Below are 72,089 nucleotides of genomic sequence, written 5' to 3'. Positions count from 1 at the left end.
TGTGCGTACAATCATTTACTAAATCTGTCGAGGTGTTAAACTGAGGCCTCATCTGCCCTCTCTAGCGGATTTGAAGAAGCAAAGGGAGCTCTCCCTGGTGTCCTGGCCAATATTTATCCTTCAACCAACTTCACAAAAAACACAGATTACCTGGTCATTATCACACTGCTGTTTGTGGGAGCTTGCTGTGCATAAATTGGTTACCAAGCACTTTGGAACGCCCATTTTAAATGCAAGTTCTTTCTTTCTTTCTAAAAGGGTAGATTGGATTATCCCAGTTATTTACTTAGATTCTCAAAAGATATTTAAGCATTTGAATGAAATGTATATTTTCAACAGGAATTGAACACTCATGGTATGAAGTGTATTTAACCTCACTGGATTGAAAGATTTGCTTTGGAAATAGAGAGTGGGTGGTGAGTATAAGTGTGAAATCTGTGTGAAAACCAAAACCAGTAACTAGTGATTAGTAGAAGTTCATAGTGGCTGGTTCCCGATTCCACTACCATTATTCCAATTATAAGTGATTGTGAGGGCGAGTACCAATTGTATTATTGAGTTGTTTGATTTACTGAATCTAGAAAGGAGAAAGGAAGAAGGATGATGTGGGGTGAGATTTCACAGGCTCTCACAGCCTCAGAGACCTCACCCAGTGTGCCCAGTATCACTGCATCATCCCAGAAGATGAGTGCCAGTCATCCCTTCCAGCTCAATGAAACAATCTCAGTCGAAACCACTCCCAGAATCACAGAATTATTACAGTGCAGAAGGAGGCCATTCGGCCTATCGTGTCTGCACCAGCTCTCCGAAAGAGCAATTCACTCAGTTCCACTCCCCTGCCTTCTCCCCGTAATCCTGCACATTCTTCCTTTTCACATAACAGTCTAATTCCCTTCTGAATGCTTCATTTGAACCTGCCTCCACCACACTGTCAGGCAGTGCATTCCAGATTCCAAAGCAAATTTTTCACTGTCTGCATGAAAAGGTTTTTCCTCATGTCACTTTTGCTTCTCCTAGCAAATACTTAAAATCTGTGCCCTCTCGTTCTCGATCCTTTCACGAGTGGGAACAGTTTCTCTCTATCTGCTCTGTTCAGACCCCTCATGATTTTGAATACCTCTATCGAATCACCTCTCAGCTTTCTCTTCTCCAAGGAAAACAGTCCTAACTTCTCCAATCTATCTTCATACCAGAAGTTCCTCATCCCTGGAACTATTCCAGTGAATCTTTTCTGTACTCTCTCCAATGCTCTCATGTTTTTCCTAAAGTACAGCTCCCAGAACTAGATGCAATACTCCAGCTGAGGCCGAACCAGTGTCTTATACAAGTTCAACATAACATCCTTGCTCTTATACTCTCTACCCATATTAACAAAGCCCAGGATACTGTATGCTTTACTAACTGCTCTCTCAACCTGTCCTGCCACCTTCAATGACTTATGCACATATACATCCAGATCCCTCTGCTCCTGCACCCCCTTTAGAATTGTACCCTTTATTCTATATTGCCTCTCCATGTTCCTCCTACCAAAATGAATCACTTCACATTTCTATGCATTGAACTTCATCTGCCACCTGTCTGCCCATTCCACCAACTTGTCTATGTCCTTTTGGAGTTCTATACTATCCTACTCACAGTTCATAATGCTTTCCAAGTATTGTATCATCTTGCAAACCTTGAAATTATGCCCCGCACACCAGGGTCTAGGTCATTAATATATATCAGGAAAAGCATGGGTCCCAACACTGACTCCCGGGGAACTCCACTACAAACATTCCTCCAGCCCGAAAAACATCCGTTAACCACTACTCTTTGTTTCCTGTCGCTCAGCCAATTCCGTATCCATTTTGCTACTGTCCCTTTTATTCCATGAGCTACAAGTTTTCTCACAAGTTTGTTGTGTGGCACTGTATTAAATGCCTTTTGAAAGTCCATGTACAACACATCAACAACATTGCCCTCATCAACCCTCTCTGTTACCTCCTCAAAAAACTCCAGTAAGTTAGTTAACATGGTTTCCCCTTAAGAAATCCATGCTGGCTTTCCTGAATTAACTCGTATTTGTCCCTGCGACTATTAATTTTGTCCTGAATTATTTTTTTCTGGAAGTTTCCCCACCACCAAAATTAAATTGACTGGCCTGTAGTTGCTGGGCTTATCTTGACACCCTTGTTTGAACAAGGGTGTAACGTTTGCAATTCTCCAGTCCTCTGGCACTAGCCCCGAGTCTAAAGAAGACTGAAAAATTATGGCCAGTGCCTTTGCGATTTCCACCCTCACTTCCCTCAGTATCCTTGGATGCATCTCAACCGCCTTCAAACAACCTCCACACGTCAACATTTTCCACATTGGGGTTGCCAGATAACGATGGAAGTAGGAAGCTTGTGTGACTTCTCTTTCCACCCAGGGTACTGAGGACAAATAAAACACGCCATGATGCCTGCCTTAGTTGAAATCTAACCGATCACAATGCAGATGAGTGCAGGAATTCTCTTTGAAAGTTTGTACTCTTCAAGTACTGGTTTAAAGTTCCTGAAAATTATATTTTTCCACAGGTCTAATACACTCAACCTTCCTTCACAACATACACACTTTATAAAACCCGACGCCACAATCATTAACCATCAGCACATTCATTTTGATGCAGTTATTGAGCAACAGCTGTTGATTCGGTTTCAAACCTTTTCCTATAAATTTACAGCCCATCCGCAACTCTGTAGAATCAATCACTATTCTGGCCTAATTTTCTGCCTCTTGGAACACCAAGTGACCACGTTGACCTGTTCAAATTCTGTGCAGGAGTCACAGAGGAAGTGTGCACCCTTGTTAGTCAATGAATGTATCACAAGTACCAGAGAAACCGAGACAGCAGCAGTTAGCTGAGAGAAAGCAAATAGGGAAGCAAGTGTCATCTACAGATGGTCACTGCTGCCCAACACCCAGTTGCCAGCTCTTTTCTACATTGAGATTCCAGCTCACCACATTCCATCAATAACTGCAACCTTCACTTAGAAAATTATATCTTCAGCTCTACTCCCATTGGCCAGTGAATGCGTTTCGGGCGGTCATTCCCTTGCCTTTGTTCCCATGTAGGAATTCCCCAGCTCATAAAAAGGAAAAGATAGAAAATGTTACCTGGGCTCTGACTCAAACTGAAAGGAGGAGGTGTGCGACTGACTGTGGTACTGACTGTGGTGGTGGTTGTGAACTGTAACCAAGGTATCTTCAGTGAGAGATCCTTCACACATGGGAGATCCATCTCATAGATCTTATTGTAGTGATTGTAATCGAAAAGAGGGTAGACACAATGTTTTTCTCGCGGCGATAACCGTCTGTTACGAAGCAATTCCCGAAGTCCTGGAAGTCAACAGTACATATTACTGAGACGAGGCCTCTGGTCCCCTTTGCTGATTCACAAATGGAGGGATGTGACCCGCTCATGGATATTATTGACTGCAATTCTTAACAGATAATTTCTGCACGTGAAGTATAAAGATGATATGTGTGCAACGAAGGGCCCTATATCTGTTTGGCTTCTGAAAACAAAAGAGTTGGTGAGGATTAATTCCAATAGTTTCTGATCAGGAGGCAGTGACTAGGCATCATATCAGAGACACTTATTGTCACCTAAATAATCAGTGATATGAAGGAGGGCGACAAATGTTTCATCAGAAAGGCCATATGATCAAAGCATGAGGGTGAGACTGATTGGAGGAGGTCTGGACTAGTTAAGTGAACGAGCACTGAAAATGACCGAGGGATGTTAATGTGAATCAGTGTTAGGCTGGCTTTGTAATAGAAAGGATGTGATGGGTATAAATGGCAACAGTTCTATTTGAAGACCATTGACAATTAAAAGTTCCACAGGGATCTGCTCTGGAATGCCTCATGTTATATTGATAATAAATTATATACAGGATGGTACTTCAGATACTCTGCATTCAATGTATTATATGGTCAGGTGATCGCAGTGGGACTGACTGAGAGAGATTTGGAATACTTAAGCAGTACAGTTACTGAAAGGCCCGAGGGGTGTCAATGTGGATCTGTGTTGGATAATACACTGTGGGATCTGCGACATTAAACGTATAAACATTGGCCAGTCACTGGAGACATCCAATCAGTGTGAAGCTGCTCTCAATGAGGCGAGTCGGGAACTGGGATGGATCTCAAGGGATCTGAATATTAATGAACACAAGTTGCTCTCACCTGGTGTAGATCACTGGAGAGGCCACATTTGGAACAGTGTGTGTGTAAATTTAACCATTCTACCTGCAAAAGGACAGTGATGGAATGGAGAGAGTTGAGAGAGAAGACACAGGTAAGGATGCTGAGGTTTAGGGCTCCAAGGTATGGAGAGAAGACTCAATAGCTAATCCTGTTTTCACAGGAAGAATGAGGCTGGAGAGAAAATGTGATCCAAATCTGAAAATTGTGTCAGACCGGATATAGTCGCTTTCTCCATTCTCGCATCTCTGCTGGAGTTTGGTTCCACAGGTGCCACAGCCCTCTGATACATCCTCTTGAAAATCCTTGGTAATGTGACAAACTTTTAATCTTTTTGAAGGCTATTCAACCATGATGAGCAGCACACAGCCAAGTCTGACGCTGTCTTCACTCAATGCCAGCACATACATGTTTTGAAACAATGATCATTAAATACCATTAAATATTAATACTAAATATTAGTCTTTGGGACCCTGAGAGATCTCTATGCTAAGTTTCGTATCATCCACAGAATCACAGAATTATTACAGCACAGAAGGAGGCCATTCGGCCCATCGTGTCTGCATTGGCTCTCCAAATGAGCAATTCACTTAGTGCCACTCCCCTGCCTTCTCCCCATAACCCTGCGCTGTCTTCCTTTTTAGACAACAGTCTATCTCCCTTTTGAATGCCTCGATTGAACCTGCCTCCACCACACTCTCAGACAGTGCATTTCAGATCCAAACCACTCACTACGTAAAAAAGTTTTTCTTCCTGTCACTTTTGCTTCTTTTGCCAAACACTTTAAATCTGTGCCCTCCTGTTCTCAAACATTTCACGAGCATGAACAGTTTCTCTCTATCTAGTCTGTCCAGACCCCTCATGGTTTTGCATACCTCTTTCAAATTGCCTCTCAACCTTCTCTTTTCCAAGGTAAACAGTCCCGACCTTTCCAATCTATCTTCACAACCAAAATTCCTTATCCCTGGAACCATTCTTGTGAATCTTTTCTGCAATGTCTCCAATGCTTTCACATCTTTCCTAAAGTGCGGCACCCAGAACTGGGCACAATACTCCAGCTTAGGCCGAACTAGTGAAAATTCTGTAAATCACTGACAGGAAGAGATTAATCACACCTGGAGCTCGGCTCTTCTTCAGTGAGATTGGCTATTGGAACCAATGGCTGACTATCTAATCCCTGCTGGTTATCTGGTGCTGAGATTTATCGGTAGCAGTCAGCTCACACTGTCTAAGAGGCGTAATCGATTGCTGGAATTATGGGCCACCTGTATCGCCAAGAGAAGCCTTGACTGAGAGTGTAGGTAAACAAGTTTTTGTTTAATTCATTCTTGGGATGCGAGCATCACTGGCTAGGCCAGCATTTGTTGCCCATCCCTAACACCACCTTGAGAAGGTCATGGTGAGCCATGACCATGCAGTCATGGTCTATGTGGGGTAGGTACTCCCACTGTGCTCTTGGGAAGGACGTTCCAGGTTTTTTGACCCAGCAACAGTGAAGGAATGGCGATACAGTTCCAAGCCATGATAGTGTGTGGCTTGGAGGGGAACTTACAGGTGGTGGTGTTCCCTTGTGCCAACTGCCCCTGTCCTACTAGGTGACAGATATCATGGGTTTGAAAGCTGCTGTCAAAGGAGGCTTGGCATGTTGCAAAGTGAGAAAGTTACAAAGTATTTACGACACAGAAACAGACCATTTAGCCCATGCCAAACTTTATGCTCCACACAAGCCTCTGCTTCAACTAGCCCATCAGCAGAACCTCTCAGTTCTTCGATCATTCTAGTTAATCTTCTTTAGCTCCTTCTCCAGTGCCCCATATCCTTTTTATAATATGGAGAACAAAACTGTTGACAGTACTCCAAGTATGGTCAAACCAAGGGTCGATACAAATTTATCATAACTTCTCTGCTTTTCAATTATACCCCTGTAGAAATAAACCTCATTACCTTGTTTGCTCTTTTAAAATGGAGTTATTAATCTGAGTTGCTACTTTTAGTGATTTGTGTATTTGTGCCCATAGATCTCTCTGTTCCTCTACCCCATTTAGACACTTACTTTCCAAGGAGTATTGTTACCTCCTTGTTCTTCCTATGACCTCATACTTATCTATATGGAAGTTAATTTACCAATTACACTCACACTGTGCAAGTTTATTAATAACTTCCTGCAAGTTATCGCAGTCTTCCCGAAACTGTCCACCTGAGGTCTCATTTACTTGTAGTGTTATATCAGTTACTCATGTAATACCAGTCCCATGGTTAGTTCCAACAGCGTCCATCTGACCAGCCGGTGACGTAATACGATGGAACAGCATAAAAAGTAAACAAGTGCCAGCTGGAAAATGAATGAAAGTGTTGCATTGATATAGCCCCTTTCATGAACTCATGATGTCCCAAAGCTTTACAGCCAATGAAGTACTTTTGAAGTGTAGTCACTGTTGGAATGTAAGAGACACAGGAGCCATTATGTGCACTGCAAGCTCCAGAAACTGTACTATAAGGATGTAAATACCGAAGACACTGAGAGACCCCTCCAACTGTACAAGTGATGATGTAACAGTCATATGAGATAGCCTTGAGGAGAAAAAAGTAAAGCAGTACCAAGGATGCTAGCTTAGGTGACTTGCGGAGAGTGTATATAGTAACTGTAAATAATAGTTGTTAGTTATCCTTTACCCATGTCTGGACTTTGTCTAGAACACCCTACAATGCTACTAATACACAAACAGCTAAACCCATTATAAACAATGTGAATAGTGATGAAATTGTCTGTTTGAAGATGTTGGATAAAAGCAGACTGGGCATGTGGGTGAACTCTCCGACGCAATAGTGCCATGGGACACTTTACTTCCAACTTCGAGGGCAAATGAAACCTCAGTTCAGAGTCTCAACCGATGTATGGCACCTCCAATAGTGCAGAGATCTCTTAGTACAGTACCAGAGCTGCCAGCTTGGATTATGGACTCAAGTCTCCTGAGTAGGCCTTAAACCTACAACCTTTGACCACAGAGGTGTGTGAGAGAGAGAGAAAGAGAGAGAGCACGAAAAAGTGACACCCAGTGAACCACAGCTGATGGCCCTACAGATCAGATCAGAATTCCCACTGAAAATTGTTAGCACAAATTTGCAGAGGGAAAAATGAACCTGCTTCACATCAGAGTCACTAATCTGTGCACTGTGCTGGTTTATAGGCATAAAGCACATTATCTAGTCTAACATTCCAGTGAGATACTGAGGGAGTGCTGCCTTTCTGCTCAAGCATTGTGTACAACCCGGGCACTCAAGAGAAAATATTACCTGGGTTGTGACTCAAACTGAAAGGAGGAGGTTTGTGACTGACTGTGGTACTGACTGTGGTGCTGGTTGTGAACTGTAACTGAAGCATCTTCTTCACACATGGGACATCCATATTATACATCACATTATACCGTGTAGAGGCGTAATGGTAGTTTGAAAGAGTAAGGACACAAACTCTTTCTCACCGTGACAACTGTTTGTTGCCTAGCAACTGCTGAAGTCCTAGAAGTCAATAGTATAGGATCACGAAGACAATATCCATGCCTGAACACCAGTTACTAAATACATCTTTTAGTCAAGGCATTACACAAGGCCCCCTCTCCCTCTCGAGCAGATGTGAAAGATTCAATGGCACTATCAAAAGAAGCACAGGGAGTTCACCCGGTGTCCTGGCCAATATTTATCCCTCAACCAACATCACCAAAAACACAGCTTATCTGGTCATTATCATATTGCTGTTTGTGGGAGCTTGCTGTGTGCAAATTGGTTGCAAAGAACTTTGGAACATCCTGGGGTCATAAAAAGCACCATTCAAATGCAAGTTATTTGTTTCTTTCTAAATGGGCAAGGGTGGATCATCCCACTGGCATTATTTACTTAGATTCTCAAAAGATATTTGAGCATTTCAAAGAAATGTATGTTATCAAGAAGATTTGACGATTCACGGTATGAAGTGCAATTAACCTCACTGGGTTGAAAACTTGCTTTGGCAGTAGAGAGCGGGCGGGCGGCAAGCATAAATGTAAAATTTGCTTGAAAATCAATAACCAGTAACTAGTGACTCGTAGAAATTCACAGTGGCTAGTCTCTGATTCCCTAACATTATTCCAATTATAAGTGATTGTGAGGGCAAGTGCCAATTGTATTACTGAGTTGTTTGATTTACTGGATCTCGAAAGGAGAAAGGAAGAAGGATGGTGTGGGGTGAGATTTCACAGGCTCCCACCGCCCTCAGACGCCTCACTCAGTGTGCCCAGTCTCACTGCATTATCCCAGATGATTAGTGCCAGTCATCTCTTCCAGTTCAATGAAATAATCTCAGTCCAAACCATTCCCACCTTCAAACAATCTCCACAGGGCAATATTTTCCACATTGGGGTTCCAGATAACAATGGGAAGTAGGAAGCTTGTGTGACCATTCATCCCATCCAGGGTACTGAAGACAGATAAAACACCCCATGATGCCTACTTTAGTTGAGATCCAACCAATCACATTGCAGATGAGTGCTAGAACTCCATTTGAAAGGTGAACTCTTCATGTACTTGTTTAAAGTTTCTGTAAGTGATGTTTTTCCCACAAGTCTAATAAACTTAACACACGACCCCTCGCACATTATAAATCCTGATGCAACAATCATTAACCATTAGTAAATTCATTTTGATGCAGTTACTAAGCAACAGCTGTTTACTCTGTTCCAAGCATTTTCGTAAATATATCCATTCCTCACTCAAGCATTTATCGTCGTCTAATTTTCTGCTTCTTGTAACACCACACGGCCACCTTGTGCTGTCCAGGTTCTGTGTCGGACTCACACAGGAGCTGTCAGTGAATGAATCACAAAAAATACCAGAGAAACCTAAATAGCATCAGTCAGCCAAGAAAAAGCAGAGGGAATGTTAACCATGTGCCATCTACAGAACTTCACTCGGTTCCCAGCTCTTTCCCACAGTGAGGTTTCACATTCCCTCAATAAACACGACCTCCATTTAGTAATTTATATCTTCAGCTCTGCTCCCATTGGCCAGTGAATGGGTTTCGGGCAGTCAATCACTTGCCTTTGTTCCCATGTAGGAATTCCCCGGCTCATAACAAGGAAAAGAGAGAAAATGTTACCTGGGCTCTGACTCAAACTGAAAGGAGGAGGTGTGCGACTGACTGTGGTACTGACTGTGGTGGTGGTTGTGTGTAACCAAATCATCTTCTGCACGAGATCCTTCACACACGGGAGATCCATCTCAAAGATCTTATTGTAGTGATTGTAATGGAAAAGAGGGACGACACAGCGTTTTTCTCGCCAAGATAACCGTCTGTTACGAAATAATTCCTGAAGTCCTGGAAGTCAACAGTACATATTACTAAGATGAGACCTCTGGTCCCCTGTACAGATTCGTAAATGGGGGGATGTGGCCTGTTCACGGATATTATTAAATTCAATTTTTAAGAGATAATTTCTAGATGTGAAGTATAAAGATGATATTTGTGCAACTAAGGGCCCTGTATCTGTCTGGCTTCTGAAAACAAAGGAGTTGGTGAGGGTTCATGTCAATAGTTTCTGATCGGGAGACAGTGACTAGTTGGGTTCCACAGGCATCACATCAGAGACACTTAATGTCACCTAAATAATCAGCGAGGAGGGTGCCAAACGTTTAATCAGAAAGGCCATATGATCAAAGGATGAGGGTGAGACTGATTGGAGGAGGTCTGGAGTAGTTAAGTGGACAGGTACTGAAAATGACCGAGGGATGTTAAGGTGAATCAGTGTTCGGCTGGCTTTGCATTGGAAAGGATGTGATGAGTATAAATGGCAATAGTTCTGTTTGAAGACCATTGACAATTAAAAGTTCCACAGGGATCTGCTCTGAGATGTGTCATGTTATATTGATAATAAATTATATACAGGATGGTACTTAAGATACTCTGCATTCAATGTATTATATGGTCAGGTGATGACAGTGGAACTGACTGAGAAATTTGGAATAGTTAAGCAGTACAGTTACTGAAAGGCCCGAGTGACGTCAATGTGGATCTGTGTTGGATAATACACAATGGGAGCTGCGACATTAAACGTATATACACATTGGCCAATCACTGGAGGCATCCAATCAATGTGAAGTTGCTCTTAATGAGGCAAATCAGGAACTGGGATGGATCTCAAGGGATTTGAATATTAATGAACACAAATTATTCTCACCTGATGTAGATCACAGGAGAGGCCACATTTGGAACAGTGTGTGTGTAAATTTAAAAACTCTACCTGCAAAAGGACAGTGACGGAATGGAGAGAGTTGAGAGAGAAGACACAGGTAAGGCTACTGGGCCTTAGTGCTACAAGTTATGCAGATAAAACTCAACAGCTGATCTTGTTTTCACAGGACGAGTGAAGATGGAGAGGAAATGTGATCTGGGTCTGAAAATTGGGTAGGGTGGGATATTGTGGCCATTTAGATGTTGTTTCACTTTCTCCATTCTCCCCATCTCTACTGGAGTTTCATTCAACAGGTGCCACCAGCCATTTGATACATCCCCTTGAGAATGTTGACAACTTGACAAACTTTCAAACCTCTAGGAAGGCTATTCAACTATGGCGGACAGCACACAGCCAAGTCTGACGCTGTCTTCACTCACTGCCAGCACATACATGTTTTCCAACAATGGTCACTGAATACCATTAAATATTAATACTAAATATTAGTCTTACTATCAAGGATAAAGAGGTTACTTATTGCACTGGAGCTCTGCTTTTCTTCAGTGAGATTTTGTACCAGGAACCAATGGTTTACGATCTCGTCTGCATTGGATATCTGGTGCTGAGATATATCTGCATTGTATCAGCTCACACTGTGTCAATGGTCTATGGGACCACAGGAATTATGCGTCATCCATATAAACAAGAAAATCCTGGACTGAGAGTACAGTCACAAAGTTCCAAAGCATCACAGCACTGAAAAACACAATAGAACCATAGAAAAATTACAGCACAAAGGGAGGCCATTCAGCCTGCTGTGTCCGTGTCGGCTGAAAAAACTAGCTGCCCAATCTAATAGCATCTTCCAGCACCTGGTCCATAGCCTTGCCGGTTACAGCACTTCAGGCGCATATCCAGGTAATTTTTTTAAGAATTGAGGGTTTCTGCCTCCACCACTGATCCTGGCAGTGAATTCCAGACTCCCACCACCCTCTGGGTGAAAAAGTTTTTCCTCATGTCCCCTCTAATCCTTCTACCAATCACCTTAAATCTGTGCTCCCTGGTAATTGACCTCTCCGCTAGGGGAAACAGGTCCTTCCTGTCTACTCTATCTAGGCCCCTCATAATTTTGTACACCTCAATTAAGTCATCCTTCAGCTTCCTCTGTTCTAAGGAAAACAACCCTAGCCTATCCAATCTTTTCTCACAGCTACAACGTTCGAGCCCTTGCAACATTCTTGTAAATCTCCTCTGTACTCTCTCCAGAACAATTATGTCCTTTCTGTAATGTGGTGACCAAAACTGTATGCAATACTCCAACTGTGTCCTAACCACTGTTACATCCCTGCTTTTGAATTCCATACCTCGGCCAATAAGGGAAAGCATTCTTCACCACTTTATCTGCCTGTACTGCCACCTTCAGGGACCTGTGGACATGCACTCCAAGGTCTCTCACTTCTTTGACCCCTCTCAATATCCTCCTGTTTATTGTGTATTCCCTCACTTTACTTGCCCTTCCCAAATGGATTACCTCACAATTCTCTGGATTGAATTCCATTTGCCACTTTTCCACCCGCTCAACCAAACCATTGATATCATTCTGGAGTCTACAGCTCTCCTCTTCATGATCAACTACAAGGCCAATTTTTGTGTCGTCAGCAAATTTCCCAATCATGCCTCCCACATTTCAGTCCAAATCATTAATATATACCACAAATAGCAAGGGACCCAACACTGAGCCCTGTGGAACGCCACTGGAAACAGTTTTCCATTCACAAAAACATCCGTCAACTACTACCCTTTGTTTCTTGGCCCTGAGCCAGTTCTGGATCCAACCTGCCACATTCCCCTGTATCCCATGGGCTTTCATTTTACTGACCAGTCTGCCATGTGGGACCTTGCCAAATGCCTTATTAAAATCCATGCAGACCACATCCACTGCACGACCCTCATCAATCCTTCTTGTTACTTCCTCAAAAAGCTCAGTTAAGTTAGTAATACATGACCTTCCCTTAACAAACCCAGGCTGACTATCCCTGATCAGTCCATGCCTTTCTAAGTGCCAGTTTATCCTTTCCCTCAGAATATATTCTAACAATTTACCCACCACTGAGGTCAGACTGACCGGCCTATAATTATTTGGCCTATCCCTCACACCTTTTTTAAACAATGGTACAACATTTGCAGACTTCCAATCGTCTGGTATCTCTCCTGTATCCAGTGAGGATTTGAAGATGATCCTCAGCGCATCTGCTGTTTCCTCCCTGGTTTCCTTTAATAACCTGGGATACAATCCATCCGGCCCTGGTGTTTTATCCACTTTCAAGGATGTCAGACCCTCTAGTACTTCCTCTCTTATTATGCTAATTATCTAATATTTCACACTCCTCCTCTTGAACTACAACGCCTGCATCATCCCTCTCCTTTGTGAAGACAGAGACAAAAACTCATTAAGAACCCTGCCCGCATCTTCTGCATCCATGCATAAATTCCCTTGTACATCTCTGATAGGCCCTAAGCTTTCCTTAGTTATCCTCTTGCTCTTAATGTGCTGATAAAACATCTTCAGGTTTTCCTTGATTTTACTTACCAATAACTTTTCATGCCCTCTCTTTGTTTTTCTATTTTCCTTTTTTACTTCGCCCCTGCACTCCCTATACTCCTCTAGGCTTTCTAAAGTATTAAGATATTTGTGATCGTCATAAGCTTTCTTTTTCTGCTTTAACTTACCCTGTATGCTTCTAGATAACCAGGGGGCTCTAGATTTGGCAGTACCACCATATATGGTCCATCAGATATATGCCAAACTTTATGCTACACACAAGCCTCCTCCCGTCTTTGTTCATCTGAGGCCTCATCAGCAGAAACTTTCAGTTCTGGCATCATTCTAGTACATATTCTTTGGACCTTCTCCAGTGCTTCTGTATTGTTTTTATGATAAGGAGAACAAAACTGTTCATAGTACTTCAAGTGTGGTCAACCGAGGGGTCTACACAACTTCAGAACAACTTCTCCCAGTTTCTCCGTCTCCGACGCATCTGCTCTGATGATGCTACCTTCCATGACGGTGCTTCTGATATGACCTTTTTCCTCAACCGAGGATTTCCCCCCACTGTGGTTGACAGGGCCCTCAACCGTGTCCGACCCATTCCCCGCACCTCTACCCTCACCCCTTCCCCTTCCTCCCAGAACCGTGACAGGGTTCCCCTTGTCCTCACTTTTCATCCCACCAGCCTCCATATCCAAAGGATCATCCTCCGCCATTTTCGCCACCTCCAGCGTGATGCCACTACCAGTCGCATCTTCCCCTCCCTTCCCCTGTCAGCATTCCGAAGGGATCGTTCCCTCCGCGACACCCTGGTCCACTCCTCCATTAACCCCACCACCTCGTCCCCGTCCCAGGGCACCTTCCCCTGCAATCGCAGGAGGTGTAATACCTGCCCATTTACCTCCTCTCTCCTCACTATCCCAGGCCCCAAATACTCCTTTCAGGTGAAGCAGCGATTTACTTGTACTTCTTTCAATGTAGTGTTCTGTATTCGCTGCTCACAGTGTGGTCTCCTCTACATTGGGGAGACCAAGCGCAGACTGGGTGACGGCTTTGCGGAACATCTCCGCTCAGTCCGCAAGCAGGACCCTGAGCTTCCGGTTGCTTGCCATTTCAACACTCCCCCCTGCTCTCATGCTCACATCTCTGTCCTGGGATTGCTGCAGTGTTACAGTGAACATCAACGCAAGCTCGAGGAACAGCATCTCATCTACCGATTAGGCACACTACAGCCTGCCGGACTGAACATTGAGTTCAATAATTTCAGAGCATGACAGCCCCCCATTTTACTTTCATTTTTAGTTATTTTTTCTTCCTTTTTGTTACATTCCTTTTTACATTTTTTACAATCTTTTTTTGCATTTATTTCATTTCATCTTAGTTTGTTCAGTTTGCTTACCCACTGTTTTTTTCAGGTTGTTTTTCTTCAGGTTTGCACTTGCTGCTGTTCAATATTCAGTGTATTCACACCTAATCTGTACTAATGCTTTGTCTTTCAACACACCATTAACATATTGTTTGCCTTTTCTCCGTGACCTTTTGGTCAGCTATGTGGCCCGGTCCAATCTGCACCTTCTCCTTTGTTATCTCTTGCCCCACCCCCACCTCACTTGTTTATAATCTGTGACTTTTCTAATATTTGTCAGTTCCGAAGAAGGGTCACTGACCCGAAACGTTAACTCTGCTTCTCTTTCCACAGATGCTGCCAGACCTGCTGAGTGATTCCAGCATTTCTTGTTTTTGTTTCAGAATAACTTTTCTGCTTTTCAGTTCTATCTCTTTGGTCTTATTAATCTGTGCCAATACTTCCAGTGATTTGTGCATTGATGTCACTTTGCTCCTCTACCCCTTTTAGATCCTTAGGGCTGAATTTTATGATGCCACTGCCATGGTGGCAGCCCCTCTTGTGACATCAGTAGCTGCGCCACTGCGATTACACATTGGGTGGCCATTTTAATAATAGCGGAGGCTATTACCACCTGATGTTGGAGCAGTTGCTGGCACCATCTTTAAAAGCCTACTAGCCCTGCATTTCGTCTCTCCGAGCACACAAGCCCCTTGCAGAGATTCCCCCCCCCTCCCATTCACACACAAGCCCCTTGCAGAGTTCCCCTCACTCACACAAAAGCACCTTGCAGAGATTCCACCCCCCCGCCCGGTTACACAGAGCCTAGCGGCAATGCCTGCTGTAAACCACACTTCCTCTTTGCTACTCTGATTAGGTTACCTTCCCTTTCATGGCACCGAGGAATTCTTGCCTCAGTGGCGCCAGCTTTTCAAAGTCACGAAACTGAAGGCACATGAGTGCCACACGTCAACCAGAAAATTGAGAAACCTTTGTTGGATCGCAGTGAATTTCTTTGGCCTCCTTATCTTGAGAGACAATGGGTGAGCGCCCGGAGGTGGTCAGTGGTTTGTGGAGCAGCGCCTGGAGTGGCTATAAAGGCCAATTCTAGAGTGACAGGCTCTTCCACAGGTGCTGCAGAGAAATTTGTTTGTCGGGGCTGTTGCACAGTTGGCTCTCCCCTTGCGCCTCTGTCTTTTTTCCTGCCAACTACTAAGTCTCTTTGACTCGCCACATTTTAGCCCTGTCTTTATGGCTGCCCGCCAGCTCTGACGAACGCTGGTAACTGACTCCCACGACTTGTGATCAATGTCACAGGATTTCATGTCGCATTTGCAGACGTCTTTAAAGCGGAGACATGGACGGCCGGTTGGTCTGATACCAGTGGCGAGCTCGCTGTACAATGTGTCTTTGGGGATCCTGCCATCTTCCATGCAGCTCACATGGCCAAGCCATCTCAAGCGCCGCTGACTCAGTAGTGTGTATAAGCTGGGGATGTTGGCCGCCTCAAGGACTTCTGTGTTGGAGATACGGTCCTGCCACCTGATGCCAAGTATTCTCCGGAGGCAGTGAAGATGGAATGAATTGAGACGTCGCTCTTGGCTGACATACATTGTCCAGGCCTCGCTGCCATAGAGCAAGGTACTGAGGACACAGGCTTGATACACTCGGACTTTTGTGTTCCGTGTCAGTGCGCCATTTTCCCACACTGTCTTGGCCAGTCTGGACATAGCAGTGGAAGCCTTTCCCATGCGCTTGTTGATTTCTGCATCTAGAGACAGGTTACTGGTGATAGTTGAGCCTAGGTAGGTGAACTCTTGAACCACTTCCAGAGCGTGGTCGCCAATATTGATGGATGGAGCATTTCTGACGTCCTGCCCCATGATGTTCGTTTTCTTGAGGCTGATGGTTAGGCCCCGTTGATATGCTGTTCTCCCTTCGTCAGATACAGGAGAAATGCCGCGAACAACAGATGCCCCTCTACATTGCTTTCATTGATCTCACCAAAGCCTTTGACCTCGTCCGCAAATGTGGTCTCTTCAGACTACTAGAAAAGATTGGATGCCCACCAAAGCTACTAAGTATCATCACCTCATTCCATGACAATATGAAAGGCACAATTCAACATGGTGGCTCCTCATCAGACCCCTTTCCTATCCTGAGTGGCGTGAAACAGGGCTGTGTTCTCGCACCCACACTTTTTGGGATTTTCTTCTCCCTACTGCTTTCACATGCGTTCAAATCCTCGGAAGAAGGAATTTTCCTCCACACAAGATCAGGTGGCAGGTTGTTCAACCTTGCCCGTCTAAGAGCGAAGTCCAAAGTACGGAAAGTCCTCATCAGGGAACTCCTCTTTGCTGACGATGCTGCTTTAACATCTCACACTGAAGAGTGCCTGCAGAGTCTCATCGACAGGTTTGCAGTGAATTCGGCTAACATTTATTTTAAGTAGTATTTACAACATTTAAATAATAATGCAGTCCTAGGGGGGCGTCAGTATCGTTACGGTACTTCATCGCCACTGACAAAATCGGCACACCGTGGTACAACACCAGGTTCCGTGGCGGATGCCTCTGCAGCGATTGTCTGCTTCCCCCCACTCAACACACACCACAGAACCCACCTCCAACAGGAGAACAAAATTCAGCCTTGATTTTCGAAAATGAATGACGTCTCCTTATTCTTCTGAACAAGATGCATTACCTCACATTTATTTATATTGAAGTTTATTTGCCAATTTCATGCTCACTCTGCAAGTTTATTAATGTCTTCCTGTATTTTATTGCACTCCTCTCCAACTGTGAGGCCAACTGAGGTCTCCTTTAATTGTCGTGTTAATCAGTTATTCATGCAATATCGGTCCCCTGGATAGCTCCTGAAGCGTCTGTCTGACTATGGTGGAAAGTAACATTCGCGCCACACAAGTGCCAGGCAATGACCATCTCCAACAAGAGAGAATCTAACCATCTCCCCTTAACATTAAACAACATTACTATCGCTGAATCCCCCATCATCAGCATCCGGGCGAGGTTACCATTGATCAGAAACTCAACTGGACCAGCCATATCAATACTGTGACTTCAAGAGCAGGTCAGGGACTGGGATTTCAGCGGCAGGTAACTCACCTTTTGACCAACAGAGTTTGTCCACCATCTGCAAGGCACAAATCAGGAGTGAGATGGAATACTCTCTACTTACCAGGATGAGTGCAGCTCCAACAACATTCAAGAAGCTAAACACCATAAAAGACAAAGCAGCCCACTTGATTGGCACCAATCCACAAACATTCACTCCCTCCACCACCAACACACAGTGGCAGCAGTGTGTACCATCTACAAGATGCACTGCAACAACGCACCAAGGCTTCTTTGATAGCACCTTCCAAACCTGTGACCTCGACCACCTAGAAGGACAAGGGCAGCAGATGCATGGGAACACCACCACCTGCAAGTTCCCCTCCAAGTCACACACCATCCTGACTTGGAACTATATCGCCGTTTCTTCACTGTCGCTGGGTCAAAATCCTGGAACTTCCTTCCTAATAGCACTGTGTGTGTATCTACACCACTTGAACTGCAGCAGTTCAAAATGGCAGATCGCTACCACCTTCTCAAGGGCAATTAGGGATGGGCAATAAATGCTGGCCTGGCCAGCGACGCCCACATCCCAAGAACAAATATTTTAAAAAAAGGAACAGCAGCACAAACAGTAACAAAGTGCCAACTGGTAAAAGAATGAAAGAATTGCATCTATAGAGTCATAAATAGTGCCTACAATGACCTCGGGACATCCAAAAGCACTTTACAACCAACTAAGTACTTTTGAAGTGTCATCACTGTTGTAATGTAAAAACACAGGAGCTATTTTGTGCACAGCAAGCTCCCACAACCAGAAATGTGACAATGACCAGATAATCTGTTTTATAATTGTCAGGTAAAAATTGGCTGGGCACCTGGGTGAACTCCTCTGTTCTCCTTTGAAATAGTACCATGGGATATTTTACATCCACCTGAGAGGGCAGATGGGGCCTTAGTTCAGCAACGCATCTGAAAAACAGTACCTTCAACAGTGCAGCACTCACTCAGTAATACACCAGAAGTGCGAGTTTTGATAATGGGCCCAAGTCTGCAGTAGGACCTAAACCTACAACCTTTGAACACAGAGGCGAGGGAGAGAGATACCCACTGAACGACAGCTGACGGCACTACAGATCAGATCAGAACTTCCACCAAAAATGACTGGCGCATACTTTGCAGAGTGGAAAATGAAACTTCTGTACATCAGTGTCAATAAACTTATTGACAGGCATAAAGTGCGATAACCAAGCTCACATTCCAGTGTGGTATTGAGGGAGTGCTGCACTGTCAGAGATGCCATCTTTTGGATCAGACTTTGAACTGAGACTGAGGCTCCACTTATTTGCTCCCAATGGATGTAACAGATCCGATGGCAGCATTTAAAGAAAGGACATAAACTTTTTTCCTGGTCAATCAACATTGATACAACAGAGTATCTAGACATAATCTTTGTGGGAGCTTGCTGTGCACAAACTGGCTGCCGCATTTCCCTAGATTAGAGCAGTGACTACAACTCAAAGTACATAATTCTCTGAAAAGCATACACAAATGCCCTGAGTCTATGAAAGGCGCTATATAAATGCAAGTTCTTTATAAAGAAATGCGGGCAAATAATTCTTCTGCAAACCATCACAGCGAACAACAGAAAGGAATAAAGTTAGGAGTGGACAGAGTTCGGCACAAGTGATTCATGGCTGTCTGCCATTGTTGGTCAATGGTATCACAACTACCAGAGGAACAGACGGCAGCAGTCAGCTAACAGAAAGCAAAAGGGGAAGAGGGAATATCGACCACGTGCTAGCTACAGAAATTCACTGTTCCCCAACAAAACCTGGTTCCCAGCTCTTTCCCACGATGAGATTCTAGCTGAAGACATTCCCTCAATAAACACAATTTCCATTTATAAATTATACTTCAGCTCTGCTCTCATTGGCCAGAGAATGAGGTTCAGGAGTCAATCACTTGTATTAGTATCAATACAAGAATTCAGCAGCTCACCCGTTCGGTACAATATGGACACAAAAGATGGAAAAGAGAGAAAATGTTACCTGGGCTCTGACTGAAACTGAAAGGAAGAGGTTTGCGACTGACTGTGGTACTGACTGTGGTGCTGGTTGTGGGTAGTAATTGAAGCAGTTTCACCGTGAGATCCTGCACGCACGGAAGATCCATCTCAAAGTCTCTAGTGTAAGAATGGTACTGTAAAACTCTGCGGACACAAAATCTTTCTTGACGAGAAAGACGTCTATAGCGAAACAATTCCCCAAGTCCTAGAAATCAACAGTACAGATTACTAAGACAAGGCTGATGTATCCAGTTAAGTTACTTATGAAATGACTGTATTTGGTTAGCAGATGTTATTTACTTGGGATTTTCAGAAGTTGCCTGATATTTTCTAATGCAAACTTTTACACAGAAGATTAAGACTCGTGGAATTAAGTGTGATGGAATTTGAAGGCTTCCAATCTGGCTTGGCCATAGAAGACGTGAAGTGAGGGATAGATGTGAATTTGGGGCTAGGCCCAGTGACGTTCCACAGGGGTCTATCCCAGACTCAATCCTTGCACACTCATAGTAAGTGATCTAAAGGCAGACACTAAATACATTATTAGAAACTTTATTTGGTCAGTTGATCAGTGGGGGACTGACAACGTTTTGGAACGGGTGACTGGATCGGTAATGAAATTGCTGAGGAAGGTTCATGTGGAGCAGTGTTTGAGAACACACACTTGAACATGAAACTTGAACAGTGCGGGTACTCAACCAGGAAGTAAAAGGAGAGTTAGCATGTGAGTACTGATCAATCACTGGAAGCAGCTCACAACAATAAGAATCAGGAACTGGGTCATGAATAGTTGAATATTAATAAGAACAATTTGACTTCAATGGAATCGATAATCTTGGGGGGTTTGGGGGCAGCGATTCACCAGGGCCCATTTTGCGTTACCACCCAAGGTTAATTTTGCACCCACAGGGTCCACGCTGAACAAGTGAAGTGAACTCCAGGTGTCCAGAGTAGGGTACGTGGCTCAGCCTCGTGCATCCAGCTCTCTGTCATTTCCTGTTGGGGGTTGGGTGGAGAGGTTTCTATCCATCCTGCAGAAGTTACTCCAAAAAACTGCTAAAGCCCATGAGGAATTTTGGCCTCAATCTTTTAACTTTCTGCAACTTTCTCTACTTTCCTCCCCTCTTTCGCTGAGGTTTGATTCCAGTTTGCCTAGCTATTTGATTCATTGCCTGAATGCCCATTCCCCAGCCTTTGGTTAGACAACAACCGACACACAAGTTACCGAATGTAATTCAGCTTTATAACCAGAGGCACAGAGTACAAAAGCAAGGAAATGGTATTGTGTCCAATTTCTTGGACAGCACCTTTCAAATCCACTAGTGCCTGCAAGGCCAGGGGCAGCAGGAACATGGGAATATCATCACCTACAAGTTCCCCTCTATGTCACACACCATCCCAACTTAGAAATATATCACTGTTCCTTTATCATCACCAAGTCAAAATCCTGAAACTTACTATCTAATAGCGCTGTGGGTGTGCCGACACCACACGGACTGCAGTGGTTCAAGAAGGCAGCTCACCATCACCTTCCCAAGGGCAAATAGGGATGGGCAATAAATGTTGGCCTTGTCAGCGATGCCCGTATCCCATGAACGAATTAAACAAAAGATTCTGTGCATCACAATTTAGGAAGGTTGTCAAGGCCTTAGAGAGATGGTCCAGAGAAGATTTACCGGAATGGTACCAGGGTTAAGGAACGACAGTTATGTGGAGCGACTGGAGAAGTTAGGATGATTCTGCTTAGAGCAGAGAAGGTTAAGGGGAGATTTTATAGAGGTGTTCAAAATTAAAAACTGAATCCAGGCTGATGCTCCGGTGCAGTAGCAAGTGAGTGCTGCATTGTTAAAGGTGCCATCATTAAGATGAAAAGTTAAGCCAAGGCTCCATCTGTCCTCTTAGGTGGATGTAAAGGATCCCATCGCCACTACTTTGAAGGAGAGCAGGAAACTTCTCCCCAGTGTCCTGGTCAATTTTTTTCCCTCAACCAACATCACGAAAAACAGGTCATTTATCTCAATGCCTTTGTGGGAGCTTGCTGTGCACAAATTAGCCACTGCTTTTCCTATGTGAGACATCCTGTCCCTTGCATTTGGTTTTGAAACTAGACAACAGCACTGGGAGACTTGTCACACACAGTAAAAAAAAAGAGTGAAAATGTCCAGTGATAGAGTCTGCTGCAAAAGCACCATTGTGAACAAACAAAGTTTCTGAAAAGGCAAATTGTCCCTGTACACAGATTTGTACTGGATTCCATCTTTTATGTTTTGCTTTTCAGGACAGCAACAACCAAACGTGGAAGAATTCTCTCCTCCATCATACACAGTTTACTGTTGGCGTAGACCTCCAGAGTCTTCATTTGGTTAAGTAGCCTTGTCTATTCAGCAATGTTTTTTGTAGAGGCTCAATCACAAGAGTGGAGGGAAAAAAGGAAACTCAATTTTTCTTGAACCATGCAAACAGAAGCAATTCACTGAACAGTATCATTAAGAACATCATATTGGACTGGCATTGCCTGTCTAAAGGGAACGGTATTACAGTGGTAATGTCCGTGAGTTAGTAAGCCAGAAGCCTGGACTAATACTGCAGGGACATGAGTTCATTGCAGCTGGTAGAATTTAAGTTTAATTAAATAAATCTGGAATAAAAGCTGGTATCAGTAATGGTGACAATGACTGCCACAATAACTCATCTGGTTCACTAATGTCCTTTAGGGAAGGAAATCTGCTGTCTTTACCTGGTCTGGCCTACATGTGGCTCACAGCAATGTGATTGACTCCTAACCGCTCTCTGAAATGACCTACCAAGCCACTGATTTTTCACCGCCTCCTTCTCAAGGCCATAAATGCCAGCCTTGCCAGCGAAACATCTCATGAACAAATAAAGTGTGAATCCATCAAGTTAATCAAGGAAAGCAGATATTGTCCATAATTGGACAATTCTGGTTGAAGGCTGTAACTGATAGGGATCGAAGTAGATAACCTACTTATACTAGAGACTCTCAACCTTCTTCCTTGTCAAACTGCCACATTATAGTATTAAACATAATGCAATAAGCATTGACTATCATTAAGTTATTTTGGATGCAGCTGCTGAGCAGCAGCAGTTGACTATGTTCCAGGACCTTTCCCAAATATTTACAACTTGTCCCCCACTCAACAGTTTCACTCATTTATCCATTGCCTAATTTACCGGTTTCTGTAAAACCACTCGGCCTCCTGGCCATGTCCAAGCTCCATTACAGGACTCACAAATACTAGAGAAACTGAGGCAGCAGCCAGCCTAGAGAAAACCAAGAGAAAATATCAACCAACAAAGACCAGCTCCGAGCACTTTGCCCCAGCGAGACTCCATCTCACCACACTCCATTAATAACTGGATTCTCCATTCAGTGAATTATTATCTTCAGTTCTTCTCCCATTGGCCAGAGAGTGAGGTTCGGGCAGTCAATCACATATCTTTGTTCCCATGTTGGAAGTCCCCAGCTCACCGGTTGGGTACAACAAGGATACACAACAAAGAAAAGAGAGAAAATGTTACCTGGGCTCTGACTCAAACTGAAAGGAGGAGGTGTGCGACTGACTGTGGTACTGACTGTGGTGCTGGTTGTGGACTGTAACTGAAGCATCTTCATCGCAAGATCCTTCACGCATGGCAGATCCATCTCAAAGGTTCTAGTGTACGAATGGTATCTTAAAAGATGGTGGATACAAAAACGCTCTCTCCGAGGTAACCGTCCATAATGAAACAATTCCACCAGTCCTAGAAGTCAACATTACAAATTACTAAGATATGGTCCATGTCCTCACTGTTCTAAATGAGTGAATGTGGCTATCCTCCGCTACTATTTACTCAGAGTCTCGGAAAGAATGTGAAAATCTCTACATGTGCAAAGTGAAGCCGTTAGGTCCCACAGAGTGGAGGGGAACCCCCTCACTGCTTTGAAAATTGGCTTTGCAATAGAAAGGATGTGATGAGTACAAATGGCAATAGTTCTGTTTGACGACCATTGACAATTAAGAGTTCCACGGGGATCTGTGCTGGGATGCCTCATGTTATATTGATAAATTATATACAGGCTGGTACTTAAGATACTGTGCACTTGATGTATTATATGGTCAAATGGTCACAGTGGGACTGACTGCAAAAGATCTGGAATACTTAAGCAGTACAGTTACTAAAAGGTACAAAGGATGTTAATGTGGGTCTGTGTTGGATAATGCACAGTGGAATGAGATATTATACATATATATATATATATATACACTATGTATCAGCATTAGAGGAAAAGGCATTTGAGCACTGATCAGTTACTGGAAACGTCAATTAATGTGAAGCTGTTGCCAATGAAGTGAATCAGGATTTGTGATGGAGCTCGAAGGATCTGAGTATTAATGAACACAGGTTGTCCTCACTTGATGGAGATCTTGGTAATTTAACACTATCTCCAGAATGACAGTGATGGAACAGAGAGGGTTGAGAGAAAGGAGACAGCGAGGAAGAGTTATTGAAGATTAGAAATAGAGACTACCAGAGTTATCTCAATTTCACAGGAAGAATGAAGACTGAGAGCGAATGTGACCCAGGTGTTTAAAGTCTGATAAATATGGATGATGAGGCTCCAGCTTTCTTCAGCCACTTCCTTCCTCTGTCGACGTTCCATAAGTAATGACAACATCTTGGATAGGACACCATTGTGTCAGCCCAAGATGTGAATTACAGTAGCCTGTTCAATCTGAAGTAGTGTCACATCTGAGATTGATCTTGCCTTCACCCAACATCTACACATAGCGTTTACCAACAATGATCACTGGATGTTAGTCTGAGGTAGGAATCCTGGCTGACTTTTGTTTTAGTTTCTTCCTAGCTGAGGGTATTTATGCCAACTCAATCTCCAACCCAGATTCAGATCAGCCATCTCTGTTTGCAGATCATTGTGGTCCACATAACATTCTGTGGCTCCAGTCATACTTGTCATATCAGGGGAGCATTACAATGGTATGTGGTTTCTCAGGGTAAAACTATAAGATCTCAGGCCCAAAGGGACAAGACTCAAAATAAGACTACAAAACCTGCCCAAAATCATTGACACAGATATAGAGCATATCAAGGCCATCAATCTATATATCATACAATCATAGAATCTTAAAGTACTGAAGGAGGCCATTTGGCCCTTCATGCCTCTGCTGGCTCTATGAAAGAGCTATCCAACTTGTCCCACACCCTAGCTCTTCCTCCATAGCCCTGCAAATGTTTTCCCTTGAAGTATTTATCCAAATCTATTTTGAAAGTTACAACTGAATGTTTCCTCCACCCTTTCAGTTCATGTATTGCAGATCACAATGACTCACTGCATAAAAAATATTCCCTCAAGTTGCCTATACTTTTGCAAATCAACTTAAATCTGTTTCCTTTGGTTACCGACCCTTCTGCCACTGGAAAGAATTGTACTTTATTCTATCAAAACCCTTCATGATTTTGAATACTTCTATCTAAACTCCTCTTAACCTTCTCTGCTCTAAGGAGAACAATCCCAGCCTCTCCAGTTTCTCCGCATAACTGAAGTCCCTCATCCCTGGTACCATTCTAGTAAACCTCTTCTGCACCTTTACTGAGGCCTTGACTTCTTTCCAAAGTTATCCAGAATTGAACATAGCACTCTAGCTGAGGCCGAATTTGTAGAGATTTAGCATAACTTATTCCTCTATCAATAAAGCCAAGAATATCTTGGTCTTGTGTTTGTGATAGGAAGAGTACTAGTGGATAAGAGTGCAGCTTAGTAGTAATTTGGAACTCTCTTCCCCAAATGGTTGTGAATGGTCAAACAAGTGGAGCTTTCAAGACTGAGATAAGATAGTTGAAGGTATCAAGAGATATGGAGCGAAGGTAAGTAGATAGATCAGTCATAACCTAATTGAACAGCCTGGCTTGTCCGAAGGGCTGACTGGTCCCCTCCTTTGTTACTCTGCAATGAAGACATGCTTACTATTTTTAAGTCAGCAATGTACATCCAAAAGAAAATATCTGGTGGGGGGGAAGAGAGGGATCCCCAGCTCTTGTCACCATGTATTAAGCACTTGTTTGATGAGTTGGGAAGACTATCTGGTCTTGAAGACATGGAGAGTTCATCCTATCCAAACAGTACACATTCAAATGACATCAGCTCTTACACTTGAAGCTTAAACCTTGCAGATTACTATTACCGGAGACTAGTGAAGGATTTATCGCTTCCCCTCAGGAAAATGTAGTAGATCCACACTTCCACCAGTTAATTTGCAAACACGAATGGGTGATACCTGGAGGTTAATTTTGGGAGGGTTTTGGGAGCGGGGGGAGGGGGCGGTGTTACCAATGCCTCGTAACATAGGTGACTCATGGCTTAAATATGTCAACAGGGATGACATTAAAGGAACCACTTCTCCAAGAGGAGGCAGGAAAAAGGTTATGTGTAGAAAGAATGAATCCTGCAAGATAGAATGAACTCTCCATGACTCTAAGACCAGATAATTCTTGCCCACTCACCAACCAAAATAATATGCCAATCACAACAGGCTCATCTCGAGTCTAACTAACCAATACATCATTAATAGCACTGCCAGTGGCAGGTATTGAGTTTGGGAATAATGCATGACCTGGGGGTGGAGGGGTGGGGGGGGGCGGTAGGGAAAGGTGTAAAAAGAATAGGTGAAAGTGAAATAGCAGTAAAAAAAAACAATCTTGACGTTGAGAAGTTCAGAATAACGAAACTACTGTTTCAGGAAAAGCTACCTAGTACAAACTGACGAGACTGAGAGGGACACTACAGCATCTCAGAACTGATTATTGGATCAGTCATCATGTTCCCCACTTCACAAACTTCACATTACCATGGAAACACTTCTGGGAAACAGAATAGCCTATTCCACAGACTTAAGTGAAACATTTCACACAACTGTCCAACTCTGTCATAGTCCCAAAGCTCAATATTGTTTTACATTGATGTACAGCACAGAAATAGGCCATTCTGCCAAACTGATTTATGCCAGTGTTTACACTCCACGCAAGCGTTCTCCCATTCTATTTACTTTATCTCACCCTATCAATATAACCTTCTATTCCTATCACCCTCGTACTTATCTAGCATTCCCTTAAAAACTTCTTTTGGGCCTCCTTATCTCGAGAGACAATGGATACGCGCCTGGAGGTGGTCAGTGGTTTGTGAAGCAGCGCCTGGAGTGGCTATAAAGGCCAATTCTGGAGTGACAGGCTCTTCCACAGGTGCTGCAGAGAAATTTGTTTGTTGGGGCTGTTGCACAGTTGGCTCTCCCCTTGCGCCTCTGTCTTTTTTCCTGCCAACTACTAAGTCTCTTCGACTCGCCACAATTTAGCCCTGTCTTTATGGCTGCCCGCCAGCTCTGGCGAATGCTGGCAACTGACTCCCACGACTTAAATACTATTCACTTCTATATGATAGCAAGTTCCACATTATCAACACTCTCTGGGTAAAGAATTTTCTCCTGAATTCCCGATTGAATTTATTAATGACTATTTTATAATTATAGACCCTCGTTTTAGACTCCTCCACACGTGGAAATATCTTCTCCATGTCTACCCTATCAAAACCCTTCAAAGTCTTAAAGACCTCTATCACGTTACCTCGCAGACTTTTTCTTTTATGTGAAAAGAGTCCAAGAGGGGTTGAGATTATCCAGAGTTTGATTTCCCAGTGCAGGTTTGTCTCACAAATTACAATATGTTTTGCACAATTCCTCATGGTCTTTCCACATATACATAAATAGGATTTAAAGATGGAGCCAGTGATGTCAATACACAACATCAGACCGTTCAACAAGGAGACGCTATCAGAGTTGCACTAAGGCAGATCAGTCTTACAGGACACAGAATGTGACTGACCACCACTGTACACGGAGCCCAATAGTTTCCTAAAAGAAACTTATTTTTCAAAACATTCACTGAACAATAACTGAAAATTCCTCTTCAGTTGTAGCCCCAATGTCTTTACTGAAGTTAGTTCACTTGAAACATTGTGCTGGATTTTACCGAGGGCTTTGGGACCCTGACTTTGGGACCAAATTAGAGTTGGGGGGGGGGGGGGGTCACAAGACAGATACAAGGGGCACATTCTTCCCAGAGGCACCCTCCTAATTGGCTACCTCCACGCTCACCATCCTATTAAGGACCCTTGGTGGGCTCCCGATGCCGTTGGCTCAAGCAGAGGGCCAGCAGCTCTGGAACCTGAGGCAGATTGAAGTTTGCGAGGGTGTCTTAACATGGAGGCACCCTCAGAGACGTAGATTTGAATTAAAAATTCGGAGGGTGAAGCCGTTAGGGCCCTCTGAGCGGAGGGGGAATCCCCTCCATGTGAATCGCTGGGGACGCGGGTGTGGTCTTTCCTCCCCACAGCCCCTTCTTTGGGGCATGGAGCCTCTGGCTCCAATGGCATGCCCGGCCTACTGTAGGGATGCTGCCTCCATCGAACTGGTGGCCTCCGCACAGAGACGGGGCGGGGGGTGGTGCGGAGGGGGGGTGGTGCGGAGGGGGGGTGGTCCGGTGCCAGCAAAATGCTGGTGAGCTCACAAAATCACCCCAATTGGAGCCTTAAATATGTAATTGGCTGCTCACCTCCATTCAGCGGGTGGCCAATCAGTTTCCGAGTCTGCCTCTGGGAAAATTCCCTGGCGGCGGGAATGCGTCAGGGAGCCGTCCTGATGTTGTTCCCTCTTATTTTTCCAACACCACCCCCACCCTGAAGCTTGCAATCACAGGCTCAGCAAAATTCAGCCCAATAGTTCAACTCTTTGAGCATTTGACAGAAGTTTGCATTGATGTCCCGTACGCTGCAAGAAATTTATTTATTTATTGATACAGCACTGAAACAGGCCCTTCGGCCCACCGAGTCTGTGCCAACCATCAACCACCCATTTATACTAATCCCACACCAATCCCATATTCCTACCACATCCCCACCTTCCCTATATTCCCCTACCACCTACCTATACTAGGGGCAATTTGCAATGGCCAATTTACCGATCTTTGGCTGTGGGAGGAAACCGGAGCACCCGGCGAAAACCCATGTGGTCACAGGGAGAACTTGCAAACTCCACACAGGCAGTACCCAGAATTGAACCCGCATCGCTGGAGCTGTGAGGCTGCGGTGCTAACCACTGCGCCACTGTGCCGCAGATTCCAAAGTTGCCATCGACCCAGCAACAGCAGCAGCCTTGAGAGTATCCATGTACATTATCAGACACAATCTTTCTGTGCATGCAAATAGAGAGCAAGTGTGACTTTATCACATGAAGTATGAAGCGGGTGAGATTATCTTGTGAATGGCAATTCTGGACAAATACTATACCACTTACAGAAATACAAATGGTATCAGACAGTTGATCTTCCTCTGTAACAAGCTCCCCTACCAGTGTATAAAATGAGATGTAAAAACAATTAACCATTAGTAAATTAATTTGGATGCAGCGACTAATGTCTCTGTTCCAGGAATATTGGCTTTTCCCAAAATATCACCCCGTTGTCCCCCTCTCTGTATTCAGACTTGGTCATTTATCTTTTACCTAATTCCCAGCTTCCTACAAAACCACATGGCCATCTGGTCATGTCAAGTGCTGTGCAGGGTTCCCAAAGTTGCTGGGCTTCTACAATCTCTTTTTCATCCGTCGTTGTGGTTGTGCCTTCAGTTGCCTCGTTTCAATTCTCCTGAAATTGCTTTCCTAAATTCCACCACCTCCCTCTTCAAGAGCCTCGAGAATCTACATCTTTGATCAAGGTGTTGCTCAGCCCTTCCAACTTCACCTGTGGCTCAGTATATCTATTGCTCATAGATTTGAGGTGCGTTTTGTCGACATTAAATATTCCATAGCACTACATTGTTGGTCAATGAATGTATCACAAACAGCAGTCAGCTGAGAGAAAGCAAAGAGGGAATATCAACTATGTGCCAACCACAGAACTTCACTGCTACCCCACAGAACCTGGCTCCCAGCTCTTTCCCACGGTGAGGTTCCAGCTCATAACATTCCCTTAATAAACTGAATCTCCACTAATTATAACATGGTCTTCAGCTCTGCTCCCACTGGCAGATTTTAGCTTGGTCAGAGAATGGATTCAGGCAGCCAGTTGTGTGCTACAGTCACATAACAGGAAAAGAGAGAGAAAATGTTACCTGGGCTCTGACTTAAACTGAAAGGAGGAGGTGTGCGACTGACTGTGGTACTGACTGTGGTGCTGGTTGTGGGTAGTAATTGAAGTATCTTCACCGTGAGATCTTGCACGCATGGAAGGTCCATCTCAAGTTCGCTATTGTAGGAATGGTACTGTAAAAGACTGCGGGCACAATGTTTTTCTCGCCAGGATAACCGTCGGTTACGAAGTAATTCCCAAAATCCTGGAAGTCAACAGTACAGATTACTAAGACATGGCCCATGTAGATACTACATCGCGTGTGAATGGGTATCCTTTCTGAAGGTGCTTCTGCACAAGATTGGTCAAGTGACCAATGGGAGAATGACAGAAAAATCTGAAACAGTTAAGTGGACGGGGACTGAAAGGTTTGTGGCGTGTTAGTGTTATAGATACTCCACACTGGTCCTTGAAACATTAAATTTACATACACAATGAACGGCATGTGCATTGGTACAGGTGGGAAAAGAAAAAAAAGGGCAAGTGAGCATTGAATAGAAGCATCTAATCAATGTGAAGCTGCTCTCACAAAGGCAAATCAGGAACTGGGATGGATCTCAATTGTTAATGTACAGAATTTATTCTTACCCAGTGAATATCACAGTGGAGGTCACATTTGGAACGGTGGGGGCAATCGTGACGTTGGGTAATAGTGTGAAAGGGTCAATCGTGACTTAGCCGCCTGTTACGCATCTCTCCCTTACCTCATCATTTCTATGACCTCAACTGGAGTTAAAAGTCGGGAGAGATATCAAACAGGAGGCTGATCTGATATTGCTTCATTTAGACTGTGGGCCCAAAGTCACAATTACGCCCACTGTGTGCAAAGGTAGCCACTCGACCTCCGAAAGGACAGTGATGGACTGGAGAGGGATCCAACAGATGAGACAGGGTGGATTCTGGAGCTTTGGGCTCAAGGTTATGAAGATGGATTCAACAGCTGAACTTATTTACACGGCAAAAATGAAATCAGGCAGGCAGAAACCGTGTAGATATTGAGATTTTCTCCGACTCTCTCCATTTCTCCACTGGAGCTTGGCTTGTTAACAGCCTGTTATCGTCCGATACATCAGCGTCCAGACCCAATGGGCTTCATTTTCAGCACTGTGCTATTTTTCCGTGCGCACCAGCAGCAGCAGGGATTGTTACTGCCGATGGATCAGCCAAGAACTTGGGTGTTGTCAGGCTATTGAACCACGAAGTGGGCATCAGCTGAATCGTGTCTTTATCCAATTTCCACACATAGCACTTTTCAGTTGTGTTTGCTAGATCGTATGAGGGAATCTGGGGTGATTTTTAAAAAAAAATTCCTGCTTTAGTTAAGGCCGTTTGAACCATTTATATCACCCTGTTTTTACCCATGTTCCTTCCTCTTTACATATAACAAACCGTGAACCTGTCTTGTCTCCAACAACTGTTACAGCATCGAGATAACTATACAAGCCAAATTTTAGGAGAACCTCTGATATTCACCCTTTAACACATCATAGATCATCAATGTGGAACTGCAGTACAGAAGTAAGAAACTTTGAGTGAAGATTACAGATCCACATCCAACTCAAATTACTGGTGTATATGTAGAAAAGTAACAATTCACCACCAGTGCCAACACTTTGGGTGAATGTTGGATGCCAAGAATGGAGACAGATGCAGGCTATTCAGTTCATCATGTTTTTGCGACAGAAACCCAAAACTGGTTCCACTGTCCTGCTCTCCTCCTACTTTCTCTCTCTGTCTACAGTCCTGTATCTTCCTTGGCTTCAAATGTTCATTCACTTTTCCTTTAAAAGATGCAATGACCTCAGCCTCAATTATTCCTTATGGTGCAGCATTCAGCGCTTCAGAAACTGCCTGTGTAAAGTAGTTTATCCTAACATCTCTCCTCAGGTGGATGTAAAACATCCCATGGCACTATTTCAAAGAAGAGCAGGGGAGTTATTCCCTGGTGTCCTGGGCCAATATTTATCCCTCAATCAACATCACACCTCTTGAGGGCTGGCATTCACGGCCAGTGGCTACAGCAGCTTGACAACAGGTGCCAACACCGAGAACAACCCAAAGCGTCACTTGGCAGCTTCACGTGCGGCACCTGTGGCCGAACCTGCCACTCAAGGATTGGCCTTCACAGCCATCAGTAAAGGTGCACCATATGAAGACACCCCAGTTAAATAGATTGTTTGCTGCCTGTCCGTCATCTCTCATAGATGGAAGGATGCCAACCAACATCACAAAAACAGATCACATCATTGTTTGTGGAATTTTCTGTGCACAAGTTGGCTGGTGGATTTCCTACATTATACCAGTGACTACAGTTCAAAAATACTTAGTTGTCTGTAAAGCGCTTTGGGAAGGCCTGAGTTGGGAAAGGCGCTATATATAAATTCAAATTGCTTCAATCTAGCTTGAAATAGATATAATCACCAAATCTTATTGTGACATATCTCTCTCTGACCTGCCTGCAGATCCCACCACCTATCAGATTACAGAGCATTACCTAGAATTTGCAGCACAGAAACAGGCCATTCAGCCCAACTGGTCCATGCTGATTTTTATGCTCCACATGATTCCCCTCCCACCCTTCTTCATCTCATTATGTCTGCCTGTCTTTCTATTCCTTTCTCCCTCACGTGTTTATCCAGCTTCTCCTTAATGGTATCTATGCTATTCACCTCACCACTCCATGTTGTATTGCATTCCACATACTAACCACTCTTCATTATTTCAATCCTGCCACCTTCACTAAATTCAAAGGGCACAATTGACTTGTGGCTATGTTACTGGTCTAGTAATCTAGAGGTTCCGAATTCAAATCCCACGATAATAAACTATGAAACAGAATTTAATTAAACCTAGTAAATTGTGCACTGGCACCAGAATCAAAAATGACTACAAAAGCTACTGGATTGTATCAAAAACCCAACTGGTTCACCAACATCTATTAGGGAAGGAAACCTGCCACAAACTGGTCTGTGACTCCAATACGGCTGACTCTTAATCTCGGCAAGGTAACCCAGGAGGTGCACTAACTTGTGCTTTGCGAGTGCTGTACAAATCCTGAAAGCACATTTATAAAAAAAAATCAGTTCAATTAACTCAGTTTTGTTTCAAGTTCCCTGGCACAGCCATCAGCTGTACCAGGGAAACATCAGAAGGCAGCTCAGAAGGTTCTCTGAGCTGTCACTCACATCTTGTACCAAGCATGAATTTTAAAACCAGACAGCGATGTTGTGACACTTTTCACACGCCAAGGAACTGAGTGTTAAACCTTCCAGCCACAGAGTACGATTGTAAATGTGCCAGCAGAAATTAGCAAATCATTTCTACAATTGAGATGGACAGATATAAAATAACTCTAGTGTCATAATCATTCCATAATGCTGCATCTTCCAGTCCACTGAAGTCAACAGAAGGGGAAAAAAATCAGGCGGGGTGTGCAATGGGTGGCCCATTTGATATTGCCCATGTTATACCATCTCCCAATTACAATTACCCTCTGGTGGGGTCATATTCACCTTCACTACTTGAGTAATAAAGTAGGATATCGCACCCATTTTAGAACCCGACCAACTGCCAGTTCCATTTACTCATGTTCTACAACAGCCAAACTACCTTTAATATGTTTCACAAATACTAGAGAAACTGAGACAGCAGCAGTCAGTCTAAAAAAAGCAAAGAGGGAATATCAACCATGTGCCATCTACAGAACTTTACTGCTCCCTGACAGAACCTGGTACCCAGCTCTTACCCACAGTGAGGTTCCAGCTCATCAAATTCCCTCAATAACTGTAATCTTCATTTAGAAAATGATATCTTCAGCTCTGCTCCCAGTGGCCAGTGAATGAGCTTCAGGCGGTGAATCACATGCCTTTGTTCCCATATAGGAGTCCCCCGAGCTCACCTTTTGGGTACAACATGGACACACAACAAGGAAAAGAGAGAAAATATTACCTGGACTCTGACTCAAACTGATAGCAGGTTTGCGACTGACTGTGGTACTGACTGTCGTGCTGGTTGTGGGTAGTAATTGAAGTACCTTCACTGTGAGATCCTGCACGCACGGAAGATCCAGCGCAAACCTTGTATTGTAGTAATTGTAGTCTACAAGAGCACGAGCACATTGGCTTGCTTGCCAAGACAAACGCTTGCTATAGGACAATTCCCGAAGTCCTAGAAGTCAACAGTACAGATTACTCAGACAGGGTCCATAAAAATCCTATGTATATTGAATGAATGGATATGGCTGTTATTAACATTCAGATCCATGGAGATCCATCACTGAACCTGAATATTATTTTCCTTGGTTTTTGAGGAGACAATTTCCACAGATACAACTTGTAAGGATGATTAAAACTCATGGGATTAAGATTCATGTGGCTTGTTGGGTTGAAACCTGAACTGAAAGCAGAAGATAAAGGTGAATGGCAATAGCTCTATTTGGGGACAGTGATTAGCTGAATTGTACAGGGGTCTCTTCTGAGTTCATGACTGTTACCCCAATAATATCTGATAGAGAGGAGGGCACAAAATGTTTCATTAGAATGGATATATGGCTATGGTCAGGCAATGAGTATGAGACTGAGTAGAACAAATGAATTTGATAGCGTGGATACAGAGAAACGATTTCCTCTGCTGGGGAAATGCAAAACAAGGGAAACAATCTTAAAATTAGTGATCGCCCATTTAGGAGTGAAATCTTAATGCAATTTTTCGCACAAAGGGTAGTGGAAATCTGGAACCTTTCCCTCCAATCTAGGTCAATTGATGTTTTCAAGCCCAAGATCAATAGGTTTTTGTTGGGTGAGAGATATCATGAGATATGGAGCCAAGTAAATGGAATTGAGGTGATCTAACAGAATGGTGAAACAGGCTCGAGGGGACTGAATGGCCTTCTCCTGTTCCCACATTCCCATGAAAGAGATCTGGAATAGTTAAGTAGGACTGTTGTTGGATGTTCAGAGGGATATTGATCATAGTAGATATTATACTCTGGTACACAAAACATTACAGATACAGACCACAATGAATAGTGTACATATTAGTGTAGGTGGGAAAGGGTTAGGGTAGGGGTTAGGGCAGGGTTTAGGGTTGGGGTTAGGGTTGCATAATGATCAATCACTGGACGTGTCCAATAACATGTAACTGCTCTCAACAAATCTGATGAGATGGATCTCTAAGGATTTGAATATTAATGAACTCAAGTTATTCTCACTGGTGTTGATTACTAGGGTGCTCACAATTGAATGTGTGTATGTGTGTGTGTAAATGTAGTCACTACATCCAAAAGGTTTCTAAAACATGGCAGCTGGGGAATTGCAGATATTTGGGTTTCTCTTCAAATTGAGATTGTTCCACAGGTTACCAGTAGCCCTCTGATATGTCATTTGATTTTCATTCTCAGTAAGTGCCAGACAGCTATTCAACCATTGCAGGCGGAAACAAAACCAAATCCCATCCTCATCCGATCTCCACATATCTCAAGAGTGACTACTAACGACTAGGCTTGGAAAAGTTAGCTAATACTCATCCTCCCTGGCCCAACAGCTTTGCAGCCAATTTCAACAGCCTTAGCTCAATACTGTTGACATCAGCTAACTCAATATAGAGACAGAATCAAACCTTGCGGACCATCCTGGTCTCTACCATGTGCAGTGGGGTTAGAATACACAGCATCTAGTCTACAGTGGGATATTCAGCCACCTGTGAATAACTATTTGAGGCCTATCTGGGCCATCCATTGCATTGAAACAAACCTCAACAGGTCAGTGGGAAGTGTAATCCGACATGGGTGAGAGATGCAAAACAGGCAGTATCACTTTTGTTGCCCATTATAGGGCACGACACAGTCAATGTAACTGAATATTAGGCAGGGTATGTAATAGCTGACAGATGAAATACCTCACGTTTTGCATTCTTTCCATGTTTAATTTCACCCCCTTCAGATACTCAAGGCAAAACTTTCAGATGGGAGGTGGGGCAAATATTCATGTCCTTCACCTCAGTGTCACCATTCTGCACCTCGTGGTCTGCAAAGCTCTCCATGCATGTCCCAAACATGCAGGTAAGTTGCTCATAGCATCTTGACCTGTGTCGCTGCTACGATGTTAATATCACCAGACTTCTTTCACCTTCTACTACCACTGGCCTGCGGAAAGTTTCCCTTTGGCAAAATAGATCGGTCTGGTAAGTTGTCAGTAACCTCTGGACTATCAGTATCCAATCGGAGGAGAACAAAAGGAAAATTGGGAAATTGCCCATTCTCATATTCCTGAACCATGCAAAGCAAGGGAATTCTACACGCAGCATCAGTGGAAACAGTCACATGCATGTCATTAGGTAGGTCTAGAAAGCAAATGTGAACTCATCAAACTAGTCAAGGACAAGGGAGAAAGTGTCCACTAATGGGCAATTCTAGTCAACGGTTTAACATAAGAAACATAAGCAGGAGTAGACCAGACAACCCCTCAAACCTGCTCCTCCATTCAATACGATAATGGGTGGTCTTTGACCTCAACTCCACTTTCCTGCCCGCTCCCCATATGCTTTGATTCCCTGAGAGATCGAAAATCTGTCTCTTAGATTTAAATATACTCAACGACTGAGCATCCACAGCTCTCTGGGGTAGAAAAATCCAAAGCTTCACAACCCTCTGAGTGAGGAAATCTCTCATCTCTGTCCTAAATGATTGACCTCTTAGCCTGAAACTGTGCCCTCGTGTTCTAGATTCCTTAGCCAGGGAAAACAACCTCTCAGTGTCTACCCCGTAAAATCTCTTCAGAATCTTATATGTTTCAATGAGATCACCTCTCATTCTTCTAAACACCAGGAGGATAGGCCTAATTGACTCAGGGCTGGATTTTACGCCGGGTGGATGGGAGCTGCCCACTGACGTAAAAGTCGGTGGCAAACCTGCTTCCGCCTAGTCCGGGGATCCATCCTGCATTTTACGGGTCCCCGGGCTTTAATTGTTCTGAGGCGGGACTGCCACCTGCTTGAGGGAGGAAGTCCCGCCTCATTGAGCTGCCGACCAATCACTGGGCTGGCAGCTCTTAGTCCCAATAGTGCCACCAGGAGCGGAGGTCACTGCTGGGACTCAGTCCAGCCGAGGGCATGGAACCAGGAGTCCAGGTAAGTTAGGTCGCTCAAGTTAGGCACCCTGTGCTCGTTTGTCTGGGCCCCCTCCCCGTGCGCTGAGAAGCCGCCAGGTTTCACTGGGTGGCCTTTCATGTTTCCTTGATGCCCGCTTGCCATGGGTAAAATCCTTGTGGAGGTGTGCAAAGGCCCTTACGTAACCGTTAAGTAGCCACTTAAGGGCCCTGATTTGCCTGGGGCAGGCGTCCCGTTTCTTGCGCCCCCCCCACCCCTCCACCTCCCCAGCCCATGTAAAATGGGGTGGGGGCGGGAGCCTCCTGCTCAATTTTACACCACCTCCCCACTACCGCCCGGCTCGCTGGGGTGTGGCGTAAAATTCCGGCCTCAGTCTCTAATCATGGGTCAAGCTTCTCATCCCAGAGACCAATCTAGTGGACCTTCGCTGTACCGCATCCAAGGCAAGTATATCCTTCCTTAGATATGGAGACCAAAACTGCACACACTACCACCAGCCAGAAAAAAATAGACAATTTCTACTTTGACTAGATGCTCCTAATCCTCCTCTATAACAAACTCCCGATATTACAGTATAAAACAAGGAGTCCTAATTAAGAATTACAATTAGAAAAGCAAGGGTAGAATATCAACCACATGCCCTCTACAGATCGTCACTGTTTCCCAGTTCATTCCCAGGTTAAGGTGCCAGCTCACCGCATTCCATTAGCAAATACAATCTCCATTTAGTAAATTATATCTTCAGCTCTGCTCCCATTGGCCAGTGAAGGAGGTTCAGGCAGTCGATCAGGTGTCTTTTTTCCTATGTAGCAATTCCCCAGCTCACCCATTGGGCGCAATATGGACACACAACAAGGAAAAGAGAGAAAATGTTACCTGGGCTCTGACTCAAACTGAAAGGAGGAGGTGTACGACTGACTGTGGTACTGACTGTGGTGCTGGTTGTGGGTAGTAACTGATGCATCTTCTCTGCGAGATCCTGCACACACGGGAGATCCATATTATACCTTGTATTATACTGTGTATAAGCGTGATGGTATTGTAAAAGAATCTTGATACAACGCCTTTCTCGCCAAGGCAATCGTCTGTTAAGGCCCAATTTCAGAAGTCCTAGAAGTCAATGGTACAGATTACTAAGGGAAGACCTTTGAGAACATCTGGGTTTTTCTTTTTTCTAAATCAGGTGATGTAGTTAATTGCTGATATTATTAACTTGGATCTTCAGAAGTCATTTGATAATTTCTACATGTGAGTGGCCATCCTCAAGGTGTCAGCATTAATAGTGAGTGCCAGCAGTTTATTCAACCACGGGGTACCAAGAGTGAGCCCCCACCTTGCCCATCTTAGATTTCCACATGTTTCGAGTAGACATCCTTCAGCTGCCTGGGTCCTACACTCTGGACGTCCCTCCCTAAACCACCTCTCTACCTCTCCTCCTTTAAGATGTTCCTTAAAATCTCGCACCCGTCCTAATAGCTCTTTATGTGGCTCGGTGTCAAACGTTTGTCTCTTAACACTCCTGTGAAGCGCCTCAGGATGTTTTACTACGTTGAAGTTTTTGCTGCTGATGATGATCCCCAGATAAGGAGATCTTCATCTCACGATCTCTGCCTGGGAATATTGCGGGGCAACATGTAGCAGAGAAATTAAAATAAAAATAAATAATTCAAAGGTAGCGAGTTTCAAGATCAAAAGAAGATACATTTTAAAGAAAAGCAATCAAATATACACTGATGAGATGGAGAGATACAGTATACCTGATCAACAGTGATCGGAACAATTGTCCTAAACTCCATTGTGCAATTAAACCTCTTTCTTTGCACTGACTGACCAACACACCAATGTAATAGTCTCTTAAACAGTCATCATAATACCATTTATTTATGATTCTATGACTCTAAACCCAATTCTGATTCAATATTCATTTGCAAAGACGAAACGAATATCAGGCTTCTGAAGTGGCAAACACCCTGGCTGCAATCCATTGTCTTCCGAGATGGATGGATGCCTACTACTTACTATTTTCATGCTCCATAATCGTGCATCAACCCAACAATTAAGTAGGAGGCATTTATCAGCAGAAAAGTTTCATTTCCTAGTGCAGGTATTTTTTGCTTATAACAATTAGTTGATGTTTTATATAACCAAACATCATTCTCCCAACTTGGTACAGGAATAATTTTTGCTCCCAAAATGATGGTGAGGCCAATGGTGCTCACCACTATTTAAGCATAAATGATGCAGCAATGTTATGCGATGGCAGGTTTGCGCCTAAATGCCAAATATCCGAACGTTACTGTCAGAGTTGATTTGCAAAAACAGCATCTCGCTGTCTGTCATTGAATTACATTGAACAGCATGAAGTTTCTGTGTTTGCATGGAAGATATGAAATAAACTTGCCACAGAAAGTCAAATCATGTCATTGCAAGTGTAAGTACTCATTTAACGACCTGATAAATATTAATAACTGTCAATTAACCTCTCTAGCACAGAAAATTAACCATTGCAAGCGTGAAATCTCATTCTTTCAGGTATTAATTGCTGTTGAAGACTTTAAAATTGTCAAACTAAAGATTTTTTAAAACTTTTCCTTTGTCTTCTTTCTCTCTCTATCTTCTAATCCAATATTTCTTTCCCTCACTTTATTTCTCTTCCTGTATCTGACTTGATATTGAATTCATCTACTCTAATTTACACTTCCTTCTTGGTCCTTGAGCTGTTAATTTCACAATCCTTTAATCTGATTGGCTAAGGACATACTTGTCCTGTTGACTCAGGCCCCCTGCGCTGCACCGGTATCAGGTCATGCTTCCAGCAACTTGCCACGTAAAAACATTTCAAAACCAAAATGTGCAAGGGTAAGTCTAACTAATGGTAGACACTATTAGATTCTCTGCCAGAGCAAATTCTTCCCCGATGAATTGTCAAAGGATTGTATCGTGTAGGCAGAAGTCAGAGATCACATCAGTGGTGTCAATGTTCAACAAATAACAGATCGCACAACAGAGAGAAGCTATCATAGCAGCAGTGAGGGATGCGACATATACTGAAGAAGTCGACCACACAGTGAAACAGAACATGACTGATAGAAGACTGCATCGTGTAGGCTCAAAAGTTTTCTCTCAAAACATCCATTCAATAGCTAAACTTTCCTCTCTGGTTGTCTGAGAGCCCTGATAACTTTATCGAATTTTGTTCTAGCTTGCCCCATTCATGAAGTCATCTGCATATTCCACATGAGTTTAGTTGCAAAGTCCACCAGTGAAGAGACACATTACAACAGAATTCAGAGTTACTTGAGCTATTACTTACACTGGAGGGGGCTGGCGAGGGCAGGGGGGAAGTGGGGGAGGGGGAGGAAAGTGTAGTGCTCGATGTGACTCGAAATGAGTTTGACACACAAAAGACACACAGCAAGGCAGAAAAGGGGTCAGAAAGGACTCTGCAATCCTTCTGGTTGTCCCAAAAAGCCAATACCTCTCAATTTCCCATTCCTACAAACACTTATCTAATTCCCCCTGAAAATGTTCCCACATTCTCTGCATCCACTGTCCCATGTGCAGTCTCACCCATTGTGTATGATAATTAATTCTGAACCGTCTCTGCAGTTTCCCTCTTCGTAGCTTGAACTGTGACCCTGGTTCTGCAATTGGTTGAAACATGAATGTCTCATCAGATTTCTATTTAACTATTCTTAAATAGTTCAATAATATCCCTTTCTCTGGAGCCTTGTCCTAAACCATCTGAACTTTTCAACCTCTCTGCAAAGCATAGATGTTTTAAGCTCATTATCGGTTCGGTTCCCCTTTTCTTCTCTGCCTCCGATCACTGGAATTTCTTGTTGTACTTTGTTGACCAGAAGTGTACACAGTACCCCCAGGGGGTAGAATTGGGATGTGTTGGTTCCATATTTTAGATGTGAAACAGGCACAAAGCATGCCAATTTAGCAGTGGGAGGTGCTGTACCCAACCTCTGCAGGCATTGGTTCCACTGCTGAATCTGTGGGGACCACTTTTTTTTTAGGCATTCCAAATGATCACCAAAGCAAGTGTTAAGGTTCTTAAAAATGGAAATGAGGCACCAGCATCTGTTGATGGACCTCATTGAGAAATTTTTTGCTATCATTCCCTATGCTGGAGTATTCTTCAGTGTCCATCAATTAGAGGTAGGTGGCATTTTTAAAAAATGTAATAAGCCGTTCCTATGGAGCTGGAGAAACAGATCCTCAGGCCTCTTGTTTTGGATGCGGCTGGTTGCGTAATTCCAAGTACAGGCTCCAGAATGATCTTCAGCTCTGCTCTCGTTGGCCAGCGAATGCGGTTCAGGCAGTCAAATCGCATGTCTCTGTTCCACGTAGAACGCCCCCCCACCCCGCCCCAGCTCAATTGTTGGGTACAATAGACACTCAACAAGGAAAAGAGAGAAAATATTACCTGGGCTCTGAGTCAAACTGAAAGGAGGAGGTGTGCGACTGACTGTGGTGCTAGTTGTGGGCTGTTATCGAAGCATTTTGTCCATGAGATCCTGTACGCATGGAAGATCCATATTAAAAATCACACTATATGAAGTAATGGCATAATTGTAATCTAAAAGAATCTGGATACAACGTCTTTCTCGCCAAGACAACCGTCTGCTTTGAAGCAATTCCTGGAGTCCTAGAAGTCAATGATATAGATTACTAAGACGAGGCCCTTCTACATACCTCAGTTTCTCACAAAATAAGTAGATGTGGATATTATTGTCAATTTTCAGAAGCCATTTGATCATTGTTACATCTGATGTCTTGCTTCAGCATTCTCAATGCGTCAATCTAGAAAGTGAGTGTCAGGAAGGTATTAAACCATAGGGGAATAAGCCCCATTTACTCCATGCTTGATGTCCACATATTTCTAAAACTGCTGCCTAGATAATGATCTGACGGAGATTTTCAGCCTATATTGCTTGCTCCTTGGGGTTCTACAGGGCAGTAGGGAAATGGTTTGGAGATTGAGAACTTCAATAGCAAAGAAACTAGTCTTTCAAATGAAATTGCCGCAAAGGATTGAACAACCAACCAATGAACCTTTGCGGTTCCAAACTTCAAAATCTTCACACTGCAGCTGAGCCAGATAACAGGAGCTGATCTCACTGCCTGTCACAGAACACTACAATGGACATCATATTGCTAAGCTCTGCTATCGTTTTCACAAGAAACAAAACAGAATCCAATCTCTCGATATATATTGGTTTTCAAAGAAGAAAACTGGGTCCTTCACACTCTGTTGCCACAGAGATCCCGACAATTGGGTAGGAAGCACTTACTGCCAGCTGGAACACCTTGCAACATCTTTCAACCTTAAAGGCGCTACATAAATGCAGTTGGTGGCAATCCTCCCACATAGGTCTTTTTTTTAAACCACTGAAAGTTATTTTATACAATCAAGCGTGATCATTGTTGCTTTTTTCTCCTAACTTTGTATTAATATAAAGTAACCCATCGATAGAAAGATTTATACCATGCAGTCGGTATTTAAAGAATCCATCAGTTATGTCAATGTACAAGAAACATCACATCACTTGACAAAGAGAAGCTAATAATGAAAATGGAAAATATCCACCTTTAGCAGATAGTCAATCTTCCTTCATCACACAAATTCTCCTATTACAGTGGAAAACAGAATGGAAGAAGCATTAGTACCGTTAAGAGATTAACTTTGATGGAAGCAGTGAAGAGTCCCAGTTGACTATTTCCTGGGAAATTGAACTCACTACAAATATTAATGGCCTGTCCTTTATTCAAAAGCTTCACTCAAATTCAATCAGTTATATGCAGCCATGTTTTTTTCATTCATGCAAAATACAAACGAGCATCTTGTGGTGTATAAGCATTCAGCACAACAGAACTAATTCAATTGCATTATATTAATTAATTATATTATAATAAACCTTCCAGGTTTCATGTCACATGCTTAAAACTAAGGACATTTGGAATGTACCAACAAAGTTTCCAAACAACATCCAGCACAATCAGCTGTCCGCCTTCAAACCCCGCTCTCAGAATGTTAAATCTAAATTCCAAAATCTCAGCCTCACAAACAAAACTTTCTTTTCCTTTTCTTAAAACTGTGCTAGTCTTGCTAGAATAATTGCTTAGAATGAACAACACAGAAACAGGCCTTTCGGCCCAACTGATCTCTGCCAGTTTCTCTTCTCTACACGAACCTCCTCCCATTCGACTTCATCTAACCCTATCAGATTAATCTTCGATTCCTTTCTCCCTTATATGTTTGTGTAGCTTTCCCTCAAATGCATCTACGCTATTTGTCTCAATTACTCCATGTAGTAGTGAGTTCCACATTCTCACCACTCTCTGGGTAAAGATGTTTCACCTGAATTTCTTCTTGGATTTATTAGCGACTATCTTATATTTTAGCCCCTAGTTTTAGTCTCATTGACAAGTGGAAAGATCTTCTTGACGTCTACCCTATCAAACTCTTTCACAATCTTAAAGACCTCTAACACAAACAATCTACCAGAACGCAACCAGGCGGACGTTGGCTACAAAATTCAGACATGAGAGGAGAATGCAAAGATTTACCTGGAAGATCAGTCAAGATGAAAGGAAGTGTGGTGCTGTCTGTGGTACTGGTTGTGGTGATGGTTGTGGTATGCAATTGGAATATCTTTGCTGCAAGGTCCTTCACACATGGAAGATCCATATCAAAGCTTCTAGTGTAGGAATGGTAGCTTAAAAGTTCACGGATACAAAACCGCTCATTCCAAGACAAACGTCTTTTACGTAATATTTCAAAAAGTCCTGGAAGCCAACAATACAAGTTTACTAAGGCAGTGCCTGTGTACAAACTAGCTTCTTTACCAATTTAGCAGGCAAGGGTTATTTAAGTAGATGAAGTTCATTTGGATTGCACAAGACAGTTAAGTTCCCCACAGAAGATGAAGATTCAAGTAGATGAGGTTAATGAAACAGTACTGGGTGACAGTAAGTGGCTTAAGCAATTGAGCACACATGGGAGTTTAATGGAAGGGGCGACAAGATATCGAGGGCAAGAATTTTGACAGAGAAAGAAAGGGAAAAGGATTACCAAAGTTACTCGTGGTAGTTTCAGCTGAACTGGCAAGAAAAAGGCAGGAAGAAACTTCGGGGCGGCTTTTAATTGTGTGAGTGCCGGGGAAAGGGTTGGCCAAACAGAAAACCCCTCTGATGGCATCAAGTTGTGGCCCGGGGGGCTATTTCAACTCTTGCGCCTCTTATATTCAGCCAGCCAACTACCCACCCAAAATGGACAGCTGACTGGGGCAACCGACATCCATCAGCATTCAGTGAAGTCATGGGGGTGGGGTGGGGTAGAATTGTGGGGAAAGTGGGGAAGAGCTTCAGCAAGGTCCTGCAGGAGGGAAAGGGTGGGTGGGGAATGGGTGGGGGAGAGTGCGAAGCTTCAGAGGTCCAGACTTCCCTTGCGGGGCTTGGAGCAGCACACCTAGTCATATAAGTTTAAAACTTACCTTTTGGGACTTAGCTTTTTGGCCCCAACAGGTTTTAATGAGTAGGGTGGATACCCTACTGAGTTAATGTTAAAATGTCCTTAGGGTTCTACTGACATCATAGGATTCCAATTTTCATGTGTTAGAGAGGCTCCTGTGGTCTTAAAATAAGAATCCAGTTAAAGTGACAGTGGGCAGTAATTGTCCGAGGTGATTTTAACTGCTTGCCCATCCCCCACTCCCCTACCATGCAGGATGAGTTAAGTTCACCCTCTATAGTCAGGAATTTCCTCGGAGTACGACATCTCCACTGACAAATCATCACACAGGGTCCGAAGGAAGATCATGATCGTAGAATAGGAAACATCAGCAGAAGATGTGGAGAAGTTTGAATGGTGAGCGGAGGTCAGAGGGAAACAAAGCCATTCAGAGATTAGGAGCCCGAGGGTTAACTAGGCAAGGAAGGAATTGCTGGAAACCACACCCATGTCTTGCACTGGGACAGAACTTTCAAGGTGCTAGCAATAACATTAGCGGCTACAACAGCTTCCAGAGAAAAGAACAAACATATTTGAATTTCCAACAAGATTGCAAAAAGGTGGGAACTGGAAGCACGAGAAATCAAAGAGACATGCAGGACAGGGTCATGTTTGGAGACAAATATCACTTGAGGGTCACCACCACCGTCTCAAATTGTCAATAAATGCTGGCCATGCCAGCGATGCCCCATCCTATGACTGAATAGTTTTTAAAAAACTTGAAGACATTAGGAGAGATACAATAAAGGACCATGGCTCTTATTGGAATGCAGGGCAGTGCACAATTGATAGAAATAGGTTTGGAGGCAACTATCAAGATGGTTCAAGGAATCGGGCTCAGTTATGGACTCAGGTACATTGAGAACTTGACAACAGGGAGGGAACATGATCAAGATCATTAACTGTAGGCAGGGATAGCAGAGTGTCCCACTGGAGTGTGGGTTGACAAGTATCAGCAGTCTTTGGGTAATCTTGTTCGAGTTATCATTCTCAATGTGCAACTTCCAACATGAATAGAATAGCCAAATCAATCATGTCCTCATCCAGCATCCACATTCCAGCATCTATGGAGCAGAGGTCACTCAATGATAATCTGGAGTGTTCCAAGCCAATTTTTGTCTCTTCCTAGCCCAGGTGATATCAGCTAACTCAACACAGATGAAACACTCGACCTGGAATGTTCCCTATTTAGTGACAGGAGATGCACATTTGTTATCTCATCCATAAGAAAGAGAGAAGGAAGTTGAATTTATATAGCCTTTCACAACCTCAGGACATTCTTTACAACTAATGAAGTAGTGGTTTTGAAGTCTAGTCACTGTTATGATGTCATAAACGGGGCATTCAATTTGCACAAAGCAAGCTCCCACAAACAGCAATGAGGTTAACAGCCAAATAATTGATTGGTTGATGTTGGTTGAGGTATAAGTACTGGTCAGGACATCGGAGAGATTCCCTGCTCTTCCTGAAAATAGTGCCATGGCATCTTTTACCTCCCATGAGAGGGCAGAAGGCTCAACATCTCATCCAAAGATGGTACTTCTGTCAGTGCAGTGCTCCCTCAGTTCTGCACTGGGAGTGTCAGCCTAGATTTTGTGCTCAAGTCTGTGTTGCGATTTAAACCCACAACCTTCTGACTCAGAGGCAAGAGTGCTACCCACTGAGCCACAGCTGACGCACAGGAAAGCGACATTGTTCACTGGTCACTCTTCAGTTTCATCCTACTCATAACTTTAGCAAACTGAATCATCGTCATTCATTGGTCAGCTATCAAGTCATGTTAGATCAAGTATTCTTGGTCAAATAGCTGCATATGGGAATGTAGTGAGGTACCAAACCCAAGACCATTGGAAAAGACCATCTGCCCAGTTCCCCGAAAAAAAGCCATAAAAACGCCCACACTGAACTTGCAGTGTGAATACACTCCCAAAGGACAAATTATGATTGCCACGTTTCTTTTATGAACATCCATTGAGCTGGTGCGACATTCCTACCGCAGAGCTATGACTTTCAGGCAATACAAAGAGTTACCCGAGTCGATACACATGCTAGGAGGGAGGATGCAGCCAAGTGTGGAGTTAGCTTATGACATTTCAACACTCCCCTCATACAAAGGAAATCAATGCTAAAACCCTCAGGCTGAATATCAATTAAAACACACAATTCCAAAAATGTGCACAAAACACTTGTTTGTTTATAGGGACATTTTCAAACAGCATGTCCACCAAATTAAGTACACACAGGTAATGTTGTCTCATGCAGTTGCTGTCTGGCTGCTCTTTTATAAAATAAAATCAACAAAGAAAAACATTTCTACAGCTTCCTATTAGATTATCAAAATGTTCCAAGGCATTTCATGCAGTGAATTACTTCTATAAAAGTGCCTTTCTTAACCCCAAGACATTCCAAATCACAGACAATGAGCTACTTCTGTATTGCAGCCCCTGTTGTTATGTAGGCATACCATTGGCAGCCATTATATCCAACCACATGTCATCATGCTTCCTGACAAAATCCAGCTCTTTCCAACTCCGTGCTATGATTTCACAACATTCATTCCCAAAATGGAATCTCCATTCCTTGAAATATCTAGAACAGATTTACTTTCTTGTTTTAACTATACTCCAATGAAAACAAGGGTACAAATTTACCTAACATTAGACTCAATTCCATATTGCATATCAAAACAAATATCATAGGTGCAAGTTTTGGTTACAACAAGGGCCCACAATAGCAAATGCCAAAATATTGTCTCCGACCTCACTCATGCTGAAAGGATGTGTTGTGGTGATTGCGGAGTCAGCTATGATACCAGTTGTAGTTTCAAATGTAGCCATCTTTGCTAGAGCCTTCACACAAGAAAGGTTCATTTCAACACCTCTACCGTAGTATTGATGCAAAGCAAGCGCCCTTTAGCAACATAGGAACAGGAGGCCATTCAACCCCTCGAGCCTGTTCCTCCATTCAGTAAGATCTTGGCTGATCTGCATCAGAACTCCATTTACCCACTTTGGTTTCATATCATTTAATATGTTTGCCCAACAAAAAGCTATTAATCTAAATTATGAAATTTTCAATTGACCCGCAGCCATTTTTTGGCGGGGAAGAGAGTTCCAGATTTCCAATACCAGTATTTCGAATGGGGCCTGACTAAGGCTCTATACACTGAAGCATAGCTTCCTCCTTTCGCCTTCCAACTCCCTTGACACAAAGGCCAACATTCCACTAACTTTTCTGATTACTTTCTGTACTTGTGCACTAGCTTTTGTTCCTCCTAGTCCCTTACCATTAAGAAACTATTGACTTTCTTAAATCTCAAGGACATGGCCTCACACTTCCCTGGTGATGATGCTCAGGCAATGCATAAAATCAAGGTGTCATCCAGTGCATGGAGTTACACAGTTTTCATGGTGTCATGTTCAGTAGGTCAGTCCTTGCCAAAAACAAGAAAGTCAAAGAATGGAAGAGTAGAAAGAACATCAACTGCACGCTCTCTAGAGAATCTTGCTGTTCACCAATAAATGCACCTGTTGGACTGAGACACAGGCACACAATGAGAAAGATACAAAATGTTACCTGTAACCTCGCTCAGACTGAAAGGAAGTGTGGTGCTGGCTGTGGTGCTAGTTGTGCTTTGCAATTGCAACATCTTCACCCCGAGGTCCTTGACACATGGAAGATCCAGAGTAAATAGTTTAGCGTAGTGATGATAATCTATGAGATTGCTGATACAAAACCTTTCTTGTCGAGGCAAACGTCCTTTATGAAGCAATTCCCATAGCCCTAGAAGCCAATAGTACAAGTTTACTATATTCTGGCCTATGTGCAAACTTAAACTGTTACTCAATTATGGGCTGAGGGTTGTCCAGTGAATTTGATCAACTGAGTTTGCCAGAAGACTTTTGATGATGTGAGTTTTTTGAAGAAAGTAAAGGCTTATGAATTCAGGGCAGTGGAAGTAGGCATGAAATGAAAAATGGCTTGATAATGGAAAAGTAGCAATAGCTTGGTGTTGGGAACAGCAATTATGGGAATACTGAAGCAGTAACGATTATCAGTTCCCTACATGCCGCTCCCCATTCAAACCATGATAAGCAATGATTCCAAAGATATTTTCCATCACTACCCAATCTGGACATCTATTCTATATGAGTATTGCTGAAAACAGAGACATTTTGTCGAAGCTTTTCATCTTGTACTCATCAGGACAATTCACAAGAATACCAATGCAAGGGAAAGCAACAAATTTATACTGTATGAGAAGAGAGTGCTGATTGGTTGGCAAGTGGACTCTGATTGGTACAGGCATTGCCATGGAAGAATCAAAGCGAGGTCAGACCATATCATTATACAGTTTCAGCGTAACATCTTCCAATTTGCAATTTACTGTTCCTGGTTATGTGGTTCAATTTGGTTTGTTGATCACTGCTCGTCAATTGAGCTACTTTGAGATGCTTCATGGTATACTTATGTCTCACATTTTTCCTTCTGATACATAACACTAATTTCTCCTTGATGATCTGTGTCAATGTTTATCACTCCGCCAACACCTAAAAGTAGATTATCTGGTCATTACCACAAGGTTGTTTATGGGATCTTGCTATGTGTAAATTGGCTGCCATGTTTCCTACATTACAACAGTGACTGCACTTCAAAAGTACTTCATTGGTTGTAAAGTGCTTTGAGGTGTCCTGAGGTTATGAAAGGATCTATATAAATGCAAGTCTTTACTTATGGTTGCTTCTTGAGATTCAACTAATGTTATGAGATTGGGTTGGAAATGGGTTCAAGAGCACACAATATAGAATGCCAGTGCAGTATGTAATGTCAGACTGGGTTGGGGAGGGATTCAGTTATTACCCAATTACTACAGAGATAGAGTAAGAGAATGCGACTGACAGGACTGCTCTACAGACAGCTGGCATGGACCCGATGGGCCAAATAACCTCCTTCTTTGCTGTTATGACTCTATATACGACAGCCATTTTCACACAGCAAGATCCACAAACAGCAATGAGATATTGACCAGATTTTTTAGTGATGCTGATTGAGGGTCAAATATTGACCAGGACATCGGGAGAACTCCTCCACTCTCCCTCACAGGAGAAGCAGAGAGTGGTGAGCCTGTGGAATTCAATTCAACTGTTTGTGGTTGAGGCAGAAACATTTAAGATTAGGTTGGATAGGTAGCTGAAGGAAAAGGCATTGACAGGATATGGGAACTGAGCGGAGTATTGTGAATAGGATTATTTGTCCACAAGGAGAGTGAGCATCAACATGGACTGATTGGACTGAATGGCCCATTTCTGTGCTGTAACTTGTCTGTATTTCTAGCACTTTTTAAAATCTGCCTTAGACAAATGCATGAATGATTTGATGATCAATTCAATGGTCAATAAAACCTTTGACTTTCTTACTTCTAAACTGAAAGCAGGCTAACTTCAATAGGAGGAGAGGGGATCTCATATGGAACCGAAGATTGACAGGAAAAACTATAACGGAACAATGGGTGATCTTTATGAAGGACATGTTTCAGGTACAGGCTAGGTACATTCTAATAAGGGTTTGCCGTAATCTTCCGATTTTCCCTAGATTTGGGGGAGGTGCCAGAGATTGGAGAGCAGCAAATGTGACACCCTTATTCAAGAAAGGACATTCCTAGTAACTACAGTTTGACATCAGTGATGGGTAAAGTTTTAGAAACAATAATCAGGGGAAAAATAAAAAGGCACTTGGAGAAGTTTGAGTTAATTATGGATATTCAGCATGGATTTGTAAAAGGCAGATCATGCTTGTTTAATCGAATTGAAATCTTTAATGAAGTAACAGAGAAGGTCGATGAAGGGAATGCAATGGATGTTATCTATATGGATTTTAAGAAAGTGTCTGGCAAAGTTTCACATCAAAGGGTGGTTAACAAAATTGGGGCTCATGGAAAAAGAGGGTTAGTGTCAGCTTGGATAAAAAATTTGGCTTAAGGACAGAAAGCAGAGTTATGGTAAATGGTTATTTTTTAGACTGGAGGATAGTAGACAGTGGTAATCTCCAAGGTTCAATGCTGGGACCACTGCTTATATATTTGTATGTGGATATTGTATATTGACTTGGATACTGAAATACACAGTAAAATTTCAAAATTTGCTGATGATACCAAACTTGGAGATGTGGCAGACAGTGAAGATGGTATCAATCGACTGCAACAGGAAATAAGTAGCCTGGGGGGGAATGGTGGCACAGTGGCAATGTCACTGAACTCATGATCCAGAGGCTTAGGCTAGTGTCCTAGGAACATGGGTTCAAATCCACCATAGCAGCTGGAGAAATTTAAATTCAGTTAATTAATAATAAAACAAAATCTGAAATTGAAAGCTGGTCTCAGTAACAGTGCCATGAAATTATTGATTGTTGTAAAAACGCATCTGGTTCACTAATGTCCTTGAGGGAAGGAAATCTGCTGTGCTTACCTGGTTTGGCCTACATGTGACTCCAGAGCCACTTAAATGCCCTCTGAAATGGCCCAGCAAGCCACTCAGTTCAAAGGCATTTGGAGATGGGCAACAAATGCTGGCCTGCCAGCTGGCAATCTCCATGAAAGAATGAAAAGAAGAATGGGCAGATGAAATTTAATCCAGAGAAGCACAAGGTGATGCATTTTGGCAGAAGAGTGGCACAGTGGCGCAGTGGTTAGCACCGCAGCCTCACAGCTCCAGCGACCCGGGTTCAATTCCGGGTACTGCCTGTGTGGAGTTTGCAAGTTCTCCCTGTGTCTGTGTGGGTTTTCTCTGGGTGCTCCGGTTTCCTCCCACAGCCAAAAGACTTGCAGGTTGGTAGGTAAATTGGCCATTATAAATTGCCCCTAGTACAGGTAGGTGGTAGGGAAACATAGGGACAGGTGGGGATGTGGTAGGAATATGGGATTAGTGTACGATTAGTATAAATGGGTTGCTGATGGTCAGCACAGACTCGGTGGGCCAAAGGGCCTGTTTCAGTGCTGTATCTCTAAACTAAACTAAACTAAGAGAGAGGAAGAGGCAATATAGACTTAATAGCACAGTTCGAAAGAGTGTGCAGGAACAGTGGGATCTGGGGGTTCTTGTGCATAGATCTTTGAAGGTGGCAGGACATATTGAGAGAGTGGTGAGCAAAGCATATGGGATCCTGGGCTTCATAAATAGAACCATTGTGCACAAAAGCAGGGAAGTTATGCTGAACCTTTATAAAGCTCTGGGTAGGCCACATTGCAGCAGCTTATTCGGGAGCAGAGAGTGCGAGTGAGTGAGCAGCTGGGAAGCTTATTCGGGAGCAGAGAGTGCGAGCGAGTGAGCAGCTGGGAAGGTCAGTTTCAGCTTAAACTTAATTCCCTTTTGTTTTCGGTGGACCAAGGGGCTGCTGGGTAAGTAAAACCCTATATATTTGGGCCGTTTCTGAACCCGAGAAACTACACGGGTAGTGTCTCCCACCCACCCTCCTCCTCTAACCAAAAAAAAAGTACTCGGTGGTGTGTAGATAAGGTAAGGCTTTATCTACTTTTTTTTTATCGTGTGATTGGTAAAAACTTTTCGTTCCTTTTTCATTTTTTCTAAGTTTCAGACTAAGTTAAGCTTAAGATTAAAAATGGCAGGAGATCTCAGACCCGTGTTATGCTCCTCTTGCTCAATGTGGGAGCTCAGGGACATGGCTGATGTCCCTGACTCCTTCACGTGCAGGAAGTGTGTCCAGCTGCAGCTCTTGTTAGACCGCATGACGGCTCTGGAGCTGCGGATGGACTCACTTTGGAGCAGCCGCGATGCTGAGGAGGTCGTGGATAGCACGTTTAGCGAATTGGTCACACCGCAGATTAGGATTGCTGAGGGAGAAAGGGAATGGGTGACCAAAAGGCAGAGAAAGAGCAGGAAGGCAGCGCAGGTGTCCCCTGCGGTCATCTCCCTCCACAACAGGTATACCGTTTTGGATACTGTTGAGGGAGATGGCTCACCAGGGGAAGGCAACAGTAGCCAGGTTCATGGCACCGTGGCTGGCTCTGCTGTTCAGAAGGGCGGCAAAAAGAGTGGAAGGGCTATAGTCATTGGGGATTCGATTGTAAGGGGAGTAGATAGGCGGTTCTGTGGTCGAAAACGAGACTCCCGAATGGTATGTTGCCTCCCAGGTGCATGGGTCAGGGATGTCTCAGATCGGCTGCAGAACATTCTGAAGGGGGAGGGTGCACATAGGCACCAATGAAATAGGTAAAAAACGGGAAGAGGTCCTACAAGCAGAATTTAGGGAGTTAGGAGCCAAGTTAAAAAGTAGGACCTCAGAGGTAGTAATCTCAGGATTGCTACCAGTGCCACGTGATAGTCAGAGTAGAAATGAAAGAATAGTCAGGATGAATGCGTGGCTTGAGAGATGGTGCAGGAGGGAGGGGTTCAGATTTTTGGGACATTGGGACCGGTTCTGGGGGAGGTGGGACTATTACAAATTGGACGGTCTACACCTGGGCCGGACTGGAACCAATGTCCTTGGGGGTGCTTTTGCTAACGCTGTTGGGGAGGGTTTATACTAATGTGGCAGGGGGTTGGGAACCAAATGAGGAGGTCAGTGGACAGTAAGGAGGTAGTAACGAAAGCCTGTAAGGAACTAGATAATGAAGTCAGCGTAACTAAGGGGAAGAGTAGGCAGGGAGCAGATGATGAAAGCAAAGGGACTGGTGGTCTGAGGTGCATTTGTTTTAATGCAAGAAGTGTAGTAGGTAAGACAGATGAACTTAGGGCTTGGATTAGTACCTGGGAGTATGATGTTATTGCTACTACTGAGACTTGGTTAAGGGAAGGGCATGATTGGCAACTAAATATCCCAGGATATCGATGCTTCAGGCGGGATAGAGAGGGAGGTAAAAGGGGTGGAGGAGTTGCATTACTGGTCAAAGAGGATATCACAGCTGTGCTGAAGGAAGGCACTATGGAGGACTCGAGCTGTGAGGCAATATGGGCAGAACTCAGAAATAGGAAGGGCGCGGTAACAATGTTGGGGCTGCACTACAGGCCTCCCAACAGCGAGCATGAGATAGAGGTACAAATATGTAAACAGATTATGGAAAGCTGCAGGAGCAACAGGGTGGTGGTGATAGGAGATTTTAATTTTCCCAACATTGACTGGGATTCACTTAGTGTTAGAGGTCTAGATGGAGCAGAATTTGTAAGGAGCATCCAGGAGGGTTTTCTAGAGCAGTATGTAAATAGTCCAACTCGGGAAGGGGCCATACTGGACCTGGTGTTGGGGAATGAGCCCGGCCAGGTGGTTGAAGTTTCAGTCGGGAACTACTTTGGGAATAGTGATCACAATTCCGTAAGTTTTAGAATACTCATGGACAAAGACGAGAGTGGTCCCAAAGGAAGAGTGCTAAATTGGGGGAAGGCCAACTATACCAAAATTCGGCAGGAGCTGGGGAATGTAGATTGGGAGCAGCTGTTTGAAGGTAAATCCACTTTTGATATGTGGGAGGCTTTTAAAGAGAGGTTGATTAGCGTGCAGGAGAGACATGTTCCTGTGAAAATGAGGGATAGAAATGGCAAGATTAGAGAACCATGGATGACAGGTGAAATTGTGAGACTAGCTAAGAGGAAAAAGGAAGCATACATAAGGTCTAGGCGGCTGATGAAAGACGAAGCTTTGGAAGAATATCGGGAATGTAGGACCAATCTGAAACGAGGAATTAAGAGGGCTAAAAGGGGTCATGAACTATCTTTAGCAAACAGGGTTAAGGAAAATCCCAAAGCCTTTTATTCATATATAAGGAGCAAGAGGGTAACTAGAGAAAGGATTGGCCCACTCAAGGACAAAGGAGGAAAGTTATGCGTGGAGTCAGAGAAAATGGGTGAGATTCTAAACGAGTACTTTGCATCGGTATTCACCGAGGAGAGGGACATGACGGATGTTGAGGTTAGGGACAGATGTTTGATTACTCTGGGTCAAGTCAGCATAAGGAGGGAGGAAGTGTTGGGTATTCTAAAAGGCATTAAGGTGGACAAGGCCCCAGGTCCGGATGGGATCTATCCCAGGTTACTGAGGGAAGCGAGAGAGGAAATAGCTGGGGCCTTAACAGATAACTTTGCAGCATCCTTAAACACGGGTGAGGTCCCGGAGGACTGGAGAATTGCTAATGTTGTCCCCTTGTTTAAGAAGTGTAGCAGGGATAATCCAGGTAATTATAGACCAGTGAGCCTGACGTCTGTGGTAGGGAAGCTGCTGGAGAAGATACTGAGGGATAGGATCTATTCCCATTTGGAAGAAAATGGGCTTATCAGTGATAGGCAACATGGTTTTGTGCAGGGAAGGTCATGTCTTACCAACTTAATAGAATTCTTTGAGGAAGTGACAAAGTTGATTGATGAGGGAAGGGCTGTAGATGTCATATACATGGACTTCAGTAAGGCGTTTGATAAGGTTCCCCATGGTAGGCTGATGGAGAAAGTGAAGTCGCATGGGGTCCAGGGTGTACTAGCTAAATGGATAAAGAACTGGCTGGGCAACAGGAGACAGAGAGTAGCAGTCGAAGGGAGTTTCTCAAAATGGAGACGTGTGACCAGTGGTGTTCCACAGGGATCCGTGCTGGGACCACTGTTGTTTGTGATATACTTAAATGATTTGGAGGAAAGTATAGGTGGTCTGATTAGCAAGTTTGCAGACGACACTAAGATTGGTGGAGTAGCAGATAGTGAAGGGGACTGTCAGAGAATACAGCAGAATATAGATAGATTGGAGAGTTGGGCAGAGAAATGGCAGATGGAGTTCAATCAGGGCAAATGCAAGGTGATGCATTTTGGAAGATCCAATTCAAGAGTGAGCGATACAGTAAATGGAAAAGTCCTGGGGAAAATTGATGTACAGAGAGATTTGGGTGTTCAGGTCCATTGTTCCCTGAAGGTGGCAATGCAGGTAAATAGAGTGGTCAAGAAGGCATACGGCATGCTTTCCTTCATCGGACGGGGTATTGAGTACAAGAGTTGGCAGGTCATGTTACAGTTGTATAGGACTTTGGTTCGGCCACATTTGGAATATTGCATGCAGTTCTGGTCGCCACATTACCAAAAGGATGTGGATGCTTTGGAGAGGGTGCAGAGGAGGTTCACCAGGATGTTGCCTGGTATGGAGGGCGCTAGCTATGAAGAGAGGTTGAGTAGATTAGGATTATTTTCATTAGAAAGACGGAGGTTGAGGGGGGACCTGATTGAGGTGTACAAAATCATGAGAGGTATAGACAGGGTGGATAGCAAGAAGCTTTTTCCCAGAGTGGGGGATTCAAATACTAGGGTTCACGAGTTCAAAGTGAGAGGGGAAAAGTTTAGGGGGGATATGAGTGGAAAGTTCTTTACGCAGAGGGTGGTGGGTGCCTGGAACGTGTTGCCAGTGGAGGTGGTAGATGCGAACACGATAGCGTCTTTTAAGATGTATCTAGACAGATACATGAATGGGCAGGAAGCAAAGAGATACAGACCCTTAGAAAATAGGCGACATGTTTAGGTAGAGGATCTGGATCGGCGCAGGCTTGGGGGGCCGAAGGGCCTGTTCCTGTGCTGTAATTTTCTTTGTTCTTTGTTCTAACTATGTTCAATTAGGAATGATGTGAAGATCCTTGACAGGGTGCATAAGAGATTTACCAGAATGTCATAGAGTCATACAGCATAGAAACAGGCCCTTCGTCCCATCGTGTCCGTGCTGACCATCAAGCACCTATCTATTCTAATCCCATTTTCCAGTACTTGGCCCGTGGCCTTGTATGCTCTGGCGTTTCAAGTGCTCATCTAAATAGTTCCAGGGATGAGGGATTTTAGCTACAAGGTTAGTTTGGAGAAGCTGGGATTGTTCTCCTTGGAGCAAAGGAGGTTGAGGGGAGATTTGATAGAGGTTTAGGTCAGGTAGACAACGAAAAGCTGTTCTCTTTAGCTGATGGTACAAACACAGGGGGACACAGATTTAAGGTTTAGGGCAAGAAATGTAGAGGGGATGTGAGGCAGAAATTTTTTTACGCAATGAGTGGTAATGACCTGGAACTCGCTGCCTATGAGGCTGGTGCAAGCGGAGACAATCAATGATTTAAAAGGAAATTGGATGGGCACAAAGGATAGAGTGGGGGAATGGGACTGATTAGATTGTTCTATGGACAGCCAGCATGGACTTAATGGGCTGAATGGCCTGCTTCTATGCTGTAATGACTCCATAACTCTATGAACAAGTCCCATTCACCCATCACTTGAGCACACTAACCTACATTGGCATCCAGTTCGTCAATGCCTCAATTTAAAATTCTCATCATTGTGTTCAAATACCTTTATAGCTGTGCCCCTCCTTACCTCTGTAATCTCCTCCATTGCCGGTCGTGCCTTCAGCCGCCGAGGCACTAAGCTCTGGAATTCCATCCCTAAACCTCTCCAGCTATCTACCTCTCTCTCCTCCTTTAAGAAGCTCCTTAAAACTTCCTCTTTGACCTGTTCTGATAGCCCTTCATGTGGCTCAGTGTCCAATGTATTTTGATAATACTCCTGCAACGTGCCTTGGGATGTCTTCCTGCACTGAAGTTGTTGTAACCCTTAATACAAGGGAATGAGAGAAGTTTAAAAATAAATAGATTCGTGCAAAATGGTAATGCAAATTTATAACAAATGATTTGTCTTTTGATTTGACTTCAGGAAGCTTCATTTAAAGAAGAACTAAATACATTAAAGAAATGATAGTTTTTTGTTCTAAGTGCTTTACAAAGTGTTATCATATTTCTGAGACATCTCAAACCACATCACATATATCGAGTTACTTTGAAATGCAGTCACCATTGCTATGGCAGCCATTTTCAAACAGCAAGGCTCCTGCACACATGAATGAGATAAATGAGCAGTTAATCTGTTTCTGGTGGTGTAGATTGAGGGGGGAATATTCGCCACCAGATGCAAACAAAACTCCTTGTTCTTCTGTTACTAAGATCCACATGCTCCAAATCAATTCTGATCTCTCACCCATTGTTTTTTAGCATCGACATGAAGCAGCATCAATGCAAACATAAGACTAGCGCTGTCAACGTGAAGTGGCTCCTATCAATAAAACTAGTCCAACACAGACTGCAACCATCAGCCCGAAGAAAACAAAGGAACAGTATCACTTATCGTCGACACTATAGAAAAAAGCCCCACATTCCTAACCTCACTGTTTGCTTGCTACAGTTGCTTGTAGCAATTTCTACTTCAAAACGCCAGCCAAAGTAAGAGAAACTTCCACTTTCAGCACTGCACGTTTTCATTCTGATAACTTCTGTTCATCCCAAGTCATCAAAACAATGCCTTAAATCATCTGCAGTTGCATTCATATAGTTTATATATAAAAAGAGGAGTCAAGGGCTCCAGCCCAGGCATGCGACAGGAGGAGGAAGAAAAACATTACCTGGGTTCTTACTTAAACCAAATGGAACTGCGGTGCTGGTTGGTGAGGTAGTTTTGGTTGGATACATCTTTGGTGCAAGGTCCTTTATGCATGGAAGATCCATCTTAAATTTTCCAGTGATGGAATGATGTTCTAAAAGTTTGGAAAGACAAGCTCTGTCGTGGCGAGTCAACTGCTCTCTAGTTTCTATATTCCAAATTCCTAGAAGTCAACAGTACAAGTTTACTGAACCGTGTACTCACCTGCTTTGTTCAAGCCAACTAGTGGATATTATTGACTGGCATTTTTAGAAGGCATTTGACAAAACGTTTCCTCTTAAGGAAGACTAAAATGCATGAAATTAAGGGCATATCAGTTAAGCTCCAGAAAATTAGTTTAGCAACAGAAAGCAATCATAGGAGGTGGGCAAAAGCTTTCAATGAGAGGTTTTAATGAGGGGTTTTGATAGGTTCTCCCTATTTACTCTATGTCCATTGGTAGAAGGGTTAGTAGCTGGAGGACACAAATTTAAAGTAATTGGCAATGCATGAGATGAGGAAAAATATTTTTATGCAGTGAGTTTTTATGATTGGAAATGCACAGCCTGAAAGGGCAGTGGAATCAGATTCAAAAGTACATTTCAAAAGGGAATTGGATAAATATCTGAAGGGGAGAAAATGTGCAGGGCTATGGCGTAAGAGCAGAGGAGTGGGACTACTTACTTAGCTCTTTCAAAGAGCTGGCACAGATACAATGGGTCAAATGACCTCCTTCAGCACTGTAAGATTCTGTGAGAGATAATGACTAGATTTTCTCAGAAGTTTGTTGTTGTTCATCTTTTGTCATAACAAGACATCTTGTACTATATAATTTCCAGATAGATAACAGGTCAAAGAAGATCAATAATATTGAAAGAACTTTAGGGCCAGATGATTTTAATGAGGACATAAATGCAACTTAGCATACACAAGGTACATGAAATCCTTATACAAAGGAATATTGGCGCAGTGGCGCAGTGGTTAGCACCGCAGCCTCACAGCTCCAGCGACCCGGGTTCAATTCTGGGTACTGCCTGTGTGGAGTTTGCAAGTTCTCCCTGTGTCTGCGTGGGTTTCCTCCGGGTGCTCCGGTTTCCTCCCACAGCCAAAAGACTTGCAGGTTGATAGGTTAATTGGCCATTATAAATTGCCCCTAGTATAGGTAGGTGGTAGGGAAATATAGGGACAGATGGGGATGTGGTAGGAATATGGAATTAGTATAGGATTAGTATAAATGGGTGGTTGATGGTCGGCACAGACTCGGTGGGCCGAAGGGCCTGTTTCAGTGCTGTATCTCTAAATAAATAAATAAAATAAATTAAAAAATATCACAAATGGTCAAGATTTTTATGTTATCATTGACCAATCAATGTGAAGCTGCTCTCAACAAGGCTAATCAGGGATCAGAATGGATCGAAGGATTTTAATATTAAAGCATACAGGGCCATGAAACTCCACAGTGGCTTTCCCAGTCTCCTGTCTTCACCTGAAATTCCATGGGAGTTCTTCTGGCTTCCTACCTTAACCTTGGAAGAAGTCCAGTGGAATCCCCAGGGAAACATTATACGTGGACATTTTGAAGCAGCTTACACCAGTTCCCTACATGTTCTGCTGGATTCCCACTCACGTTAGGGTAGGATACTGGGAGAACTCCCATTGAACTCCGGGCCAGGTTATTTTAAACTGGTGTAGAGCACTGGAGGAGGGCACTTCTGGAATATTCTGTGCAACCATTGGAGAGAGTTCAACAGAGTGTGACGCTTTGATAACTTTGCAAGTATAACTTGATTCTGCAGAAAGACTGAAAGGGAAGATGATCCGTATCTTCAAGAGGCTGTTTGGGAGTTTTATTTTACTTTACAAAGTCTCCTCTGTAACAAGCCTTCAGCAGAGATCAGAGGTCCGATCAGTGGCTACGTAAGTCAAATCTTCCAACTGAAGTCTCTTAATACCGTCCTAATCGTTTTAATTCAGTGATCCCACACTTTCAGGGAAGTGTACATCAGAGAAACTATCAATCCATGCCACCTTCAAGCATGGCCCCCCCATAAGAATCATTTTATTTACCCCACTGGTGTCTTCAAAAAGAATTGGATCGAAATTCAGCTAGAGACAGACTGAATGTTCAGATATAACCTGTACAGACAATCACAATCTTTATACAATCCAGGAGCATGGAAACATTCTCTGTGTAAAACAGCTCAATAAGACTTGAACAATTGAGTTACTTAATGAGTCTCACCATCAACACCTCTTTTAAAAACCAGACTATAACAAAGCTGTATGATTAAACTGACCTCTCATAGTTCTTCCAAGTTGGTTGCTGTCTATTAATATGAGGCTTAACTCCATATACACAATTTGACCTTTTAAAGCTAATTGGCACAAGTCAGGAGAGTGATGGAATACTCTCCACTTGCCTGGATGAATGCAGTGCCAACAACACTCAAGAACCTTGACACCATTCAGGAAAAAGTAGCCCACTTGATTTACATGCCATCCACCACCTTAAACATTCACTCCCTCCATCATCAACGCACAGTGGCAGCAGTAGGTACCATTTATAAGATGCACTGCAGCAACTCGCCAAGGCTCCTTAGACAGCACCTTTCAAACCCGCAACCTCTTCCAGGGCAGCAGGCACATGCGAACACCACCACCTGCAAGTTCCCCTCCAAGCCACACACCATCCTGACTTGGAACTATATCACTGTTTCTTCACAGTCACTGGTTCAAAATTCCTGAACTCCATCCCTAACAGCACTGTGGGTGTGCCTGTTTTTTATACGTTCATGGGATGTCGGCATCGCTGGCTGGGCCAGCATTTATTGCCCATTCCTAATTGACCTTGAGAAGGTGGTGGTGAGCTGCCTTCTTGAACCACTGCAGTCCTTGGATGTAGATACACCAACAGTAACATCAAATGGGCTGCAGTGGTTCAGGAAGGCAGCTCACCACCACCTTCTCAAGGGCAATTAGCGATGGACAATAAATGTTGGCCTTGCCAGCGATGCTCACAACCCAAGAAGGAATTAAAAAAAAAGGAATGCTTGCAGACAAATGCAAAAAAAAACCCAGTTGGTGGATTATTGAATTTCACCAACATTGCTTTGAGTTTTCAAAATTGCTAAACAGTTGATGTCATAATTAGAATAATGCCTTTTCGTGTGTTTTTGAATATGAGAGAATCCTATCGGGTCAGCAATTTCTATCAGGGTTGAGATAAGGTAGGTTGTTTAATAAGGAAGTCTTATCGTCAAGACCTTTTTAAAAACACAATATGTTAGCTCCCAAAGAACACAACTACTTAAAGCACTGAATCATAAGAATGCTACAACATTCACTGTGTACTGATATGGCAGTTGACACAATTCACACAGCACATGCTGAATTTTATTTGTGCTTGAAACTGTTAAAAACACAACAAACAAGAAATAGGTCATTGATGTCATTTTGACTGTCGCTCTGGTAACATTCTTGAGAACATAAGAATATGGAGCAGACCAGTCAGTCTCGAGTCTGTTCACGTGGACTTTGAAATACAAGCAGCCTCAATTAAATATACAACTATAAAATGTAGTTTCTAACTGGGAGTATAGATTTGTACTTTAACTCCTTCTACCTGACTTGGTTCTGTAACCCTTAATACCCTTTGCCTAACCGAAATCTATCAATCTCAGTTTTGAAAATTTCAATTGACCTCCCCCAGTCTCAGTAGCTTTTTGGGGGGAGAGAGTTCCAGATTTCCACTGCCCTTTGTGTGAAGAAGTGCTTCCTGACATCACCCCTGAATGGGTAAGCTCTGATTTTAAGGTTATGACCCTTTGTTTTGGACTTCCCCCACCAGAGGAAATAGTTTCTCTTTATCTACACAAGCAACCCTTGTAATCATCTTAAACACCTCAATTGGATCACCCCTTAACTTTCTCTACTCAAGGGAATACAAGCCTAGCCTGTACAACCTGTCCTCATAGTTTACCTTTTTAACATTGGGAACGAACTAAACTACAAATGCACAGCGCAAATTTCCGAGGACAAAAGAGATTTAATGACCCCACTTAAAACAAATCAGAAAAAAAGCAAAGCAAGAAAACTCCAACAATCAATCAAACAATAAGGTATAACAAAAACCCTGCTCCGTGGTCAGTCTCTTATCATTTGTTAATATTGCAGGCAAACATGTGAACTAAGTTTATGGCTACTGTACGATTAAACTGGAGAAAGTTCCAATGAGGATTATAGAAAACAAACACATGCCAACTGCACGTCTACAGGACCTCATTGTCCACCAACATTGCCTTTTAGGGTTGTCCTAACTTAAAGTTAAGATTTTGTTAGTCTCAATAACCAAACTATTGATTTTGGCCAAGTCAAAGCATTGGGCCATGTCGTCCAAACGTCTCGGTGATCTTGGTTCCGTTTTTCAAAATGACCAGCATGACCACTGGCTATGGCACAAAGGAGGTAAATTTGCAAAAGCGTTACCTGGGATCTCAGACAACCCGACAGGAAGCTTGGTGCTGACTGTGGTGCGCGTGGTTGTGGTTTTAAATTGAGCCAATCTTGCTGCAAGTTCCTTCATACATGGAAGGTCCATATTAAAGATTCCAGTGATGGCATGGTAGTCTAAAAATGTGTTGATACAACCTAACTCTCGATAAGACAAAGATGTTGCAGTATCTATTTTCCAAACTCCTAGAAATCAACAGTACAAATTTTTGTTAAGACATATCTTTCTCTCCCTCGCGCACACAAACCACACATATTTAGTTTGCTCCCTAAATGAGAGATTAATTTCCATCCAGTAGATCTAAATTACATCCATCCCCGCAAGGCGTATGATAATGTTGCATAGGGGAGGCTTTTACAGGAGATGGAGGCTTAACTTATCAATAGAAATGCATACACAAGTTCAGCCCAGTTGTTCTAACCTTGCATAGATCATTGGTGAGGCCACATTTGGAATACTGTGTACAATTCTGGACTCTCTTTCTTTAATAAGGACGCCAGTGCATTGAGGAAACTACAGGAAAGGGTGATGAAAAGAATTTGAGAACTTAAAGCAATAGATTCTGCGGCCAAGCTGAGGTAACTCAAGATTGAGGGGAAATATTATCCAGATCTTTAGATTGAGAGGCAGGAATAAGATTACATTACACAGAAACAGGCCATTCAGCCCAACTGGTTTATACTCCACACCAGCCTCCTCCCACCCTACATCATCTATTCGCATTTCCTTCTATTCCTTTCTCCCTCATGTACTTATCGAGCTTCCTTTAAATCCATCTATACTATTCACCTCAACTACTTCCTGTGGTAGTGAGTTCAACATTCTCACCATTCTCTGGGTAAAGAAGTTTCTCCTGCATTCCTTATTGGATTTATTATCTTATATTTATGCCCCCAAGCTTTGCATTCTCATATAAGTGAAAAGATCTTGTCAACATCTACTTCATGATTTTGAAGACCTCTATTAGGTTCATCTTAATATTAGGGTACACTGTCATCTGATTTGGATGGATGACAACAACCAGTTCTGGGCAGGTGTGAGGACCTCAGTCAAACAGATAGTCTCTTTGTGCATTAGTTTAGAGGACTAGTAGCAGTGGCTTGTCTCACCATATCACAACACTCGCACTTAAATGTAGGTTGAGGAACGGATCACGTTCAGCTGCAGTGCTCTTTAGATTGTGATACTCTTTCTTCCAAGTAATGCTTCAAATGATCGAAATGAACCACTATGAGCAACAAGCAGCATGGGAGCTGGAGGCACTACTGCCAGATGTTGAGCCTTCACACCCATGTTGAAAGGAGACAAGCTGCTATTAAGAGATTTGATGAGAAGAGAGTGTGGCCAAAAGGAAAATCAGGGTGAACACTTGAAAGCAAACTGCCATTGTCGAGCATTCAACAGCAACAAGCCATTGAAGTATAATGTGCCAAAAGTCTTGTAGTGTTACCCAGCTGACACAGGAGGGTCATCCATCCTGCGTCTCTGTGGAGCGGCCCAAGGCTTATCATGAGAACCTACCACAAGGAAAGTCAGTGTTAAAGAAAAAGACACCTTTCGATAGAGCCTTTCATGATTTCAGGATGTCCCATTACAACTAATGATGTACATTTAAAGTGTTGCAATGTAGTAAACACAGGAGCTGATCTGTGCACAGCAAGTTCCCACAAACAGCAACGTGACAGTGATCAGATCATCTGTTTTTATATGAGGTTGGTGGAGGGTGGTTGGTGTCCTCAGTACCTTGCTCTATGGCAGCGAGGCGTGGACAACGTATGTCAGCTAAGAGCGACGTCTCAATTCATTCCATCTTCGCTGCCTCCGGAGAATACTTGGCATCAGGTGGCAGGACCGTATCTCCAACACAGAAGTCCTCGAGGCGGCCAACATCCCCAGCTTGTACACATACTGAGTCAGCGGCGCTTGAGATGGCTTGGCCATGTGAGCCGCATGGAAGATGGCAGGATCCCCAAAGACACATTGTACAGCGAGCTCGCCACTGGTATCAGACCCACTGGCTGTCCATGTCTCCGTTATAAAGACGTCTGCAAATGCGACATGAAATCCTGTGACATTGATCACAAGTCGTGGGAGTCAGTTGCCAGCGGTCGCCAGAGCTGGCGGGCAGCCATAAAGACGGGGCTAAAATGTGGCGAGTCGAAGAGACTTAGTAGTTGGCAGGAAAAAAGACAGAGGCGCAAGGGGAGAGCCAACCGTGCAACAGCCCCGACAAACAAATTTCTCTGCAGCACCTGTGGAAGAGCCTGTCACTCTAGAATTGGCCTTTATAGCCACTCCAGGCTTTGCTTCACAAACCACTGACCACCTCCAGGCGCGTATCCACTGTCTCTCGAGATAAGGAGGCCAAAGAGAGAGAGAGGTGGAGGGATAAATACGAGCCAGTACATCTCTCCTGCCACCCATTCAGTAATGCTGTAACTGGAAGAAGGAAAGCACAACCTTGCAAGAGACAGGTAATTCATACAATATGCCCTAAGGTCTTAGTGGAATTGCACTTAAGATCCCCACTGTAGGCTCTTCCAGTTGCTTCTCTGATGCTCACCTGAGGTGAAGTTGGGTGATTTTTCTTCCCCCAATTGGAATTCTCTTGGCTCTCCCAACTGTTGCCATTGCCTCAGAAGATTTTACTTTATGTGTAGGGCTATGGAGAGAACGTGGTGGAGTGGCACTAGGTAAATGCCTCCTTCAGAGAGCTGGTACAGACATGATGGGCCATTCTGTAACAATTCTGTGATTCAGCGATTCTTATTCATTCTTCTCTTAACATGGTCTCAGTCTGAACTATTCCCTGTGACAAAGCATTCCATGTGTCCCCTGGCAGTGTTATCAAAGCTATGGTTGTAGATGTTAGGGAGGATTAAAGATTAATCCCATCACCTAACGGCACGAGCAAGTACAAGTAGGAAACTCAACACAATCATTATAGAGTCATAGAGTTATACAGCACAGATACAGGCCCTTCGGCCCACCGTGTTAGTGCCGGCCATCAGGCCAAATCCCATTTTCCAGCCCTTGGCCCATAGCCTTGTATGCTATGGTGTTTCAAGTGCTCATCTAAATACTTCTTAATTGAGGGTTCCTGCCTCTACCACCCCTTCAGGCAGTGTGTTCCAGATTCCAACCACCCTTTGGGTGGAAAATGTTTTCCTCAAATCCCCTCTAAACCTCCTGCCTCTTACCTTAAATCTATGCCCCCTGGTTATTGATCCTCCGCCAACGGAAAAGGTTTCTTCCATCAACCCTATCTATGCCCCTCATATTTTTGTATACCTCAATCAGGTCCACCCCTCAGCCTTCTCTGCTCAAAGGAAAATAACCCAAGCCGATCCCAGTCTGTCTTCATAGCTGAAATGCTCCAGCCCAGGCAACATTCTGGTGAATCTCCTCTGCACCCTCTCCAGTGCAACCACATCCTTCCTATTGTGTGGTGCCCAGAACAGTACACAGTACTCCAGCTGTGGCCTAACTAGTATTTTGTGCAGCTCCATCGTAAGCTCCCTGCTCTTATATTCGATGCCTCGGCTAAGAAAGGCAAGTTTTTTTTTAATCATTCATGGGATGTGAGCGTCACTGGCCATGCCAGCATTTATTGCCCATCCCTAATTGCCCTCGAGAAGGTGAGCTGCCTTCTTGAACTCCAGCAGTCCATGTGGGATAGGTACACCCACAGTGCTGTTAGGAAGGGAGTTCCAGGATTTTGACCCACCCACAGCAAAGGAACGGCGATATAGTTCCAAGTCAGGATGGTGTGTGACTTGGACGGGAACTTGCAGGTGGTGATGTTCCCATGCATCTGCTGCTCTTGTCCTTCGAGGTCGCGGATTTGGAAGGTGCTGTCTAAGAAGCCTTGGTGCGTTGCTGCAGTGCATCTTGTAGATGGTACACACAGTTGCCACTGTGCGTCGGTGGTGGAGGGAGTGAATGTTTTTGGTGCCAATCAAGTGGGCTGCTTTGTTCTGGATGGTGTCAAGCTTCTTGAGTGTAGTTGGAGCTGCACCCATCCAGGCAAGTGGACAGTATTCCATCACACTCCTGATTTGTGCCTTGTAGATGGTGGACAAGCTTTGGGGAGTCAGGAAGTGAGTTACTCGTCTCAGGATTCCTAGCCTCTGACCTGCTCTTGTAGCCACGGTATTTATATATGACTACTCTAGTTCAGTTTCTGGTCAATGGTAGCCCCTAGGATGTTGATAGTGGGGAATTCAGCGATGGTAATGCCATTGAATGTCAAGGGGAGATGGTTAGATTCTCTCTTGTTGGAGATGGTCATTGCCTGGCACTTGTGTGGTGCACATGTTACTTGCCACTTATCAGCGCAAGCCTGGATATTGTCCAAATCTTGCTGGATTTCTACACGGACTGCTTCAGTATTTAAGGAGTCGCGAATGGTGCTGAACATTGTGCAATCATCAGCGAACATCCCCACTTCTGACCTTATGACTGAAGGAAGGTCATTGATGAAGCAGCTGAAGATGGTTGGGCCTAGGACACTACCCTCAGGAATTCCTGCAGTGATGTCCTGGAGCTCAGATGATTGACCTCCAACAACCACAACCGTCTTCCTTCGCGCTAGGTATGACTCCAACCAGCAGAGAGTTTTCCCCCTGATTCACATTGACTCCAGTTTTGCTAGGACTCCTTGATGTCGTACTCAGTCAAATGCTGCCTTGATGTCAAGGGCAGTCACTCTCACCTCATCTCTTGAGTTCAGCTCTTTTGTTCATGTTTGAACCAAGGCTGTAATGAGGTCAGGAGCTGAGTGACCCTGGAGGAACCCAAACTGAGCATCACTGAGCAGGTTATTGCTAAGCAAGTGTTGTTTGATGGCACTGTTGATGACACCTTCCATCACTTTACTGATGATTAAGAGTAGATTGATGGGGCGGTAATTGGCCGGGTTGGACTTGTCCTGCTTTTTGTGTACAGGATATACCTGGGCAATTTTCCACATTGCCGGGTAGCTATACTGGAACAGCTTGGCTAGGGGTGCGGCAAGTTCTGGAGCACAGGTCTTCAGTACTATTGCCGGAATATTGTCAGCACCCATAGCCTTTGCAGTATCCAGTACCATCAGTCGTTTCTTGATATTACTCAGAGTGAATCGAATTGGCTGAAGTCTGGCATCTGTAATGCTGGGCACTTCTGGCTGAAGATTGTTGCAAATGCTTCTGCCTTATCTTTCACACTGATGTGCTGGGTTCCCCCATCATTGAGGATGGGGATATTTGTGGAGCCACCTCCTCCAGTTAGTTGTTTAATTGTCCACCAACATTCACGACTGGATGTGGCAGGACTGCAGAGCTTAGATCTGATCTGTTGGTTATGGGATCGATTAGCTCTGTCTATTGCATGCTGCGTATGCAGTTTGGCATGCAAGTAGTCCTGGGTTGTAGCTTCACCAGGTTGACACCTCATTTTGAGGTATGCCTGGTGCTGCTCCTGGCATGCCCTCCTGCACTCTTCATTGAACCAGCGTTGGTCTCCTGGCTTGATGGTAATGGTAGAGTGGGGGATATGCCGGGCCATGAGGTTACAGTTTGTAGTTTAGTTCTGCAGCTGCTGATGGCCCACAGCGCCTCATTGATGCCCAGTTTTGCATTACTAGATCTGTTCGAAATCTATCCCATTTAGCACGGTGATAGTGCCACACAACATGATGGATGGTATCCTCAATGTGAAGGCGGGACTTCGTCTCCACAAGGACTGTGCGGTGATCACTCCTACCAATACAGTCATGGACAGAAGCATCTGCGGCAGGCAGATTGGTCAGGACAAGGTTAAGTATGTTTTTCCCTTGTGATGGTTCCCCCACCACCTCCCGCAGACCCAGCCTAGCAGCTAAGTCCTTTAGTACTTGGCCAGCTCGGTCAGTAGCGGTGCTACCGAGCCACTCTTGGTGATGGACATTGAAGAGCCCCACCCAGAGTTCATTTTGTGCCCTTGCCACCCTCAGTGCTTCCTCCAAATGGTGACTCATCAGCTGAGGGAGGGCGGTAAGTGGTAATCAGTAGGAGGTTACCTTGCCCATGTTTGACCTGATGCCATGAGACTTGATGGGGTCCGGAGTCGATGTTGAGGACTCCCTGGGCAACTCCTTCCCTACTGTAGACCACTGTCCCGCCACCTCTGCTGGGTCTATCCTGCCAGTGGGACAGGGCATATCCTGGGATAGTGATTGCTATGGGATAGGTATCCCATATGCCTTCCTAACCACTTTATCTACCTGTGCGGCTGCCTTCAGTGATCTATGGACAACTAAACCAAGGTCCCTCTGACCCTCTGTACTTCCTATGGTCCTACCATCCATTGTATATTCCCTTGACTTGTTAGTCCTCCTCACACTTCTCAGGATTAAATTCCATTTGCCACTACTCTGCCCATCTATATTATCCTGTAATCTAAGGCTTTCCTCCTCACTATTTACGACACCACCAATTTTCATGTCATCTGTGAACTTACTGATCATACCTTCTTTATTCTCGTCTAAATCATTAATGTACACTACAAACAGCACAGGTCTCAGCACCGATCCCTGCGGGACACATGCAAAAACAACCCTCGACCATCACCCTCTACCTCTTGACAGTAAGCCAATTTTTGGATCCAATTTGCCAAATTGCCCTGGATCCCATGGGCTCTTACCTTCTTGACCAATCTCCCATGCGGGACATTATCAAAAGCCTTACTGAAGTCCATGTAGACTACATCAACTGCTTTACCCTCATCTACACATCTAGTCACCTCCTCGAAAAATTCAATCAAATTGGTTAGACATGATCTCCCCCTGACCAAGCCATGCTGATTATCCTTGATTAATCCCTGCCTCTCCAAATTGTTAATCAAATGACCAATATCATTATTAGTGATTGCTGGATTGTAAATTCTGTGCACACCAACAATTCTGGATGAAATAGTTATCAGTGGCTTAGTAAGCAAAGAGACATTTTGGAAATAATTTTAATGGCAGCATTTTCATAACAAATGTGGAAACAGGATTCTATCACAAAATGCTAGAGTTTAGAATATACTTCATAATCAGCCCTGATCTCTTTTCCTTTGATAACAAAACACACAACAAATTTGATTTGAAAACACTTTTAAGATGAAGCTACCAGTGGCCTCGGAAAAAGTGTGTAATATGAAGAGCCTTCCTGAACTAGCATAATCAGTACAATATTGCAATTTTCCCCTGGGGGAATGGCCAATTCTGTGAACGGGGCCTGTTCCAGGCAAGTTGAATCCTAAATAGCGTAAAAGATTGCAGGAAACACAGACGCAAGCAGTTTAGGGCATAACTTACCAATGCCTTAGATCTTTTTGCATTGGTTCAACCAATGCCACCCAGATTGCGCTGGAATCTGGGCTCAACACTCGTGGGAACTACCATCCCAATGCATGAAAAGTGCCAATGTCTGATGACTTCATATGAACGAAACCAGAAAAACAAGTCAAGCTGGAAAAGAAAACAACCACCAGCTCTTTGCCTACAGAACTCGTTTGTCTCAACTTGTCCAAGTTTTGGACTGCAGCTCCATTCAAAAACCACCAGCAATGCCCATCAGCTGCAACAGACTCAGAGTAGAATAATGCAAAGATATTACCTGGGGTCTGAGTGAACAAGAATGGATGCCTGGTGCTGACTGTGGTACTGGTTGTGGTTTTTAAGCGTTTCAGTTTCGCCGTGAGCTCTTTCATACACGGCAGATCCATTTTAAAGATTCCGCTGATGGTGTGGTAGTCTAAAAATGTGAAGAGACACTGTCTGTCTTGACGAGATAAATGTCCTCCAGTATCTATTTTCCAAACTCCTAGAAGTCAATGGTACAAGTTTACTAAGACTTGTCCCCTCCACCAATGCTGACCTGTATCTTTCTTCCTATATTAGAGGGCAAGGGCTATCCTTTGGATATATAAGTGACCTTGGTGCTCTGTACATGAGGTTTTCCAAAGAGAACAAGACTTTTAGTGATATTGAGGGCAAAAAATGGGAACTCTAAGAGTTAGATCAAAAAATGGCAGGGCAAAAGAAAGTGGGGGGTTCCATTTTGATGGTAGGGAGATCGTTTCATAGAGATCTGTTTGAGGCTCCCTGGCCTCCTTATGTTCATAACAAAATCTAAGGAAGAGGCACTCTATAAAATTTAACGGGGCTTCGAGCTAGGATTGGCAACTCCGACTGGATGTGATCCTGGCGGTTTCATTGCAGGATCTCTTCTCTCCAACTGCCCTGTCCTGCCATGCTTTCCCCATTGGTTGCCAAACATGTCCATTCTCACGGGAAATCCCCTTTCCATGGCCAACTGAAAAGTGACAAACTTACATTCCCCGATTGACAGTCAGTCAAACAGCCTTTTCTCTTATTCCAATATTTTTATAACTGATCAGCAAGAGCATTGGGAGAAAAGAATTTATTTTTTCAATTCCCTAAGAGTTTTCTGCTGGGTCTTTTTTTCCAGCGGTATCTTGGAGTTTGATCTTCAATTCTTGGAAACTCCAGGATGATCCTAGATGTTTGGCAACCCTTCTTTGAGCTGTACCGTCAGGTGTTTAGCAGAAAGAAGACTAAGAAGCTGGGAAATTCCTCAGAGCTGCTCCAGTTCTGCTGCGTATCACCATCAGATGTGTGCTGGAAACCCCATTTGCACGCACATGAGCAGGGTTTTCCGCTGGACTTCTGGTGAAGCCAGTGGAGCTTTGAGGAATATCCCAGCCACAGTATTCAAAGGCTACTTTGGCCAATTGAGTGAAGAGGCTAAAGGAGGGCAGTTGGATTTATGTAAATATAAGTTAATACAAAGTGGGACGGGAGACCTGAGACATGTTACTCATTAGCAACAATGCAAATGAAAGTGACCATTCACTGCAAGTAGGAATCAACATAAATCTGTTATCGTTCAAGGCATTCTAATGTTGCATAGATCAAGGATGAGGCCACATTTGGAATAGGGTATAGTTTTGGGCATTATTTCTTCAAAAGGACATTGATGCATTGTCGGGGTGTGAATTAGTTAAGGGTAACAGGATGACCCCTGAATTTTGTCTCCAAATTCTGAAGATGGACTCACCAAGCTAAGTTTGCTTCCATGTGTTAAAAGAAGGTTTTGAGGGAATCTGATCCCAGTCTTTGATAACCAGGAATAATACTGCTCTTGTAAGCAGTGGCTTAAGCTAGTGCACGTCTGCATTCGTACTGAGAGCCCTCCAGTTCCTCACTGACAATTCACAATACACATGAGCAAGGGCTAGAAGGCAGTTTGACCACGTGAAAATGCCATGGATCGGGAATAGCTCATGTCTTGTGTAGGGAGACATCCTCCAGTGTATTTTAAAAAGTACCACAGGAATCAACTACAAAAATTGGAAGCATTAATGGAAGAGGTCAAAAGAAACCACTGTGCTGTTTGATAATTGGAAGTAAGGCACTGTAACTTTCCACAAGATGAGATTTAGGGTAACCTCCTGAATTAATGGGCTGCATCTGGGAAGAAAGTCAGGAAACTATGCTGAACCTTTGTAAATCAATGGTTACATCTCAACTAGAGTATTGTGTCCAATTCTGGGCACCAAACATTTTAGAAAGGATGTCAGGGGAGATGGTGCAGAGATTTACCAAAATGGTACCAGGGATGAGGGACTTCAGTTACGTGGAGAGACTGGAGAAGCTGGGATTAGAGTTTTAGAGTCATAGAGTTATACAGCACAGAAACAACCCCTTCGGCCCATCATGTCTGTGCCGACCATCAAGCACCTAACTATTCTAGTCCCATTTTCCAGCACTTGGCCCGTAGCCTTGTATGCTGCGGCGTTTCAAGTGCTCATCTAAATGCTTCTTAAATGTTGTAAGGTTCCTGT

The sequence above is a fragment of the Heterodontus francisci genome, chromosome 10 (genome assembly GCF_036365525.1).
Source record: "Heterodontus francisci isolate sHetFra1 chromosome 10, sHetFra1.hap1, whole genome shotgun sequence".
NCBI classification, from domain to species: Eukaryota; Metazoa; Chordata; class Chondrichthyes; order Heterodontiformes; family Heterodontidae; genus Heterodontus; species Heterodontus francisci.
This window is presented reverse-complemented; position numbering follows the sequence as displayed.